General features: G+C 40.3%; 4 protein-coding genes across 4 annotated transcripts; 1 reads left to right on the forward strand and 3 right to left on the reverse strand.

The window, feature by feature from the left end:
- The first annotated feature begins 8,957 nt into the window (after positions 1–8,957).
- Positions 8,958–11,123, forward strand: LOC115680845 (uncharacterized). Its single transcript, XM_030604687.1, has one exon. It carries the CDS (start codon positions 8,958–8,960, stop codon positions 11,121–11,123), a length of 2,166 nt encoding a protein of 721 aa, XP_030460547.1.
- Positions 11,124–24,603: 13,480 nt separating this feature from the next.
- On the reverse strand, positions 24,604–29,490 carry LOC115680846 (cytochrome P450 CYP82D47-like). The gene is made up of 2 exons (XM_030604688.2): positions 28,498–29,490; positions 24,604–25,413 (listed from the first exon to the last, which is right to left on the reverse strand). Exons 1-2 carry the CDS (start codon positions 29,449–29,451, stop codon positions 24,790–24,792), a joined length of 1,578 nt encoding a protein of 525 aa, XP_030460548.1. The 5' UTR covers positions 29,452–29,490; the 3' UTR covers positions 24,604–24,789.
- A 13,640-nt stretch (positions 29,491–43,130) lies between these two features.
- On the reverse strand, positions 43,131–43,732 carry LOC130134490 (xanthotoxin 5-hydroxylase CYP82C4-like). Its single transcript, XM_056311926.1, has one exon. The coding sequence runs from the start codon at positions 43,572–43,574 to the stop codon at positions 43,140–43,142; it is 435 nt and encodes a 144-aa protein (XP_056167901.1). The 5' UTR covers positions 43,575–43,732; the 3' UTR covers positions 43,131–43,139.
- A 14,678-nt stretch (positions 43,733–58,410) lies between these two features.
- Positions 58,411–59,307, reverse strand: LOC115680902 (demethylepipodophyllotoxin synthase-like). Its single transcript, XM_056311324.1, has one exon. The coding sequence runs from the start codon at positions 59,305–59,307 to the stop codon at positions 58,411–58,413; it is 897 nt and encodes a 298-aa protein (XP_056167299.1).
- Positions 59,308–72,089: the final 12,782 nt, after the last annotated feature.

Genomic DNA, 72,089 nt, shown 5'->3' on the forward strand with positions numbered 1-72,089 from the left:
TCTTGTCAGGACTTCGACAAAATTGCAGTTCTGCGCTAGTTCGGGAAAATGGTTATAACTTCTTTGAGACAGATCGGATTGACCTGATTCTAAAGTCAAAAGAACGAAGACTTATGGATCCACAACTTTTATGTTTTGAGTTTTCTCATAAAATCACTGTAGAAGCCATCAAAGTTAAAGGAAGTCGACGGTCGTGACTTCATCTTGTCGAGGACTTCGACCAAATTTCAGTTCTGCGCTAGCTCCGGAAAATGGTCATAACTTCTTCGAGATAGATCAAATTGACCTGATTCCAATGCCAAAAGAACGAAGACTCATGGATCTACAACTTTTATGTTTTGAGTTTACTCAGAAAATCACTGTAGAGTTTTCGACATTAAGAGGAAGTCGACGGTTGTGACTGGTTGGAGATGCAGAAAGAAGAAGTAACCGTCAACATAGTGGAGTCAAAGCAACCGCCAACGTAGTGGAGTAAAAAGAAAACCGTCAAGGTAGTGGATTCAACGTAACTGTTGGAAACCACTAAGGAGCATACATGCGAGAACAGTTACTTGGAACCATGATTATGAGGAAGTTATCACTTGTGGACAAGATCGTGAGACAGTTATCTTGAAAGCAGAATCATGGCATCACATGGACATGAAGACAAGATTTTCGGAATGGAAGAACATGGGCACAACTGTTGAAAACTACTAAGGAGCAGTTACCACACGACCATTATAAATATCACCGGCCATCTACCGGAGAAAAGACCCCGACAAAATCAAACAACATGTTATCTTTCAATTATCTTTACTTTCATGTACCGCACTTTATCTTTCCTTAGCTGTAGCTTTTCGATTTGCGTCGTCGATTAAATTCCGGCGTTACATCTTTGTGTACGTGTGGCTGTATTTTCAAGCTTTGTCGTCGATTAAATTCCGGAACGGTTTGTACATATAGTCCGGTTCGAAGTTCGGAGTAAAAGTTTGCCGTTTTTCCTTGTCTCCCTGGATATTTCCTGTCCGGAGTCGCCACGGAACCCGGTCTCCTCACATTAAGAACCGAAGAACAACTTTCGGTGAATTATATTTTGCCGCGGGAGCATTTTGTGGCTAAAGAATATCTTATAGAGATATCTCAGATATTTCCACTAATTTTCCATATCTGTTTTGGGTATGCATAATAAGCCAAAGATGGCCACGTACAACCACCTTACCTAGCTAGCTAGTTAGCACTTCCGCCCGGTCTTGCCTAAAAGGCCAGAACCCGCCGGCATGAATCAACTCGACATGAAGCATTAATCAGGTGAGTTTCACCTGAGTTTCAATCAAATCGTTGGTGTCATATATCGTGCATTCATCATGATTAAATCAAATGTTTTTTTCCGTCATTTTTTTGCTTAAAAGTTGGGGATCCTCGTCCTGATTTGGTAGATTTTTTAACCCTGGCTTAGCTCATCTTTCACGTATGCTGAGACCGACTGGCCGATGGACTTGCAAATGGATTAAACAAATGAAAGAATAGAAAGGGATGATGGAGGGGCGGCTCGGTTGAAGGGAAACAAATGTCTCTCCTTAGAAACGTGTATGTAGTTTTGTAGGGTAATTATATAATATGATGACCATATAACAGGACGCAATGATTTCATATCTTAATGTTATAGATCTGTAAAATGTCAAATCCTTGTTCTATATTTAGTCTTGTTTGATGGGGTGGGGCAGGTGCTTTTGACGCATCACAGAACACAACCTTTTCCCCCCATTTACGTTGCACAATAAAAATTTGGAAAAATAAGGGAGAGAAAAAGAAAAGAAGAAATCAGTATCGAAGCAGCCGTGTGTAGGACCCTTGAAGAGGACGCTGCGTTAGACGTCTTTCATCCGAACCGTGCAGCTGTCCTGGTGTTAATACGTGCTGACCGTCCGATCCACATGACACTTCAGATTGGCATAGAGACAGGTGACGTGCGTGCTGCTTCTAAGCATTTCGATTAGGTATTCTAGTTGACCGCCAACAAAAGCTAGTGGCAACTCCAAAATAATAAAAAAAACAAAAACAATTTGTGTCACATGAGGTATGGAATGAGGGAGAGTCCATGTTTGGGATTGATAGACCTCATGGGTGAACTTAAGGTTGACGCTTTTTGAGTCGCCTTTTGGGATGAGCCATTTGGAACTCTATCAAACAATTACCTTTAAATCTACGCCGAGGCGGCCCTCGAGGGGTAGGTTGCGACAACAGTAAAACAGTTTAACATAATCATGAGTGCTGTTGATGAACAAATAATATAACTAGGAGTGGTGCTTATAAAAGATAGCACACAGAGTTTTATAGTAGTTCGGCTTTATTCCCAGACTTACGTTCACTCTCAAGACTAACAGCCACAACAAGGTTGAAATCCACTAGTAATCAACATTGCAAGTTATGACCAGCTAGTGTTGATCCCTTTACACAATAGATCACACTATTGGGACACAAACACTTGCACTCACACTTATACACTTGATTCTTTGCTAATACAACTTAGTAGCACATCAGAGAGACATTATTAGCATCATAGCTGCTAACAACAGAATAAAGCAAAATAGAAGACTCAGGAGCTCTAGACTTGGTTTGTTTGTTTTACTTCCTAACCTTGCAACTTCTCTTGGATTGCATATATATAGCCATCCAACCATTAGATAACCATTTGCAACTCATCTCCATGAAGCAGAACGGCTCCTTGTCACTCATCAGCATTAGTGAAGTTTCCCAAACTAGTAAGACTACTCCTATCATTGTTTGTCTCGTGTCAGTATTGCCATAACTGCTCTGATACATTTCCAGTTCTCCTTATGCGAACTCCAAGCCTTTGTAATGGCTAGTTTCATCTTGATCAACATACCCATCAAATGAGTAGATGACCAACACCTTCTAGGTTTTGATATAACATGATCCCTTACCCATAATCAAGAGTGCATATTTACTGTTGATGCCGTATCGTGTGGAATGACATATAATCAATCTTCCAAAGATCCTTTTGGCTTCATTAGCTTCCAAAGACTTTTAAGGACATCAAAATCCCCGCTGATTCCCTGTCTTCACTAATTCACTGAGTTAGCATTCAAAGACCTTCAAGGACTTTAGCATCACTATTGATTCCTCGTCTTCATTGATTTACTACTCTTCTATCTTCTGGTCCTTCCAAGCATTTTGATTATTATGACTCTACTAATATGTTCACCTTCACAAGTTTGGTCCTTCCAAGCTTCAACGAACATTACTATTCTAGGCTTGTTCACCATCACCAAAGTCCATCCAACTGTTCACCTTATATTGGTCCTTTCAAGCCATTACAAACATCCCCATTTTTCTAAGCTTGTTCTTTCTTGATCAAGGTCCTTCTATCTTGTTCACCTTTGTAGAGATCCTTTGAGCTTATAGACATCTCCATTCCCAATACCTTGTTCACCTCATATATCGGCAGTGATCCTCTCATATCGACAGAGCATTCCTAATTGTGGCTAAGCACTCAGCATATTAGGATCACACTTGATACTAATTATGACACCATTGCATTGTGGCTTGTATATATAATACCTAGTAATACTCAACCAATATACACATTAGTAGAATTTTATTGTCTTTGTCATTGCCAAAACAACATAATGGATTTTCCCAACAATTGTCAATTTATGCTTTGCTTTGCATTAAGGTTAATCATATTTCTAGCAATTTATTTATTGGTTTGGCTTCTTGAGAGTTAAATTATTAATTGCGTACCCATATTATCACTCTTACTTGTTAGTGGCTTAAGTTAAAATTGAGCAAGATTACTTGCAAAGTATTTTTGAAAATAAAGAGAAAAGGTATCGAAAGGGTGTTAAATTAATCTAGCGTAACCAATCCCGTATCCATAAATCTCTGGTTCATAGAAATAAAGTGTTCTCCCACACTTTACTTAGGTATCTAATCGTCCTACCAATAATTGATTAGTGGTGGCTCCAAAATGGTAAGAAAATTGCATATTAAATTGAGTACCAAGTTGTGATTGTAGGGCTTGGGGGAGTCTGTGCTAAGTTTTTGACTTAGTAATCCATTAGTTTTCCTTTTGATGATCACCTCTAGGAAGGTCGCGAAATTGTGTTGTGTATAAGGTGTGAGAACCACTATTAGAAGGCCCAATAAGTAATTAGTTGTGGACACCTAAATTTTGACTAACCTTTTTTTGACATTAATTGCATGAAAATTAGGGATTAATAATCCTAAACAAAAATAAACTACATAGCATATAATTTAGAATCATATAGTTTAATTTGCATTTGGCATTGGACCAGCATTGGCAAATGAGTTCAAATTAGTCGCGCATACCTAACTCGCACATTAAGCAACACTCGGCTAGGCAGTAGGAAAGGGGGGTCGAAAATCACAAGGCATAACAAGCCTAGGTTGTCTTAATTTTGAGCTTAAATCAGCCCATTAAACTTCAATTATAGAAAAGCCCAAGATAGTTCAATCCATTAAGAAGTTAAATAGAAAAGCCACGGTTAAGGCCCATCATCTTACAAAGCCTGGCCAATTAACCTAGGTTTACATCATAAATATATCGTTATACCACTTGATCAAGGGGAGACAATTACGATTTTCGAGAGCACAAGATTGAAACACTTAAGAGCAAGAGTGTGTGTGTGAGAGAGAGAGAGAGAGAGAGAGAGAGAGATCGGCGAAGCCACCCTCACGGCCAAGCCTTCTTCGGCCGCGTCTTCTCATCCTGTCGTGCCTCCGACGTCCAACTACCTTCACAGCCAAGCTGATTCCGCTCTAGTTGATGCCTCCCTCACGGCCAGACTAGTGGCCATGAGGATCCTAATGCCAAGCCGTACCCGCCGCTGTTGATCCTGACGCCCGCCGTTGCGCCTGGTCCAACCAGTGTACTACTGTTGCCCCATGCTAAGGCCACTTACTGTTGTCACCGCTATCCCGAGGTCGCCTCTGACCAGTCGAGCCCAACCGTCACCCTAACTGCTGCCCCAACATCACCCATTTGCCGCGTTGAGCCTGCTGCTGGTCATCGCAAGCCCCAACACCGAGCTGCCGCTGTCCTGGCCCTTGACGGTGCCCGCCGTGACACCTCCTGCCCCAGGCAAACCGACGCTGTGGCTGCTCCGCCACCCTACTCGATGTCCCGCTGCTACCCTGACAACCGTCGATGACGCTATCGCTACCCTATATCGATGTTGTTGCCGTCCCCATTGCTTCGACGACGACCGTCACCGCCCCCGTAGACGCTATTGGTTAGGAGCCGCCGCGAAGCTTGGTTGATGAATCCCGGGCTGCGGTATTTGACCGGACGCGAGCTCATAGCCCGATGCCGTCCTCGGTCCGTCCCGATCTTCCCTATCGCGGTCGTGGCAGTTGCATCCTTACATCATCGTGGTTCGTGTTCTTGTTTTGCAGATTGATCGGAACACCACCGTGAGCCTAGCTGCTCCTTACCGTCCACACTGGAGTAGCACTGTGAAGCGCTATCGTTGTGGCCGCCGCCGATTCGCCACCTTTGGCCATCCGGTGTCCACAAGCCCTATCCGGAACCGGGTCCAAATTTGGAACTTATCCGCAAATTAGGTAAGAACATTATCCGATATTGTTTTAGATATTTAATTACCTAATTTGATTGGTTTAGAAATCTTTGGTGGATTAGTTAATATTTTTGAATGATGCATGATATATCTGCAAGATTTTAAAATACCCTAAGTTAGCAAACTTTCCTAACTTAACAACGTGTTTGGACGACAATTCGATCTCAACCATAAGATACAATACTTGGTGGCATGGAAAATCGTCATTCTATCCATAACCATTTGGATACAATAATAGATTTTATTTTGTTCCCAAATTTAAACGAATAACCTTCCCTCAATATCCATAACCACATGGATATGATAATTGGTTTATATCGTTTTCCTAATTCAAAGATATTAAGACAAATATTGCAGATTGCGTGGATTAATTTCAGTGGTGGCAGTTATCCATTTGTTTGATTTCGTTCCTCCAAAAAGAAAATCCCAAAAAGATTAGTTAGGATTTGAATTGATTTCTTTTAGATAGATATGCATGCTAGGATAAAATAACTTTTTTCGAATAGAATAGGATAACCCGAATACGCTAGAAAGATAGGATAATTTTCCAATTAGGACTTAAAGTAATTTATTTCCTAGTTTAATTCAGCTATTATCCTGATCTTGATAGTTTATTTAGGGTAATTTTTAATTTCGAATTTTCATAGAAAAAAATACCAAAAAAGAAGTCACTCTAAAATAGGTTAAATTACCTTTTCTAAAATAGATTGCATGTTAATTTAGGCAATTTTTAATTCCGAATTTTGTTCGAAAAATACAAAAAAAGATTACTCGCCTATCATTAGAGTTAGGTCATTTAACCGCATGTCATATAGTTCAAATGTCAAGCTTATTTAACTGGATGTCATGTTCCGCACATCATTGCACATAGGATAGTTTTCATTGAAGTAAGCGAAAAGCCAAAAAATATTGAGTAAATTGCTTGTTAATTAGAAATCATGTTAGGGCTGTTGATGTGATTTTGTAGCTAACTATGCATATGCTTACATTGCTTCGAGGTAAGTAATTCTCCCAATCTTGCAATTTATTTAATACTTTGATTATTGGGTGTTACCTTGGTGGTTTGCGCACCCGCATGGTCACATCACATGTTAGTGACTAAGTTAAAATGAATCCAAGCTGCCTTCTCAAAAGTTTTCATGAAAAGAAAAGGTACCGAAAGGGCATTAGAGTAATTTAGCGTAACCAAGTCCCCGTACTCACAATTTATGATTTGTAGGAATAAGGTATATCTCCCTATACTTTATTTGGGTTTTAATCGACCCACTGTAAATAGATTAATGGCGACTCTGAAATAAAAATAATTTGTCTGTTAATAACTTGAACCTTAAGTCGCGAATTGGTAGGGCTTGAAAGGGCCCGAGTTGGGCTTAGACTTAATAATCCATTAGCCGAATCCCTAGGTGGTGCCACCTATGGGAGTTGAGGTCGTGACATTAGTCTATAAGCGGGGTGCTACAGTAAGAGTTAGGTTGTGCACAACAGTTGGTTCTACACTTGTAACAAGGTGGTGGTATCTTCACTCCTAGCAAACTAGTAGATTTCGACTTAATTGAGTTGCTAAAACTGGAAAAGAGGAGTAGGCACACCGAAATCCAAAGGTAAGATTATGTAGTAGAGCACACCATTGGGTGGTAGTTGGATCATTCCTTTGGCCTTATCGTTCCATCATCTTGGAGTTTTGGGTAGCAATCGGGAGGTGATGGAATATTTTCGTCGAGGGATGTGCTGGGGAAAGCTCAATGTGACTGCTTATTATTGTGCTCTAATTTCTGTTCTTTAGTAAAATTATTACTATTAATTGATGAATGCTTCTTTCTTAATTTAAGCCATTCTAATTTCGGTTCTTTAGTAAAATTATTTCTAATCAAGTAGAAATCCACCCAGATTGTCTTTATTCGCTTCTCTTACCTCAAAGCACTTGCCATTTAAAGAACTTATCTTCTCCGGTTTGTGTTTTTTTTTATAATTGATACAGTTTATGAATTTTTCTCCAATATATTTTAAAACTAAATGGGTGCATTTCACTATGTGATGACATTTTTCTTTAAAAGATTTCTCTATTTGCAAGAAAACTACGAAAATAATCATGCATGCGCTGTGCTGGGTTTATCATAATCAAAGTGCCATCTAGATCTGATGCAATCTGCATTGAAGACCAGCTCACTCAGCCAAGAAGATCAGCCCGCATTCAAGCTCGTTAAAAGTTGCCAATTCGATGAACTCGCATTCAAGAGCCTCTTGTCGAAAGTTGCCGATTCGATGAATTTGCATCAAAGAACACAAAACGCTTGAGGAGACACCTTAGGACAACCATGAAGACGTTGGAAAATGTTTCGCTCTTAATAGCTTCTAGTTTCTATGATCTTTAATGTTTTCTAGTTTCTATGTTCTTTAATGCTTTCTAGTTTCTAGGTTTTGACTTTAGTATTTTCTTATGCGTTTGCTTTTCTTTCTTTGGCTAAAAGGCCATCAAATTTCTGTAGATGGTAGACGAATTTGATTAATGAAAATTTTGCATCAAGCAATTATCTTGAACCTTGAAAAGTTCGTACTCTTGAAAACCTAGAAGAGTTTTCACTCCATCCTTGAAGAGTCGGAGGTTTTCAAATCTGCATCCTTGAAGAGTTGCAATCATCGATCTACAAGAATCGGTGCCCTATCCACTTCCTTGGAGGCCTGGAAGAGCAACCAATGAAATTCTATCCTTTCCTTTGTTCTGTCCATTTACATCCATCCACTTCCACCCCGATTTCGTCCGTCCTATAGTGATTATTTGAGAAAACTCAAAACAGAGAAATTGTCAATCCAGAAGTCTTTGTTCATATGGCTTTGGAATCAGGTCATTCCGATTTGTATTAACGAAGTTACATCCATTTTCCCAAGCTTGCCCAGGACTGTAATTACTGTTCATCCTGTTCCGTGTGTGCAAGTCACTCTCCCAATCCTAATGTTCGAGTAGCCTACAATAGGCTGCATCATTTCGTATCAGAGCATTGGAGGAGAGGACAATGCCTCCAAGACAAGCCATACATCGTGGCGGCAGAACCATTCTCCTAGATGAAGTGCACACACTCGCTGACAATATGCAACAACAAATCAACGAATTGACGTGAGAGGTTCAACGTCTGAGGGCTGAAGCAAACAATCCTCCACCCCATTCCAGGACCAAAGATTCCTATGGTGACTCTTCATCTTCGGAGAGTGTTCAATCTTTTCACGGTTGGAGGAATTCTCGACCTCGTTTACAAAATATTCGTGAGCCGGATTGGGAAAAGGAAGTTAAGAAAGATGTCCCAGAATTTTCAAGTACTGATTCTCCCGATGAAATTGTTGATTGGCTGACACTTGTGAATGATGTTTTTGAGCATTGGAATGTCTCGGAGAATCGCCGAGTTGGGATCATTGCTATGCGATTCCGAGGCAAAGCCATTGCTTGGTGGAGACGTGAGAAGCAAACCCGCCAATCCGTTGGCAAAGCACCAATCACTTCATGGAGAAAGATGGAGGAAGATTCGCAAATATTTTCTTCCCAAAGGATACAAGAGGGAGCTCTACCAACGGTACCAAAATTTGAGACAAGGTACGCGAACAGTGGACCAATACACCAACGAATTCAATGAGTTGGTGATTCGCAACAACATCCAGGATCCGGAGGAGGTGCTTGTGAACAAATACTTGAATGGTCTTCAACTTCACATCCAAGATGCCTTGAAAGTCCTCGACATTTGGGACTTAGGAGATGCATACCAACGGGCACTCAAAGTGGAGTGCTCTCGCTCTAGGAGGCAGCAATCCTCTACCTTGCCGAGCTGGACTGCTAGGCATACCACCGACACTGCCAATGTTGCCGAGGCTACGACGCAATCCGCTAGTAAGCCTTCTACTCAGCCCAACATTTCGAAGCAACAGGATATGTCCAATATACATTGTTATTCTTGTGAGGAGTTGGGCTATCGTGCTAGCAATTGTCGAGTCAACAAGAATCGACCAATCAAAAAAGCCTTCTTGGTGGATACTGATTCTGATGAGAATGTGGAGGACCCACTTGAAGAAGAGTTGAACAATGATGAAGAAGCTGCGGATGACGAACAAATAGTGCGTGCTGATACCGGCAAACTTCTCATGGTGAGAAAGATTTTCCTCACTCCTCAAGATGATACCAGAGATAGGTGGCCGCGTACCAATATTTTTCATTCCGCTTGCACAATTATGGGAAAGGTATGCCAATTAATTATTGACTCTAGTTGCTGTAAGAATATAATTTCTGAAGTAGCGGCAAACAAGCTCAACTTGGAATTGAAAGCGCACTCCACGCCTTACAGAATGTCATGGTTGAAGAAAGGCATCGAGGTAACCGTTTCCAAACGATGCCTTGTTAATATGTTCATTGGTTCTATTTATTATGACAAGATATGGTGCGATGTTCTACCAATGGATGCCAGTCACATTATTCTTGGCCGACCATGGCAATTTGATAGGAGAACTACTCATGATGGTTATCGTAATACATATTCTTTTGAGTTTGGAGGAAAAAAGATTATGTTGGCACCTAGTAAGGAGCCTCTAAAAACTCCTGTAGTTGAAAATTCCACATCCCCTACGTTGCTTACGATGAAGGATGTGAAGGGTGCTTTGAAAGGAGTTCGTATTTTGTGTGTTTTAATTAACAAAACCTGTGTGGAAAATGAAGTCACCTCTTCCATACCCCATCAAGTTCAGCCTCTTTTGGAAGAGTTCAAGCATGTCTTCCCGACGGACTTACCACATGGTCTCCCTCCTATGAGAGATATTCAGCATCAAATCGATTTGATGCCCGGTGCCTCCTTACCAAATTTGGCTCATTACCGAATTAGTCCGATTGAACATGAGGAATTGTATCGACTGGTTATCGAACTCTTGAACAAGGGTTTTATACGGGAGAGCCTCAGTTCGTGTGCCGTTCCAGCTCTTTTGGTGCCTAAGAAAAATGGTACTTGGAGAATGTGTGTCAATAGCAGAGCGATCAACAAGATCACCATCAAGTACCGATTTCCTATTCCTCGCCTTGATGATCTCCTAGATCAACTTTCTGGTGTGATTATCTTCTCAAAGCTGGATCTGAAAAGTGGATATCATCAAATTACAATCAAGCCCAGAGATGAATGGAAGACAGCGTTCAAAACGAAAGATGGGCTATATGAGTGGCTAGTCATGTCATTCGGATTGTCAAATGCACCATCGACATTCATGAGGTTTATGACCCAGGTTTTGAAACCTTTTATGGGAAAGTTTGTTGTGGTTTATTTTGATGATATTTTGATTTTTAGCAAGTCTACTGATGAGCATTTGCAGCACCTTCAAGAAGTATTACGCGTGTTGAGGCATGAACGCTTGCATGCAGCCCCCGACAAGTGCTATTTTATGGTACCACAAATCCTTTTCTTGGGATTTCATATTTCAAAGAACGACATCTCGGTGGATGATACTAAGATCAAAGTGATTCGAGAATGGCCGACTCCAACAAATGTGCATGAAGTGTAAAGCTTTTATGGTCTCACTTCTTTCTATCGGTGGTTTATTGCGCATTTTAGCACCACTGCGGCCCCACTCACTTCTTGCATGAAGAAGGGAGCTTTCGAATGGATGAATGCGGCTCATAAAAGTTTTGAACAACTCAAAGAAAAATTGAGCACGGCCTCAGTTTTTGCTTTGCCTAACTTTGATCTTGTGTTTTGAAGTGTATTGCGATACATCAGGTACTGGCATAGGAGGAGTTCTAAGTCAAGGAGGTCAACCCATTGCCTTCTTTAGCGAAAAACTAAATGGTGCAAAACTTCGTTATAGCACCTATGATCTGGAATTCTACGCATTGTGTCGCGCACTTGAGCATTGGAGGCAATATCTTATTCATCGAGAGTTTATTTTATATACTGATCATGAAGCTCTCAAGTATATTTTAGGGCAGCAAAAGCTTAACTCTAGGTGTGCAAAATGGGCTGAATACGTCCAGGAGTTCACCTTCATCATTAAGCATAAGGCTGGAGTTCAGAATCAGGTTGCCGATGGTCTTAGTAGGAAGAAGAACTTACTCCATACAATGCGTTCTACTGTTCTTGGATTTGACTCTTTTCGGGAGTTGTATCAAGAAAACTCATACTTTTCCAAGATCATTCCCGACGCACAAGAAAAGAAGCTTGCTGATTTTACCGTATGTAATGGTTTCCTTTTCAAAAGGAACCGTTTATGTGTGCCTGATTGTTCTCTTCGGCAAAGGGTGATCGATGAAGTTCACTGCGAAGGACATTTTGGGCGTGACAAGACTGTACAACTCGTTTCAGCCAAATACCTTTAGCCTCATTTGAAACACGATGTACACCAACATGTGATGAGGTGTCGACGTTGCCAAATTGAAAAGGGACAACCTACCAATGCTGGCCTTTATTTGCCCTTGCCAATCCCACAAGCGCCATGGGAAGATATCTCTATGGACTTTGTCCTCGGACTACCACGTACACTTAGAGGTATGGATTCGATCTTTGTTGTTGTCGATCGATTTTCGAAGATGGCACATTTTATTCCTTGTCGAAAAACCATGGATGCTTCGCATATTGCTAGCTTATTTTTCAAGGAAGTCTATAAATTGCATGGTATTCCGAAGACTATTACTACGGATCGGGATACTAAATTTCTTAGTCATTTTTGGCGGCAACTATGGAAGAATTTTGGTACTAAACTACAATATAGTACTGTGTTTCATCGTCAAACGGATGGGCAAACTGAAGTCGTCAATCGAACATTGGGAAATCTATTGAGGACTTTGATCGATGATAATCCCCGCTCTTGGGAGACACGGTTGTCACTTGGCGAATTTGCATATAATTGTGCTAAGAATCGTAGCACTGGATATAGTCCCTTTGTGATCGTATATGGACGACAACCGAATTCTGCTCTTGATCTTGCACCAATTCCTTTTGCTAAGAAATCGAGCAGTAAAGTCGACGATATTGTTTCTCAAATGAGAACAATTCATGAAGATGTACGCCAAAGGATGGAGAGCAAAACTGATTCCTATAAAGTGGACATCGATAAATAACGGCGTGAAGTTATCTTCGAACCTGGAGATTTTGTTTGGGCTTATTTGCCACCGGAACGCCATCCCGTCGGACGCTATAACAAGCTTAGTGATTGAAAGCTTGGTCCCCTCGAAGTCCTTGAGCGCATCAATCCTAATGCGTATCGATTAAAGCTTCCTTCTCATATGAAGATACACAACATATTCAATGTTCGGCATTTAACACCTTATGTGGGTGATTCTTCCGATGATGACATGAATTTGAGGACGAATTCTTTTAAAGAAGGGGAGGATGATGCAATCCGCATTGAAGACTAGATCACTCGGCCAAGACGATCAGCCCGCATTCAAGCTCGTCAAAAGTTGCCGATTCGAAGAACCCGCATTCAAGAGCCTCTTGTCGAAAGTTGCCGATTCGATGAATTTGCATCAAAGAACACAAAACGCTTGAGGAGACACCTTGGGACAACCATGAAGATGTTGAAAAATGTTTCGCTCTTAATAGCTTCTAGTTTCGATGATCTTTAATGTTTTCTAGTTTCTAGGTTTTGACTTTAGTATTTTCCTATGCGTTTGCTTTCTTTCTTTGGCTAAAAGGCCATCAAATTTCTGTAGATGGTAGACGAATTTGATTAATACAAATTTTGCATCAAGCAATTATCTTGAACCTTGAAGAGTTTAGACCCCTAAAAACCTAGAAGAGTTTTCACTCCGTCCTTGAAGAGTTCGAGGTTTTCAAATCTGCATCCTTGAAGAGTTGCGGTCATCAATCTAGAAGAATTGGTGCCCTGTCTACTTCCTTGGAAGCCTTGAAGAGCAACCAACGAAGTTCTATCTTTCCCTCTGTTCTGTCCATTTACATCCGTCCACTTCCACCCCGATTTCGTCCTTCCTACAGTGCTTATTTGAGAAAACTCAAAACAGAGAAATTGTCAATCCAGAAGTCTTTGTTCATTTGGCTTTGGAATCAGGTCATTCCGATTTGTATCGACGAAGTTACATCCATTTTCCCAAGCTTGCGCAGGACTGTAATTACTGTTCGTCATGTTCCGCGTGTGCAAGTCACTCTCCCGATCCTAACGTTCGAGTAGCCTACAATAGGCTGCATCAAGATCAAGCATAACGATGTCTCCCATGAGGGGCATAGAGAAATTCTGTATACATCACATTCATCATACGTAAATACGTGTTTTCGCAAGAAAACACATAAGCACCCCTCTTCGTAATTGTAAAGCTGATAATGGATAGAAAACTTTTGCCTGATAGTGTTTCTTATAAAGATTATCTCAGCCTCCCATCTTTAGACATAGAGATGAAAAGGCGTGGAGTGAGAATCACTTCGAGAGGAGTAACTTTAGGGCTAGTGATTCCCATACCTGCCCTCATATCTACCGGTCCATCCAATGCGGCCTCTATCTCAAAACTATGCAGCAAAGTCGCGAGCGCAATGCGCAGCACTTGAAGAGCGAAGGACACTCCCGGGCACATCCTTGTGCCACTTCCTTAGGGCAAATACTCGAAATTCTAACCCCGAACATCTAAATCCTTGTGCGTGGTCAGGAATCTCTTGGGCCGGAACTCGAGGGGAACGGACCACGCCTTTGGGTCCTGGTGGAGCTTCGGGATGTTGAACAGGAGCCTCGTTAGAGTAAGGATGATGTTTTTTTCTGTAATAGTCGTACCTTCTCCTCACGACTTGATTCAGATATAGTTTTCTTTTATTCTATTCGTGAACCACAAGTTCCCAGCAAATGTTTTTGCGACTGACGAATTGAATTTGCGGTCCACATTGGGTGCTTAACATGAATCTAGACATGATCTTTCACGGCAATTATCTTTTGGCTCTTTGTTAGAAGTCCAAGTGAAAATGACTTCCATAATAACTTATAAGAGTGATCTTTGACGTCAATGAATTGGATGATACCACACGGCAATCTGCTTAATCCAACGTTGGCATTGAAAACGTTGGACAGAAAGACTTGTCCTAAAGAAGAATTTTATAACATTATGCGGAAGAAATTCCCAGAAGTTCAGAAATATTTAATTCAAAAACTGCAGATTAGAGCACGGAAGTTGACGGGCGGTTGAGATATTTGTGACTTTTGATCAATTTTCTTTGGCTTTGTCGTCGATTTGAACATCAGGTGTAAAGGTGCCTTTCACTAGACAAACGATTCTTGAAATATGATTGTTAGTACATGAAAGAATACAGATGAATTATTAAGCAAACAAAAATAGTTAGAATTACGCAATGATCGGTTGGGAGAGCCGTTAACACCTGATTTTTAACTCATTTTTTTATATTTTCAAAAATCTCAAAATTATGAATAGGAATCTTGGCCAAGCCTAGAAACCTATTTCTAAACCATTTTTAGCATTTTCCTGCATTTTTCTTTAATTTCTTTTAGTCAAAATAAGTGAGAAAATCAAGAAAAATAGCAAATGAAATCAGAAAATTCCATAAAAATAGTTATTAGTCTTATTTTAAATCCAATTTCATTAATGGATCATTAATTTTGAAAAATCTCAATCAGGTATGTTTTTTTCCCAAAATTGGGCAAAATCAAACCCAAATTGAATAAAAAATGCAATTAAATCTTTTCTAATCATTTTTAAGTCATAGTGTCTTCACAACAAATGATTCTGGGACCATGAATTACATAATGGTCTATCCAATTGCACAATTTGTCAAAGAAATCAGAAAACCCCAAAATTCAATTGAAAATTAGGAATTTTGAGACCATATTGGGAATCGTGTCCAATTCGAAATTGTCGAACAGTAAGAGCGCAGTTGTGCGCAACAGTAGATTCTACACTTGTAACTATGTGGTATCATCACTCCCAGTAAACTAGTAGATTTGGACTTAATTGAGCTGCTAAAACTGAAAATCAGGAGTAGGCACACCCAAATCGAATGGTAAGATTACGTAGTAGAGCACACCATTGGGCGGTAGTTGGATCATTCCTTTGGCCTTAGGGAAGGTGAGGGATCTTGCTTAGCGTTCCATCATCTTGGAGTTTTGGGTAGCAATCGGGAGGCGATGCAATATTTTCGTCGAGGGATGTGCTGGGGAAAGCTTAATGTGACTGCTTATTGTTGTGCTCTAATTTTTGTTATTTAGTAAAATTATTACTATTAATTGATGAATTATGTAAGAATTTCCTAATGTGGGCTTCATTAATTGAAATTAACTAAATTATTTTGGTCTAATAAAGGTGAGATATGTGGGTTCTTAATAAGTCTAATATGGAGCTGATTAGTATGGACCGAGTATGGCCCGGCCCGTAATGAGAGGGCTCGTGGTCAAAAACTCTATAAATAGCGCTCAAGTCCCTCCCCTAACCTGATGATGCACAATCTGACTCACATACAGATTTAGAGAGGAATTTCTTCTCGTGAGTAGCAATCTCATTGGGCCAGTGTTCGACGAATGGTATGGGAGAGATGCACTTGAGTTCGTGTTCGAAAACCGTCACTAATTTCACGTCAAGTTCGATGGATTCCAAACCAGGTACGCGAATCGATAATTTCTCCATTTACATGTTTCAATTTCTGTTTATGGTGATCTTTGGGTGTGCCATTTTCGTGGCCAACATGTGGTATCAGAGCCTGACATAGATTAGAACTGAAACATGCAGATTAACACCGTTTTCATTTTGACCGAAAGGTTTTTGCCACTTTTCGGAATTTTGGTCGAATAAAAGTTGAATTTTATTGCATATTTGGAATCTACTCGTCTAGATGAGTAGATTGACGGGCGACACGTCACCGGGGGAGGCCGCACGTGCCTTCACGCATCGACACACGCCGTAGGCGCGGCGATGCGTGATGGCCACGCGCGACCGTGACGAACCAGCGTGTCTCCCCACCAGTAACCGCCGGTAACCACTGACATGACATTAGCGAGGGCATGGATCCAGGTTGACTAACTTGACCCGACTAGACCGTTGAACCCGACCGGTCAACCAGTCAGACCAGTCCATTAACTGTTGACCGGTTGGATCGGTCAACTGGTCGGACCGGCGGTTCAAACCGGTTTGACTGGCTGAATACACGCGCATGCGCCACGCTTTCCGACGGCACGTGAGGGTGCGTCCAACGTCCATCTGAGACGTTCTTGGTACCGACGCGCTCGTATCGAGATTCTCTACATTGGAGTGTATTTATTTTAGATGGCTGAAGTTTTTAAGGATGTGAAAATATGTATAGAACCCTATATATGCGTATTTTTAGGGTATTTTTGCGTATTTTATTGTATTTCTCTATGGTTTTGGAAATGCATATGGTAGCTCACATGTGTATCGCCACATAAGGAATGTGTAGAGTGTAATTCATTGTCTATCAATGAATGGAATAATATAATTAGCATGACATGTAATTTTAGAAATATACGCCCCTGTCTTTACGTCTAGCATTAAATGTATACAGTGAATGTGATGCACAAAGCTCATATCTCTAGTATGAGAGTTTTTCAAGGATTCAGTTGGGCAGTGACCGCCAAAGTGGCACACTTGACTGGGTTTGAGAAATATCAGTCTCATATTGTGGTGAGATGTTTTCTGTTCTAATATGTGGTCATACTCCCAAAAGGAGGTGATTTTGTATTTGTTCATGAAGGGATACATGTATGGCATGTGCTTAAGGAATGACTGATCTTAGTAGTTCATACACCCAAAGGTGGTGATTTCACGAAAGATTAGAATATGTTTTCATGGCCGCTGTCATGTAGAGAGTGTACAACTGCATATCATATTTTCTGCCCAAAGGTGATTATGTGATGATGTATGTAACTCTCTGCATAAGTACTCACATGATGCTGATTGTATTGTTTGTTTGTTTTTCCAGTCACCTTTTCTGTAAACGGCAATTCCATTTCCATTGAAGTCCTTATTGGGTTGAATTTTAAGAAATGGAAACAAGATTTTCTATTTAGAATGGAGTTGGCGGATGTTCACATTGCTCTTACAAAGGATAAGCAGGCAGATATCACGACCACTAGTACTGAAGCTGAGAAAGCGCACTATGCTGCCTGGGAAAAGAGCAATCGGATTTGCTTATTGACAATGAAGAAATCCATTCAAGAACACTTGAAAAGTGGTTTGCCAGCTGACTGTACTGCTAAGGAAATGATGGCAGCCTTAGAGGCTAGAAACCGCATTTCATCTAATGCTAAGGTTGGTACACTTCTTCAAAGGCTCTTCAATATGAAATATGATAGTACTACTGGGGTTAGAGATTATGTCCTTAGGATGGTAGACCTTAGATGAATCTTCAAGCTCTTAATGTTTCCATTCCTAATGCTTGCATTGTGCATCAAGCTCTAAACACCCTTCCACCTGATTTTGGGATTATAAAAACAAAATATAATTCCCAAGATGAGACTTGGTCGGTTAATGACTTGATAGTTAGGGTGGTGGCAGAGGAAGAGAAACTTAAGAAGGAAAGAGGGCATCTAGCCTTCTATGTTTCTGGTTCCCACAAGAGGAAGAATAAAAAGTTCAGAAATTGTACTCATAAAGGTACTCATGAAACTACCGGTCAATCTGACAATATGGATCCAAAGAAAACATCCTTCAAGAAAGATAATGACCGCTGCTTCTTTTGTAAGAAGAAAGGTCACATAAAGAAGGACTGTAAAAGTTCAAGGCTTGGTTCTCCAAACGTGAGCCTGCAGGTAATGATTCTTTGACACTTGTTTGTGAATCCAACCTATCAAAAGCACCATCCAGTTCTTGGTGGCTAGATAACAGTGCAACTAATCATGTTGCATTTACCATACAGGGTTTCATAAATCAGAGGACGCCAAATCAGGATGAATCAAGACTCACTGTGGAAAATAACAAGAAAGTCGACGTGGTGTTTGTGGGAGATGTTATCTTAATTCTAGACTCTGATTTTAGATTTAATGTTAAAAGACACTTTTTATGTACCTTCTTTTAGACAGAACTTAGTTTCCGTATCGTGTTTGGACATGTATGGCTACTCTTTTAAAAGCAATAACAATGTTATTTCTTTGTTTCATGATTCAAATAAGGTCGGTTACTGTAATATATCCAATGGATTATACATATTGTATTTGTCTGCCAATGGCATATATGTCACTTATACGACTGAAAAGGTTGTTTCCAAAAGACCTCTACCTAAGAAACAATCTTATGCATTGTTGTATAAATGGCTTAGCCACATCTCTAAGGATAGAGTAGAAAGGTTGATAAAGACTAACATCATGCCTGCTCTTAAAAATGACCTAGAGACATTCGTAGACTGTTGTAGAGGTAAAATGACCAAGATAAGAAAGAAAACTGTAGTTCTAAATTCTAACCTATTGGAGGTCATTCATACTGATATTTGTGGACCCTATACGGTAACCTTGTGTAGAAATTTTTATTTCATCACATTTATTGATGACTATTCCCGATATGGCTATCTGTACTTGATTAATAAAAAGTCCAAGTCTCTTGACAAGTTCAAGATTTTTCGGACTGAAGTCGAGAAACAGTTGGGAAAGGTCATAAAGGTTGTTAGATCTGACCGAGGAGGAGAGTATTATAGCAAGCACGGCGATGCTGGACAGCTTAAAGGGCCATTTGCCAAATATTTGGAGGATTCTGGGATAGTGGCTCAGTTTACTATGCCTAGAAGTCCTGAGTAGAATGGTGTCGCCGAAAGGCACAATCGTACGCTTATGGAAATGGTGAGGAGTATGATTAGTAGGACAAACTTACCTGATTTTCTGTGTGGTGAAGATTTAAAAACAGCTTTGTATATTCTGAATTGTGTACCAACTAAAGTTGTCTCATTGACTCCTTTTGAGTTATGGATTGAACATAAGCCTAGCTTAAACCATCTTAAGGTTTGAAGATGTCCTGCAGAAGTGAAGTTATATAATTCAACATTAAGTAAGTTGGACTCCAGAACCACTCGGTGTTACCTTGTATCTTACTCGAATCATTCAAAGGGATATCAATTCTATAATCCCAATGGAGGTACAAGAATTATGGAATCACAAATAGCGAAGTTTCTAGAGTCTGATGTGATCGAAGAAAGTAGCTGCTCACAGACTATTAAGGATAATAGTACGGTGGGTGATGTTATATCTTTTTCTCCTCCCATATAGATAATTGTGGAGACTCCCACACCATAGACTGAACCTGTTGAGGCTTAGGATCCTATTGTTGAGACAGCTCCTGATGAAGTTCCTCAAGCCTCTCAGGTGCAGGATAAGGCTGTTGCTGTTCCAGTTAGGAGATCCATTAGGGAGAGACGATCAGCTATATCACCGGACTATTTAGTCTATATAGGAGAGCAAGACTACGATATCGGTTTTATGACTAATCCAGTAACTTATGCAGAAGCTGTTTCTTGTCCTCAGTCGGAATTGTGGTTAGATGCAATGAGAGATGAAATGCAGTCTATGAAGCATAATGGTGTTTGGGAACTTGCCGAATTACCTGAAGGTCATAGATCGATTGGCTGCAAATGGGTATATAAGACTAAAAGGGATTCTAAAGGAAAGATTGAGAAGTTTAAAGCCAGACTAGTAGCCAAGGGTTTCACTCAGAGAGAAGGAGTAGACTATAAAACAACTTTTTCTCCAGTCTCTTCTAAAGATTCTTTCAGAGTGATCATAGCATTGGTAGCTCATTTTGATATGGAGTTACACCAGATGGATGTTAAAACTACCTTTCTCAATGGAGACCTTAATGAAGAAATTTATATGGTGCAACCCGAAGGTTTTGCGGCAGATAATTCAGGTACGATTATATGTAGACTGAAAAAGTTTATTTATTGTCTCAATCAAGCTTCTACACAATGGTACTTGAAGTTTCATAGTATTGTCACTTCATTTGATTTTGTTGTGAATAAAGTAGATCAGTGTATTTACTGTAAGGTTAGTGGGAGGAAATTCATTTTCCTTATACTTTATGTGGATGATATCCTGCTTACGAGCAATGACCTTGGTTTACTGCATGAGACAAAGCGGATGTTGTCAAAGAATTTTAATAAGAAGGACCTTGGTGAGGCGTGTTTTGTCCTTGGCATTGAGATTCATAGGAATCGTTCTCGCCAACTATTGGGCTTATCTCAGAGGGCGTATGTTGATCGTATCTTAGAAAGATTTAACATGCAGCAATGCAAGCAAGGAATTGCTCCTGTCATTAAAGGTGATAAGTTGAGTCTGTTACAGTGTTCTCATTCAAATTTTGAGAAAGCCCAAATGAAGAATCTACCTTATGCTAGTGCACTTGGGAGTATTATGTATGCTCAAGTATGTACTAGACTACATATTGCTTTTGCAATAAGACTTCTAGGCTGATATCAGTCAAATTCAGGACAAGATCACTTGGTTGCTGCCAAGAAGGTTTTAAGGTACTTAAGGAGGACGAGAAATTATATGCTGATTTACAGATATGGACCTGCAACTAGTAGGGCATTCGGATGCAGACTTTGCTGGCTGTCACGATGACAAGAAATCGACAACAGGGTACATCTTTCTATTAGCAGGAGGTGCAGTATCATAGAAAAGCAAGAAACATAAATCCATTTCATCTTCGACCATGCAGGCGGAGTTCATAGCATGCTTTTCGGCCGCTACTCAAGCTATTTGGCTTCGGAACCTCATTAGAGAATTGATCGTATTTGATTTTGTGGATAGGCCCATATAGTTATATTATGACAACGAAGCTACAGTATTACTTGTCAACAATAACAGAGATCTCAAGGGGTCTAAGTATATTGAGGTCAAGTTCCTGACCATAAAGGAAACAGTACAGAATGGTGACATTGCAGTAGAGCACATTTGGACAGATGATATGATTGCAGATCCACTAACTAAAGGCCTTCGTCCTTGTGTATTAGAATGACCTTATTGAGGCGTCTTTTCTCCTTGGCATTGAGATTCATAAGAATCGTTCTCGCCGAATTTTGGGTTTATCTCAGAGGGCATATATTGATCATATCTTAGAAAGATTTAACATGCAGCAATGCAAGCAAGGAATTGCTCCTATCATTAAAGGTGATAAGTTGAGTCTGTCACAGTGTCCTAATTCAGATTTTGAGAAAGCCCAAGTGAAGAATGTACCTTATGCTAGTGCACTTGAGAGTATTATGTATGCTCAAGTATGTACTAGACCAGATATTGCTTTTGCAATAGGACTTCTAAGCTGATATCAGTCAAATCCAGGACACGATCACTGAGTTGCTGCCAAGAAGGTTTTGAGGTACTTAAGGAGGACAAGAAATTATATGCTGATTTACAAATATGTTCAAGACCTATAACTAGTAAAGTATTCGGATGCAGACTTTGTTGGCTGTCAGGATGACAAGAAGTCGACAACAGGGTACATCTTTCTGTTAGCAGGAGGTGCAGTATCATAGAAAAGTGAGAAACAGAAATCCATTTCATCTTCTACCATGCAGGCGGAGTTCGTAGCATGCTTTTCAGCCGCTACTCAGGCTATTTGGCTCCGGAACCTCATTAGAGAATTGACCGTATTTGATTTTGTGGATACACCCATATAATTGTATTATGACAATGAAGCTACAGTATTCCTTGTCAACAATAACAGAGGTCTCAAGGGGTCTAAGCATATGTAGGTCAAGTTCCTGACCATAAAGGAAACAGTACAGAATGGTGACATTGCAGTAGAGTACATTTGGACAAATGATATGATTGCAGATCCACTAACTAAAGGCCTTCGCCTTTGTGTATTAGAAGGACCTTGGTGAGGCGTATTTTGTCCTTGGTATTGAGATTCATAGGAATCGTTCTCGCTGACTCTTGGGTTTATCTCAGAGGGCATATGTTGATCGTATTTTAGAAAGATTTAACATGCAGCAATGCAAGCTAGGAATTGCTCCTGTCATTAAACGTGATAAGTTGAGTCTGTCACAGTGTCCTCATTCAGATTTTGAGAAAGCCCAAATGAAGAATATACCTTATGCTAGTGCACTTGGGAGTATTATGTATGCTTAAGTAAGTACTAGATCAGATATTGCTTTTGCAACAGGACTTCTAGGCTGATATCAGTTAAATCCAAGACACAATCACTAGGTTGCTGCCAAAAAGATTTTGAGGTACTTAAGGAGGACAAGAAATTATATGCTGATTTACATATATGTTCAGGACCTGCAACTAGTAGGGTATTCGAATGCAGACTTTGCTGGCTGTCAGGATGACAAGAAGTCGACAACAGGGTACATCTTTCTGTTAGTGGGAGGTGCAGTATCATGGAAAAGCGAGAAACATAAATCCATTTCATCTTCTATCATGCAGGCGGAGTTCGTAGCATTCTTTTCGGCCGCTACTTAGGCTATTTGGCTCCGGAACCTCATTGGAGAATTGACCGTATTTGATTTTGTGGATAGGCCTGTACAGTTGTATTGTAACAACAAAGCTGCAGTATTGTTTGTCAACAATAACAGAGGTCTCAAGGGGTCTAAGCATATGAAGATCAAGTTCCTGACCATAAAGGAAATAGTTCAGAATGGTAACATTGCAGTAGAGCACATTTTGGACAAATGATATGATTGCAGATCCACTAACTAAAGGCCTTCGCCCTTGTGTATTAGATCGACATGTCATTAACATGGGCTTAAAAGTATCTTGGAATATTGTTAATTAGTGGGAGCTGTTTAGTCTTGTGTTGCTCTTATGAAATTTGTATATGATTTTGTTACATTTTGTAACATTTGGATTTATATCAACATTTTGCATTCAATGAGGTATTTGCGAATGTAATTTTATCAAGTTGAGTACATATATATATTTGATGAAAATCTCGAGGCATTGTGTAAACCTTGAGTACAGGCTAGGGGCATTTTTGGTATTAGCCTTATCGATATGTCTTGTTACACATAAGGAATAGTTAACTAGAAGGATAAGACATATGTAGGTTCATTGGAACCATGAAGGATATTTTCTGATGACACACTGGGTATTGTGACACTTGAGGAGAGAGAATTTGGACTAACAAAATGGACAACACATTAAGTATCACTCATTATGAGGTATTGTCTATTTACCACACTACCATATTGCATCCATATCAGTAAAGTTGAAAGCACTTGTGACCATAGAAGGCTCTGCGTGAGTACATGCAGTTACCACCATAATTCGATGTTCAAGACTTTATAGGATTGGATTGACTATTAAGAATAATTTCTAGATCAACATAAGGGTACGCACACAGTTATGTTTCAATTAATATCGCCCAAGTAGGAGAATGTAAGAATTTCCTAATGTGGGCTTCATTAATTGAAATTAATTGAATTAGTTTGGTCTAATAAATGTGAGATATGTGGGTTCTTAATAAGTCTATTATGGAGCTGGCTAGTATGGGCCAAGTATGGCCCAGGCCATAATGAGAGGGCCCATGGTCGAAAACTCTATAAATAGCGCTCAAGTCATTCCTCTAACTTGATGATGCATAATCTGACTCATATACGGATCTAGAGAGGAATTTCTTCTCGTGAGTGGCAATCTCATTAGACTAGTGTTCGACGAAGGGTATAGGAGAGATGCACTTGAGTTCGTGTTTCAGAACCGTCGCCAATTCCGCGTCAAGTTCGATGGATTCTAAATCAGGTACGCGAATCGTTAATTTCTCCATTTTCGTGTTTCAGTTTCTGTTTATGGTGATCCTGGGTGTGCCATTTTCGTGACCAACAAATTATTCTTTCTTAATTTAAGCCATTCTAATTTCGGTTCTTTAGTAAAATTATTTCTAATCAAGTAGAAATCCACCCAGATTGTCTTTATTCGCTTCCCTTACCTCAATCCACCCAGCTTATGAATTTTTTCTCCAATATATTTTAAAGCTAAATGGGTGCATTTCATTATGTGCTGACATTTTTCTTCAAAAGATTTCTCTATTTGCAAGAAAAATGCGAAAATAATCATGCATGCGCTGTGCTGGGTTTATAATAATCAAAGTGCCATCTAGATCAAGCATAATGATGTCTCCCGTGAAGGGGCATAGATAAATTCTGTATACATCACATTCATCATACATAAATACATGTTTTTGCAAGAAAACACATAAGCACCCCTCGTCGTAATTGTAAAGCTGATGATGGATAGAAAACTTTTGGCTGATAGTGTTTCTTATGAAGATTATCTCACCCTCTCATCTTTAGACATAGAGATGAAGAGGAAGGCGTGCAGTGAGAATCACTTCTAGAGGAGTAAGTTTAGGGCTAGTGATTCCTATACCTGCCCTCATATCCACCGGTCCATCCCATGCAGTCTCTATCTCGAAACTATGCAGCAAAGTCGCGAGCGCAATGTGCAGCACTTGAAGAGCGAAGGACACTCCCGGGCACATCCTTCTGCCACTTCCGAAGGGCAAATACTCGAAATCCTGACCCCGAACGTCTAAATCCTTGTGCGTGGTCAGGAATCTCTCAGGCCGGAACTCGAGAGGATCTGGCCACGCCTTTGGGTCCTGGTGGAGCTTTGAGATGTTGAACAGGAGCCGTGTGCCCGCAGCAACATGGTAGCCGCCGATCGTGCAGTCCTCGACAGACTCATGGGGCCCGGAGAGGGGCGCGGCAGGATAGAGACGCATCGTCTCTTTGACAATCGCTTGGAGGTAGACTAAGTTCTTGATGTCGGGCTCGGTCACTTGTCTCTCTCGTCCGATGTGAGAGTCTAGTTCTTGTTGAGCCTGCTTTAGGACATGGCGATTGTTGAGCAGAAGGGATAGAGCCCATGTCAATGTGACCGATGTCGTGTCTGTGCCTCCCAATATAAGTGCCTAGGAAAATACATACATAGTTGTTCTTTATACATGTCATTATTGAAGTAAATATATAACTGCTGCAACCAAACTGACAATTTCTAACATACTTAAACTAATTGCATTGATGTCAATTTAATCATAAACATTTTCTTGATGCCAATTAGTCCTTTGGGCTAATATTGGCCAGATTTTACTGACATGGATGCCAGCTGGCTTACGTGGCATCGCCGTCGCTAATGTGAAATTTTTTTAATAATATTTTAATACTTTTTTATTTTTAATTATTTTTCTAATTTTATTCTGTTTTTCTTTCTTTTCATTTTTTTTCTTTCTTCCTCCCTTCCTCCCTTTGCTGGTGATTAGCCACTGGCCATGGCCGGACGGGCTGCCCTCGCCTAGGCGAGGGTCGCCGTCGCCTGGCCAAGCCATGCGAGGCCCAGCGTGGCTTGGGCGAGGACTCCCCTCGCTAGATCTAGTGAAGCCGCACTAGCCTGCACGAGGGTCCTCGCCAGATCTGGCTTGGGCGAGGCCGACCCTCGCATGTGCAAGGGCGAGGCCCAGCGAGGGCTCGAGCCTCGCACTGGCCTGGGCAAGGCTTGCCCTCACCGGATTTGGCGAGGGTTGAGCCTCGCCGACCATGGGGAAGGCCCGACCTCGGCAGTGGCTGGCGGGACTTGCCAGAGGAAGAAGAAAGGGAAAAAAAAAAGAATGAAAAGAAAAAAAATTCGATAAATATTAAAATATTATTAAAAGTTGTCCACATCATTGATAGCGATGTCACATAGGCTGACCGGCATGTACGTCAAAAAAATCCAGCCAAAATTAGCCGGAATGACTGAATTGGCACAAAAAAAAAGCATATGACTAAATTGGCACAAAAAAAAGGTTTTAGGACTAAATTAACACAAATGCAATATATTTAGGACTTTTCTGACACTTTTCCCGACCTTCTCCTCACGACTTGATTCAGATATAGTTTTCTTTTATTCTATTTGTGTACCACAAGTTCCCAGCAAATGCATTTACGACTGACGACTTGAATTTGCGGTCCAAATTGGGTACTTAACATGAATCTAGACATGATCTTTGACGTCAATAATAAAAATTATCATCTTTTGGCTCTTTGTTAGAAGTCCAAGTGAAAATGACTTCCATAGTAACTTATACGAGTGATCTTTGACGTGGATGAATTGGATGATACCGCACGGCAATCTGCATAGTCCAACGTTGGACCGAAGGACCGGTCCTAAAGAAGAATTTGATAACATTATGCGGAAGAAATTCTTGAAAATTCAGAAATATTTAATTCAAAAAGTTCACATTAGAGCACGGAAGTTGACGGGTGGTTGAGATATTTGTGACTTTTGATCAATTTTCTTTGGCTTTGTCGTCGATTTGAACTTCAGGTTTAAAGGTGCCTTTTACTAGACAAACGATTCTTGAAATATGATTGTTTACATGAAAGAATACAGATGAATTACCATGCAAACAAAATATTGACCACGTTAAAACCATTCGAGATGGAAGTCTTTGATTTGCTGGACACTTTAATATTTGATGAATTTATTGGAACCTAGCAACCTTGATATGTTAGATAAAGAGAAAAGGGTTTATATTCTTGATATATACAAAACAATTAGCTCTTGATTTATCACATTGATTTTTTGAATCAATAACTCTTCTTAATACCAATTCGCAAGCATAAATTTATGAAAGAGTTATGATTGTGCTTAGAATAATGCTGTGGATACCGAATCTAATTGTGAAACTGGCTACTGATCTATTGATGCGCCACTTGTTCAAACTTCAAATACTCAATCATAATCAATATCATCATTTAGTAAATCAATAACATAATTGTAGTGCTAACATCTCAAACATTCATTCGTAATTTTATGCTGCATGTGCCACCTATAAGGCAATTTTCATTACTGAATGACCAAAAGCCGCATGCAAAACCAAGGAAAAAGCTAGGGTGGCTCCTGATTTCTTGAATTGGAAACCCGGCTTCTCCTTCCAATAAAGAAAAACCTCCAATCCTAAGCTGATGATAGCCCAAGTCCAATCGAATTAACTTAGATACAAGTCAAATCGAATTAGCTTAGATACAGACAATATTTGCCCAAAAATAGTTAGTATTAAGCAATGATCGGTTGGCAAAAGAAATTAACTGGGGAAAATTACCAAAAAGTCTTAAACCTATTGTACTTGTGCCAATTCAATCTTAAATCTTTCAATTTGGCCAATTTAGTCCCAAACTTTTTACCATTTGCCAATTCAGTCCCAAATCATTTATTGTGTCAATTTAGACCTAAAACTTTTGACAATTTGTCAATTTAGTTCTTACTACCAATTTTTGTAGGAAATCGCTAATGTTGCTGTCTAGCCATCACCGGCCATCCTACGTCGCCCGACCAGTGCTAACATGGACAATTTTTTAAATTTGTTTTAAGTCTATTGAATTTTTATTCATTTTTTCTTCTTTTTCTTTTTCTTTGCTTTTGTTTTCTAACCCTGGGCCACCAAGGTCTTTGATGGACCCTCGCACCTTGGCCAGCAAGGGTGTTGCAGCCCTCACCTGGATCTAAGGACGCAGAGGTTCTCGCCCGTGGCTGAGAATGGCTGCAGCACCCTCACCTCGACCAGGTGGACCCTTGGCTATGGCTGGCGAGGATTGGCCATCGATCTCGCCAGCCTAAGGTTAGGAAAAGAATTAAAAAAATAAAAAATTCATAAAAGTTAAAAAAAATTGTCAACGTCAATGCCGACCATACCATGTAAGATGGCTAGTGCTGACTAGACTACCACATCAGCGATTTTCGGCCAAAATTGATCGAAATGACTAATATGGCAAATCGTCAAAAGGTTTAGGACTACATTGGCAAACTTTAATTAATTGGCAAAATTGAAAGGTTTAGGACTGGATTCGTATAAATGTAATTAATTTATTATTTGTTTGGTAATATTCCTAGTACATATGATAAATTGAATTCTAGACCATCCCCTGTGCTGAAATCGACGTTTTTAGTTAATGGTTCCGATTCACTTATAATATGTGTACGGGTCATATAATAATTTCTTCAAATTAGGAAAACTCACCAAACAAGTGGCTTTATTGATAGTATCAGCATCATAACTGGGCAGCTCGTCCGCAGTACCAAGAATGGAAAGCATCACGTCCATGAAATCTCGGTCACCTTCGACCTCTCCACAAGCCCTATTGCGCTTGTGCTCATCCAACCACCCTCCGACCACATCGTCCAATTCCTTGGCCGTCCTCTTCATCGCCTTAACGTAACCTCCGATGTCGAACCACCTCAAAAAGGGCAACACATCAGACGCGACAAATTGACCAGCCAACTCGAAGAAGCTCCTCAGCGCAATCCGACACCTGCCATTCTGGTCCTCCTCTGATGCCGTCGTCGTCCCAACGTATCGCTTCCCCACCACCATCTTGAAGATAAGATTGAAGTTTAGGGCATTGAACCAACTCTTCATCTCGATCGGCATGTTTTCTTGCACGCTCGACCGTTCGTAAGCCTCCTTTATGGATGCTCTTACCTCAGCTTCCCGCACGTGCCGGAGTTTCTCGAGGGTGTGGTTTGAGAGGAGCTCTAGGGTGGCGATCTTGCGCACTTGCCGCCAGTACGGGCCGTACGGGCTGAACCCGAACATGGCATAGTTGTAACCAAGAAGCTCACCGGCGAGGTGCTTGGGGCGGTTGGAGAACGCCTTGTCATTGGTGGTGAAGCACTCTTTGGCGATCTCCGAGCCGCTCACCACTATGGCCCGATGCAAGCCGAGCTTGATGGAGAAGATCGGGCCATACTTGTCGGCCATCGAACCCAAGGTTATGTGGGTCGGATCCGGGCCAACGAGAAGATGGAGGTGGCCTGTCAGGGGCCATGCGCCAGCGGCCGATGGTGGTGGTGGATTTTGGTTGGTCCGTTTCTTCTGAAGAATTCTTGTTATCAAAAAAGAGAGGAAGGTGACCAGGGCAAAGAGGCCAGCTATGGCCGCTTTTAGTGAAGTGTGATTTTGAAAGAGTTCCATGGTTCTAGTTGAGGATAACTGTTGGTTTGAGAAGGACTACTATTTACAGAGGAATCGTGTGGAGAAAATGGCTTGACCGTTTCTTCATTACTCATATCTTTTCTTGCTATAGAACTCAATTTTCCCGTAAAATGGTGAAGAGGGATAAATCACGCAATACATTGTTTTATCATTATTATAATAATCATGCATCCATGACTGAGTCTTTAATTGGAGCTATTATTGCTCTGGCCCCTCTAACCCCAAAGGTTCGAGATTGATGAGTCAACCTATCTTCATCCAATCAGCGTGTCAGATCTTAAAACGTCTCTTCACATGAGGTAAAATAAGCGTAATAAACAAGTTAATATTCGATCACAAAAAAAAAACAAGTTAGTCGAAGGTTCATAACTCTCAACGTGACTCAATTTTGTGATCTCATGAAAGATAATGTGGTTCTTTTGCCACTAGGTTACCATGCTCCGTGGTTTAAATCGGTGCACGTATTCCCACAAACAATTGCAATTCATCGACGAGCTCACAGAATAATACATCATTATCTATATAAAAAGTATTTCCACCTTAAATGTTCAATGAATTAAACGGATGTTATATATGTGCATGAGCTCAAGAAAATACCGTATGGAAATTGGTTTAAGGATAAATTATGAAATTTGAAAAAGACGAGGTAAGATAAATGAAAATTTACAAGCAAAACAAAATATTTCACGTGACATGAACAAATGCACAAACGTGTATACGTTCCAATCCTTTTTTTGGGGGGGATAATTCATCCTTTGTACCCGTTCCAATCAGTTATCAACCGCTTGCGGAAAACATGGCCTATTCTTTGTTTTTGTTATTATAGGAGTCTTTTTCTTTTATGAACCGATGATCATCTCAGAATTTTCTCTTGTTGCAAGAAATACGTATAAATTGGCAAACTGACTCTTAATAAGTTAATAAATATTGGGCCTTCGACATCTGGTAAGTTTAGAAAAATTAAGCATACTTTTTGATAGATTAAATGAATAAACCGTGGTTCCCGACTATCGGCATAGGTCCACCAAATCATTAAACAATGGAAATAATAATTCATATTGCACTAGAAATTACTATTCACGATAAAGAGATAAAATTATGTTCTATTCCGCAAAAAGGAAAACTTCCTTCCACCTACTAACTTAAAGTTATACATTCTTACAAGATATCAAAACTAGTTTCCGGTCCAGTTTATTAAGTTTTGTTTATCTACACATGATTTCCCATCAATCATTAACTTAAGTTTTCAGATTGGATATTCTAATACTCCCGTCTAGCATTGGAACGATAGGGAACAATAGGGAACAATAATACTTTTTTTTATATTATCTCAGAACTTCGAATGGCATGTACACTCAATTCATCGCAACAATAGGAACATGTCATCTGTGAACACCCATGAGAAGTCATAACTAAACTTAGTTCTTATTTCAGAATCATCTTTGAGAGTTGTACTACACCTCGTTAGGCTTGTGGTTTGTTCTTTCTTTGATCTCGTGAAAAAGAAAGAACCCATCTATAACATGCTTTAAAATTCCATCCATAGCAACGATCACGACCTATTTGGTTATAGCACTTTCAAAAGAGCTAGCGATTGAAATCTGTGCGAGTACCCTTCTCTGCCTTATTTAAATACAGCTCTTTTGGCCTTATTTAATAACCTAATTGTTGTGGAGCACCGAGATATATTCAATTCATTGTAAATCAACCTGTTGTCTTGTCCTATTTGGGAAGAGCTTTTGTCGTTTTGGTAAAGCTATAACTCTTTTTTCTATATGTTCTGTTGCTTTTCAATTAGTCTCATCAGTTGGGTAGTGGTCTATTATTTTTCTTGTTTAAGTATGTTGGTCGGATAATTGAAACATGGTCATGAATTTACGTGAATAACTGGGGTTTAATTAATGAGAGTCCTCGTTAGCTATACTTGATTAAGAAAACTTCTTTATTTTGAGCACGCCGATGACATATAGCACGAGATGAATAGTGTGTTAAAAATAAAAAATAAAAATTTAGGTTTTTAACGAGTGGCCTGTTGACACCTGATTTTTGGTGCATTTTTCAAATTTACCTAAAAATCACAAAATTAAAATTAGGATCCTTGGCCATGCTTAGGAACCTATTTCTAAACAAAAAATAATTTTTGTAGATTTTCTTTGATTTTTCCTAAATTTCAATTAATATAAATAGGAAGAAAATCAAGAAAAAATAGTAAATGGAATTCAAAAATTCCAAAAAAATAGTCATTAGTCTTATTTTAAATCCAATTTTATCCTTGCAAAGTCAATTTTACAAAATTTTAATTGCGAATATGTTTTCCCCAAATTTGGGCAAATTCATATCCTAATTTAACCAAAAATCCAATTAAACCATTTTTAATCATTTTTGAGATATAGTGTCTTCACAACAATTGATTCTGTGACCTTGAATTTCACATTGGTCAGTCCAACGTTACAATTTGGTGAAAATATGGACAAACCCCAAAAACTGATTGAAAATTAGGAATTTTAAGACCCAAATTGGGGATTGCATTCAATTCGAAATTTTCAAACAAGACACATACCTTCCCTAGGGTTAATTGAGCATAGGTAATTCAATTTTGGTTTACTAAATTAGGCCATTTGGACACTTAATTGAACAAAAACCCAATTGAACCGAACTCAAATTTGGGGATTTTTGGCCTAATTGAAATGAAAATTCAAAATTGAATCCATATTCTAGGGTAAAATGTATCAAGGAGTCAAAATTTGGGGTTAAAATCATGAAATTAGGACAATACGGGTCAAATTTATAAAATTAGACCAATCTGGGTCTGCCGGGTCGGTCGGATTTGACCCGACCCGACCCAGATTGGCCTTCTTCTTCACCCTGTCTAGGCACGGTTGGGAAAAGAAAAGAAAAACTTGGCTAGGCCTATGTGACATTCTGAAATTCGACCCATTTTCGGGATTTATGAAATGATTATATCTTTGATGCACTTTAGTTAAATCTCACCCAGAATTGATCACTCTTGAGAAGATTAACCATTAGGGAATGGCTAGCTAGGAATCAAGTAAGTGGACCTAAGAACTTGGTCGTGGCTCGACACTTCGACCATAAGAATTGACGAGAAGATTTTTTGAGCCATTATAGACCGATCCAAGGATGGCCATGGAACAATTCGCAAATGTTATACAATTGGATCGCAGGTGATTTTGCTTGACCATCATATGAATTTCGAACGATCCAAAACCTAATCCGAACGATCGCATCAATTGGAACTAGTGATTAACCCTTGCAATTACATGACAACCAAAGTTGCCATGGCTCGAGTAAACTTAGATATTGCCTGATATCGAATCGGCCACGAGTCGATACGCGTAACTCCTAAAAGCCGCCCGTTAATTTGAGATATACTAAAGTCGCGATTGATTGGTTTTAGCCATGAATTAGAATCTGAAATGGGATGTCGACCTTTCAAGATTCCACGAAAATTTATTGGACGTCGTCTAATTAAGCATGGCCAACTATCAGATTGCTCGAAATTATCGGAACAGTGTAATTTGGACCGGGTATAGGAAAAGACCATTTTACTCCCGAGGATATTTGAATTCATTTGAAAGGTTGAAAGGCAAATTGGACTTTGGCACTTTCCCTCCTTTGCTGAATTCTTTGGACCATTGTGCCCCTCCTCATCTTGCTTATTTATTTTGTTTGCCATTTGTAATTTTTGGGAAATTAGTGAGAGGAATTTTGTGATCCATTGGATCTTGGCTTGGGGAAGGGGATAGATTCTTGGCCCTTGGATGTGAGTGGAGTTTGGTAGTGGGGTTTTGTGTGAGTGGGGTTAGTAAGATCAAGACCATATCTCTCTCTCTCTCCTTCATTCTCTCACTCTCTCCTCCCTTCTTCTCTCTCATTTTCGGTCAAGCTTCCCTCACCCCCTTGCCGAACCAGTCAGCCAATTCCAGCCACCGTCCAGCCGCCATGATGCCGCCGGAACAGCCACCAGCTACCGCTCCTGCTCCTCATGCCGCCACCCCTTTCTTTCTTCCTCTTTCCTCACCATTTTCGAACACCACAAGCCCCAACCGAGACCAACACCACCCCTTACCGTGACCACCGGCCCGTGTTCGCCCTAGCCGTGGACCGCCGTGACCAGCACCACTGCCGATCTTCCCGTCCGACCGCTGGAGCTGCTGTTGCTTGGCTTGGCTTGACTTGGCTTGCTTGTCTTGACTTAGGACTCCTAGTAGGTACTCCCTAAGCTTTGATTAGGACAATGGGTACCAATGGCATGTCTAAGGGCTGATTTAGGGGCTGATTAGTGTTGATTTAATGGCTGGTTGAGCTTGGTTGATGATTGGTGGTAGTTTGGTTGGTTCTCGGATTGATTGCTAATGAACCCTATTGTTTTGTTATTTTTGTGGAGACTGGTGTGGACTGAATCTAAGATAGTGTTCCTCATGAAAGTTGACCCTAATGTCTTGAAGTATGATATATATTAAATTTGGAATTTTTGGACACCATTTTGAGGCATTCGTAGGTCCATTTTCGGACCATCTCAATTCTTCCGGATTTACTGTTCACCCGACCGGCTTGTCTTTTTGAATTTTTATAAAATTTTCTGGATCTCTTTTCAACAAAATTCCTTCACGAAAGTTGTTAAGAACGTTTGTGTATATGACTTATAAAAATTTCAAAGCTTTATAAGGAGATTTGGGTACTGATTGAAATGTATTTTGAAAGCTGGACAGTCTGTCCTGGCGGGTTGATTTCGATCTGATTTTGAGTGACAAAACGAGATGTTTATAGTCTGAACTGGGTTTCGTGTTCTTCATAAAAAATGTTTATCAAGATGTTTTCAATGACATATCCAAAATTATGAATTTTTGGAGTTGAATTACTATTTATTTTAAAAGAATTTAGATTATTGTGCAATTACCAATTTTAAGCCCAATTCTGTGCAAATTTGATTTCTCTCTCCTGAAAACTTTTCGATGTTGTTGTTGCACGTGAGAGTGTGGCTGGTTGTGAGCTGAGCATGAATTGACAATTGGCTAATCGAAAGATGAGAAATTGATTTGAGTGTTGAATGCCCGTATGCTCACATAATACCTTGAGGCGTTTTACGTGGGATTGTAACCCGTCTTGATGCGTTTCACGCGAGACGATGCCCGATTTATCGGATGTCCGGGAGGCCCGGATGCCAATCGCAGTGGAGGTCGGATTGATGCTTCTTGACCAAACATAATGAATTACTATAGAAGTTTCACGCTAAACGGCAAAAGCCAAAACTTTTTTGTTTATAGATATAGGATGGAAAGGAAGGACCAGTAGTAATAACTCTCGTTAGCAATTGCCGCATAAATATCATACTTCTCATTGAATATATTCTGATTGAATCATAACTTATTGCATATTGGGAGTTATAAGGAGAGGAGTGTTCGTTAACCGGCGAGGTTCAAGCTCATCGACCTTGGGCAAGCTCATCCCTCGCCTGTGGCTGGTTGTCGACCGTCGCCATGGCCAGCAAAAGAAGAAAGAAAAGAAAAAAAAATAGAAGAGAAAAAAGAAAAGAAAAGAAAAGAATATAAAAAATTCAAAATAAAAAAAATATTTAAAAAATCAATTTTCTTTTAAATTACAAAAAAATAGCCACGTTATTGCCGGCCGTATCACGTAGGATGGCCGAGTCCACATCAACAGTGTTCGACCAAATGACGATGCTGCAAATCAAATGAGATTTTCTTTAACAAACGACGGAAAATATTTTCCAGATTATTTTCAGGTCTTAGCCGAATACCAGAAAATATTGTCATTTTTTTCGAAAATGACTTTTCGGAAATTTTTTTGTCAAAAACGTTACATTTTTTGCGAAACTACTCTCTCTCTCACAGTAATTGAATGATATTCTCTCCAATCATGCCTTAGATCAGACATCACCAGCATGTAAGTGTAACTAAAAATGAATATGGCCATTTCCCAAAATTTTAATTTCTCAATCAAAAATTTGATTGAGAAAAATATTACCCCATCTAATACATATAATCTTTTCATATAGCGCTAGTTATGAATAGTGTCTACATGAGAACTTATGGTCATCACTCAAACATACATATGTAAATAGTAAAGCTTATTAAAGTATTTTACATCGTTTGCCTAGGGGTTCATAAGTTTTTTTACATAAATTTGATTTCCATTCACTTATAAGTTTAAATTTTAAGTTTGGACTCTCTAACATAATATCATAATAGATTCTACTCTAACTTATTTCACGTGTGTGGCACTGTTTGTCAAATTCCACGTTTCACTTCTAATTTAGTTTACACGTAAGAGGAGATGTTAAAGTATTGCACATAATTTATTTAGGAGTATATATGTTCTTTATGGAGACTCTCTAAAGATTGTTTGTGGAAGACGAAAAAGAGGCTTTTCCTCTAACCTGTGTTTGATGTAATAAGTCTTTGCATCAACGACTGTGGACAAGCCCTCTGATGGACAACGATATGGTGTAGCATGATAGTTCATGTGGCACCCAGCACCCAACCATAATGTTAGAGATATTTAGATATCTTATAGAGATATCTCTGATATTTCCACTAATTTTCTATATCTGTTTTGATAATGCATAATAAGCCAAAGATGGCCACGTACAACCACCTTACCTAGCTAGCTGGTTAGCACTTCCGCCCGGTCTTGCCTAAAGGCCAGAGCCAGCCGGCATGAATCAACTCGACATGAAGCGTTAATCAGGTGAGTTTCACCTGAGTTCCAATCAAATCGCTGGAGTCATTTATCGCTCATCCATCATGATTTAATCAAGTGTTTTTTCCGTCATTTTTTTGCGTAAAAATTGGGGATCCTTGTCCTGATTTGGTAATTTTTTTTAGCCTGGCTTAGCTCATCTTAGACATATGCTGTCACGCCCCGAACCCCATCGAGCACGCAACACACTTCTCTGGTCGAATAGTGCGACGTCCCAGAGTATCGCCGACCCAAATAACTTGATCAGAGATTTATATCAATCAGCGAAAGCCACAAATACCCGGACAATAAGAACTGGGGTAAATAGGGGAGATTAAACGCATCCATTGCTCATCCAAACTTATATAATATTCACAATTTACAAAACCACAATATATACAAGCACACCGAACTTCTACACTATAAACCACCGATGTCAAAAGGATCGATAGCCTGGGTACCCTATCATAAAAAATGGTACACTTCAAAAAGCCTATTCCCAACCCCTACACTAGCTTCTACGCCCTCTGCTTGGCGTCCACTCAGAATTTGATTCCTCATCTTCCGAATCGGAATTTCCCTGGACTGTCTGCTCCTCTGAGGACTCCGGCTCGGCCTCAATCTCAATCGGGTTGTTTATATCACCCGACTCCGCTGGACCTTCAACCCGCTCCTCCTCAACTGGCTCCTCATCTGACTCGTCCTCCGACACAAACTCGGGATCGTACCAGGGCTCATACTCGAGTACTTCCTCCGGTTCTTCTTCAGGCTCATCTTCTGGGGCTTCTTCAGGTTCTGCCTCGGGTTCTTCCTTTTCTAGTTCTTCCTCTGGGATCACCTCGAGATCCACGTCCATTGGATCATACCCCGCCTGGGACTCTTCCGGCTCCGGTTCATGCTCGGCCCCCGAGGGCTCAGGTGCTGCAGGCGCTTGCTGAAGTCCGGACTACGCCAAGCTAGCCTCTAGGCTCGTCATCTCGCCGTCGGGAGGGGGTATGGCTGATGGGTCCCAATCCCCAACTCCATCAAAGGGGACGTTGAAACCACGGACGGGACCAAACTCATCCACCTGGTCTCTGAACATCCAGGCGGTGTACGTGTGGGCTTGCCAGAGGGGTAGTCCTATGTCTACCCAAACTACCATCGTATGCTTAACCCAGGTCATATTATCGTCTATCGGGTACTCTACAACACTGCGGTCGGTGTGCATCGGTACTCCAAAACGCTCAGGTGGCGGCGGTGGGGGATTCATTGCTCAGGCCGAGGTTCTGAAATTGTTGGTTGAAACAATCATGAGATTACATCTCAATAAGCACACACCCTAAACCCCACCTAGGCTATCACGTACCTCCAGACAACCACAAACACAACCACACTCAGCCATCACATAGCAGGCACACAATTTATACTTACCTGGGTCTTTCTAGCGTGCAACCTGCACGTTAGCCACAGTAGTATAATTTCCAATCACATGCACATTCTAATTACATTTCATGCATTCGTTCCGGCCTCATCACATTCTTTCCACCCAACTCGCCAGTGACCCGCGTAATGGTACCGCCTCAGGTTCACTGCGACTAACTCATACTCGACTCGCTGGTGACCCGCGTAGTAGTACCGCCTCAGGTTCACTGCGACTAAGTCATAACAACACTTCATGGCCCGCGTGATGGTACCGCCTCAGGCCGTGTATCTTGCCCGTGTAATGGTACCGCCTCAGGCTCAATACCCACCACCTACGACACAACCCGCGTAATGGTACCGCCTCAGGTTGGTCGTCCTCCGGTAATACCGGGCATCGTCCCGCGTAGTCGTACCGCCTCAGGACGGATCAATTCCCCGCGTAATGGTATCACCTCAGGGATTTTCGTAGCCTCATGCACAACATTTCACGCACTTTCCCATTCAATTACTCGCTCGATCTTCACACTAACAAGCCCAAATACTAGCTGATTAAATCCGGCGCATGCATGCATCCAATTCCATGCATTTCACACACTCAGATAAAGCCCAAACATGGCCAAACTGGCGATCCACGCAACTCAGCCCATGCGTGCACACAACAACTCATATTTCAATCAAATATTTCACAAACCAACGAGCAATCACAGCCGCCATCGGGCCCACAATCACAGCCACAAATTCAACATTTCCACGCATATTTCAAGCCATAACAGGCACCACAACACAGCCACATCACAGCACATCAAACCGACACAAATCGTCTCCAAATCGGACCATATGCCCGTCATTTCATTTCCCAATTTTCCAGCATCTAACTCAGCACCACATCAGCCTCGAAATCATCATAATTTCATGCATAAACCAACCATAATTAGCCCCTAAATCGGTCCACTAATATAACCACTAAACAGCCTCTAATTAACCCCTAAACCGTCACCTATCAACCCGATTCAGCCCTAATTCGTCCGTCGATACCCGAAGTCCTAAATAGAGTTTAGGGCGCGACTTACACAAACTCTAGACTAGCTCGGCTAGAGTGGGAAGGGGGCGGCTGATCGGTGGCCTCACGCCGGCACGCGGCGGCGGCGAGTGGCTGAATGGTGGGCGGCGACAAACGGCTTCCTTGGCCGCGGTCACTCACGGCCACGAGGGGAGAGAGAGAGATCGCCGAGAGGGAGAGAGAGAGAGGGACGGCGTGAGGGTGGTGGTGCTGCTCGGTGGCGGGATGGCGGTGGCACGGCGGACGGACGGCCGAACGGCAGTGGCGCGGCCAAGGGGGAGAGGGCGACGATCGGTGAGGGAGGAGAGGGAGAGTGAGTGAGCCGAGAGAGGGAGAAAGTGATGAGAGAGAGGATTTTGGACTTTAATAGTCCAAGGTCAATAATTGAAGGGCCAAAAGATCATCTTGCCCTTCTCTCACAAATCCAATCAACGGCTTAGATTCGATCTTATCTTGAGATCGACGGTTCGGATCGAATCTTTTCCAAAATATCTAAGGGTAATTTGGGAATTTCTCAAAAAGTCCAAGGGCAAAATTGTCCAAAAATCTCTAATTCTAAGGCTAGGGCGAAATTACCAAAATGCCCTTCCCAAATTACATTGGCCTTAACAAATTTCCAGGGGTAAAATGGTCATTTTTCCATTTCTCGCCGAAATTCAATTTTTCTGAAGGATTCGGACAAATCCGAGGCTACCCGAGCAAATGTCAACATCGTCCAAACGATCCGTCATGACTTTCTAAATTTTCAATGCCCAACTTGGTCTCTAATTAATGACTAAGTTCTAAATAACGTAACTTGCGCGTATCTCATACTAACGGGTGGTTTTTGGGAAATTTCGCATTATTGACCCATGGCCGATACTAAATCAAGCCACGTTTAAGTTTACTCGGGTCGTGACGACCTCGGTTGTCACTTAATCGCAAGGATCGATCGCTAGTTCCGACAGGCGCGATCGTTTGGTATAGGTTCGGGATCATTCGTCAACTCATATCGTGGTCAAGCGGAATCACCCGCGATCCACTAATATGACAGCGGCGAACTGATCCTTGACTATCCTTGGATCGGCCCTCATTGGCTCAAAATGTCACCTCGACAATTTTCGTGATCGAAAGTCGATTCACGATCGAGTTCTTTGGTCGCGCGAATTTAAATCCCTAATTAGCCTCTCTCTAACGGTTAGTATCCCAGGAATGATCAGTTCCGGACGAGATCTAACTACAAGTACGTTCATAAAACCATCCATTTCATAAATCCCAAGTGGGTCGGATTTCAGAATGTCACATATGCTGAGACCGACCGGCCGATGGACTTGCAAATGGATTAAACAAATGAAAGAATAGAAAGGGATGATGGAGGGGCGGCTCGATTGAAGGGAAACAAGTGTATCTCCTTAGGACCTAATACCGCTGATCTTTTTCTTCTTCTTTTTTATTTTTTGGCTAGAAACCTAATACCCGCGGTCGACTTGGAAACGTGCATGTAGTTCTGTAGTGTAATTATATAATATGATGACCATATAACAAGACGCAATGATTTCATATCTTAATGTTATAGATCTGTAAAATGTCAAATCCTTGTTCTATATTTAGTATTGTTTGATGGGGTGGGGCATGTGCTTGTGACGCATCCCAAAGCACAACCATTTCCTCCCATTTGCGTTGCACAATAAAAGTTGGGAAAAATAAGGGAGAGAAAAAAAAAAGAAATCGGTATCGAAGCAGCCGTGTGAAGGATCCTTGAAGAAGAGGCTGCGTTAGACATCTTTCATCCGAACCGTGCAGCTGTCCTGGTGTTAATACATGCTGACCGTCCGATCCACATGACACTTCATATCGAGGCATAGAGACAGGTGACATGTGTGCTTCTAAGCATTTCGATTGGGTATTCTAGCTAACACCAACAAAGGCTAATGGTGACTCCAAAATAATAAAAAACATACAGACAATCATGTGTCACACGAGGTATGGACTGAGGGAGAGTCCACGCTTGGGATTGATAAACCTTATGCATGAACTTAAGGTTGACGCTTTTTAAGCCGCCTTTTGGGATGAGCCATTTGGAACGTCTCTTAAACAATTACCTCTAAATCTACGCTGAGGCAGTCCTCAAGGGGTAGGTCGCGCAACAACGAAAACAGTTTAACATAATCAGTAGTGCTGCCGATGAACAAATAATGTAATCAGGAGTGGTACTAATACAAAATAGCACATTGAGTTTTATAGTAGTTCGGCTTTATCCCAAAGCTTAAGTCCACTCTCAAGACTAATAGCCACAACAAGGTTGGAATCCACTAGTAATGAACATTGCAAGTTACAACTGGCTAGTCTTGATCCCTTTACACGATAGATCACACGATTGGGACACAAGCACTTGCACTCACACTTGTACACTTGATTCTTTACTAATACAACTTAGTAGCACCTCACATAGACATTATTAGCATCACAGTTGCTAACAATAGAATAAAGCAAAGAAGAAGACTCGAGCTCTAGACTTGGTTTGTTTGTTTTACTTCCCAACCTTGCAACTTCTCTTGGATTTCATATATATAGCCATCCAACCGTTAGATAATTGTTTGCAACTCATCCAACCATTAGATAACTGTTTGCAACTCATCTCCATGAACTAGCCGTTGGTATTGTCATTGCTATCAACAAAACGGCTCCTTGTCGTTCATCAGCATTAGTGAAGTTTCCCAAACAAGTCAAACTACTCCTATCAGTGTCTGTCTCATGTCAGTATTGCCATAACTACTCTAATACATTTCCAGTGCTCCTTATGCGAACTCCAAGCCTTTGTAACAGCTAGTTTTATCTTGATCAATATACCCATCAGATGAGCATATAACCAGCACCTTCTAGGTTTTGATATCAACATGATCCCTTACCCATAATCAAGAGTGCATATTTCCAATAGTATGTTGATGCAGAGATCCTTTCGGCTTGTGGATACCTCCATTCCCAATACTTTATTCACCTCAGATGTGGGCAATGATCCTTCCATATCGGCAGAGCATTCCTAGTAGTGGCTGAACATTCAGTATATCAGGATCACACCTGATACTGATTATGACACCATCTGCATTGTGGCTTGTATATATATTACCTCGTAATACTCAACCAATATACACATTAGTAGCATATGATTGTTTTTGTCATCGTCAAAATAATATAGGGCATTTTCCCAGCAACTAGAATGTAATAATTGTCAATTTATTCTTTGCTTTGCATTAAGGTTAGTCCTATTTCTAGCGAATTATTTATTGCTTTGGCTTCTTGAGAGTTAAATTATTAATTTCGTACCAGTATGATCACTCTTACATGTTTGTGGCTTAAGTTAAAATCAAGCAAGATTGCTTGCAAAGTATTTTTGAAAATAAAGAGAAAAAGATACCGAAAGGGCATCAGACCGTGTCCATAGATCTCTGGTTCATAGAAGTAAAGTGTTCTCCCACGCTTTACTTAGGTGTCTAATCGACCTACCGATAATTGATTAGTGGCAGCTCCAAAAAGGTAAGTAAATTGCATATTAAATTGAGTACCAAGTTGCAATTGTAGAGCTTGGGAGAGTCCGTGCCAAGTTTTTGACTTAGTAATCCATTAGTTTTCCTTTTGGTGATCACCTATGGGAAGGTCGCGAAATTGTGTTGTGTGTAAGGTGTGAGAACCACTATTAGAAGAACCAATAAGTAATTAGTCTATAAGGGGGGTGCTACGGCAAGAGTCAGGTTGTGTGCAAAAGTAGGTTCTACGCTTGTAACAATGTGGTATCTTCACTCCCGGCAAACTAGTAGATTTCGACTTAATTGAGCTGCTAAAACTGGAAAAGAGGAGTAGGCACACCCAAACCGAAAGGTAAGATTATGTAGTAGAGCACACCATTAGGCGGTAGTTGGATTAATCCTTTCGCCTTAGGGAAGTTGAGGGATCTTGCCTAGCGTTCCATCATCTTGGAGTTTTCGGTAGCAATGGGGCGGCGATGCAATAATTTCGTCGAGGGATGTGCTGGGGAAAGCTCAATGTGACTGCTTATTATTGTGCTCTAATTTCTGTTCTTTAGTAAAATTATTACTATTAATTGATTAATTCTTCTTTCTTAATTTAAGCCATTCTAATTTCGGTTCTTTAGTAAAATTATTTCTAATCAAGTAGAAATCCACCCAGATTGTCTTTATTCGCTTCCCTTACCTCAAAGCACTTGCCATTTCAAGAACTTATCATCTACAGTTTGTGAATTTTTTTTGTAAATGATACAGCTTATGAATATATTCTCCAATCATGCGTGCGCTGTGCTGGGTTTATAATAATCGAAGTGCCGTCTAGACCAAGCATAATGATATCTCCCATGAAGGGGCATAAAGAAATCTTGTACACATAAGAGAAACACAAATGCATCGTCTTCGTAATTGTAAAGCTGATGATGGATAGGAAAATTTTGCCTGATAGTGTTTCTTATAGAGATTATCTCACCCTCCCATCTTTAGACATACAGATGAGGAGGAAGGCGTGGAGCGAGAATCTCTTCTAGAGGAGTAACTTTAGGGCAACTGATTCCCATGCCTACCCTGATATTCACTGGTCCATCCAATGCAGTCTTTATCTCGAAACTATGCAGCAAAGTCGCGAGCGCAATGTGCAGCACTTGAAGAGCGAGGGACATTCCCGGGCACATCCTTCTGCCACTTCCGAAGGGCAAATACTCGAAATTCTGACCCCGAACATCTAAATCCTTGTGCATGGTCAGGAATCTCTCGGGCCGAAACTCGAGAGGAGTGAGCCACACCCGCGGGTCCCGGTGGAGCTTCGAGATGTTCAATAGGAGCCGTGTGCCCACAGGGACATGGTAGCCACCGATCGTGCCATCCTCGACGGACTTATGGGGCAGAGAGAGGGGCCCGGCGGGATAGAGACGCATCGTCTCTTTGAAGATCGCTTGGAGTTAGACTAAGTTCTTTATGTCGGACTCGGTCACTTGTCTCCCTCGTCCAATGTGAGAGTCTAGTTCTTGTTGAGCCTGTTTTAGGATATGGCGATTGTTGAGCAGAAGGGATAGAGCCCATGTTAATGTGACCGACGTGGTGTCTATGTTGGTTTTCTATGGAACATGCATAGTTAAATTAAATATAAACGCAACGGAAAGATATAACCATACATGTATCTCCAAAGGCGTTGTTCATGCATTTTAATCAAAAATCGGAAAACCATAGGGGGTTGAACGGATTACCTTTCGTAGCGTGCCCAAAACGATTTCGATTCGGATGTTTTTCAGTTCGAGCCCCACAAGCGTCGGACCTCTAGTTCAGACACACTACCAATTGCACGACGAAGGGAAGGAAGAACTTGCGGGTAATCACCAATATAATTGTGCTAGCAATCTTGTGGCGACAATTCTCCGCACTCTCAATATTTCAGTCACGGCGTTGGAAGAGAGAAAATGTATTTTCTTAACTGTCACGAACACATGATAATTGCATATTTACTTTTTTTCTTTTTCATCTCCCTGCAACTGTTGCTGATCGTGCTTTTAATATGGTGATCAGCAACAGTTGCTGATCGCATGCACGATCAGCAACGGTTGCTGATCAAGTGTGACATGCACACGGTCAGCAACCGTTTGTTGACCGTGTGCCCTTTTTTTTTAATTAAATTAAAATGCACACGAACAGTAACTATTGCTATCCGTGTGCACTTATAAATATATATATATATATATATATATATATATATATATATATATATATATATATACATAGAAGTGCACGATCATTATATGTGTATTTCATGAGCATCGTATGCACACACGCCCATGACAAAAATTTAATTAAATTAAATCCCATTTAATTTAATTTCAGTTTGACTCAAGTCGATTGCAAACATATTTGCAATATCATCTCTTCCGTACAACATCATCCTAAATTGGTTATGGTGTGTAACATCCCTAGGTTCATCACTGAGCCGGTAGTAAGACTTGTACCAACACATTAGTACTCCCAAGAGAATTGATTGTCCCGATCAACCTCTAGGTCTTACAAGCCATGATTGATATCTAGCATTATGTCATGGCTATCCAGACAGTGTGAATACTTTAAGAACATAACGAACCTATCAACTTTGACTACAGTGTAATTCAATCCTTCTGTCTTACTATGTCCCGATCGAACAAAGACCATGGAATATTTGTCAAGCCACCAATTCGATCGTATGCACAAACCTAATTGACATGCATTTTATATGAGACACGAACAGTTCATTCTCGGTTACAACCCCGGCCGAGGATTTTCATGCAGTGTCAAGATTAGATTGCATAGGATATCATTATTGTACCTTGCGTATAACAAGGAGACAGGTTCCATTTTGCGCACACGTGTAACTTCGTATGTGAACGAACTATGGCCATCAAGTACAGAGACGGATCAACGAACCTGCAATATGCGCACCTGTGAACCATAGCCATCCAACACACAAGTCAGCACTGTGCCTCAGGTCTAAGGATTATTTACACAAGACCAGAGCATGAACGATTAGGCATTGACCACGTTAAAAGCTTCCATGTTGCTAATCGTTATATACGTGTCACGTTCAGTGAACTTATTTGGTACAAGCACCTGTGTTCTAACTCGGGCATCACAATTCCCAATGACTCGTGACTCGTCATTCCCTTAAATATCCAATACTTAACGGTGAAGCTAAGAACACATCGGTCTCAACAGGATTATTAATATCCACTCAATGATCCATCGACCGGGAACAATTTAAAGATTCAGTCTAATTGTGAATCAGTCACACATATTCTTAACGTCTCAAGAATAGGTCCAGTCACAACTGATCTTATGGAATCATTCATTATTTAAATAATTGGACAAATGAATGAATACGTCATTTCTATTAAATAAATAATGAAATTGAAAATACAACTTAAATCCTTAACATGTAACTATTACATGATGACTTTAGGGCATACATCTAACAATCTCCCACTTGCACTAAAGCCAATTTGTTTGGTACCCCATCTTGTCAATGTGTCATTCAAAAGAAGACTGAGGTAAGGCCTTAGTAAAGGGATCTGCCACGTTTTCCACTGAGGCAATTTTCTGCAAGGCGATATCACCTCTCCCAACAATTTCTCTAATGAGATGGAAGCGTCTCTCAATGTGCTTGGACTTCTGGTGAGACCTTAGTTCCTTCGCTTGAGCTATTGCACCATTATTATCACAAAACAATGTTATTGGTTGTTCAATGGAAGGAACGACTCCAAGTTCAGAAATGAACTTCTTCATCCAAGCGGCTTCCTTTGCTACTTCTAAAGCGGCTACATACTCTGCCTCAGTGGTGGAATCAGCAGTTATGCTCTGTTTGGAACTCTTCCAACTAACTGTGCCACCATTAAGTGTAAAGACAAACCCAGATGTAGACTTATAATCATTAGGAATCGATTGAAAATCGGAATTAGTATAAGCTTCAACTTTAAACTCTCATTCTCCATAAACCAAGAATAAATCCTTAGTCCTTTGCGAGTACTTAAGGATATTCTTGACTGCCATCCAGTGCTCTTCCCCTGGATCAGACTGATATCTGGTAGTAATGCTTACAACATGTGCAATATCAGGTCTCGTACATAGCATAGCATACATTATGCTTCCAATAGCAGATGCGTAAGGTATCTTTGCCATCCGCTCTCTTTCTTCAGGAGTGTTAGGACACATCTCCTTGGAAAGATGGATTCCATGCCTAAAAGGCAATAATCCTCTTTTGGAACATTGCATGTTAAAACGTGTTAACACTTTGTCTATGTACGTAGACTGTGAGAGGCCAATCAATCGTCTCTATCTATCTCTATAGTCTTGATACCTAAAATATAGGTTGCCTCTCCTAAATCTTTCATGGAGAATTTCTGTGACAAGAATAGTTTGATTGATGATATCGTCAGTACATCGTTCCCGATCAAAAGTATATCATCGACGTACAAAACTAGAAATGCAATTGCACTCCCACTGACCTTCTTGTATATACAAGGTTCATCCGGGTTTTTTATGAAACCAAACGATTTGACAACTTCATCAAAACGGATGTTCCAACTTCCGGAGGCTTGTTTGAGTCCATAAATGGATCTCTTAAGCCTACACACCTTCCGACTTTCACCATTGGATTCAAAACCCCATGGTTGTTCCATATAGATGTCCTCCTCAAGAAAACCATTTTGAAAAAGCTGTTTTGACATCCATTTGGAATATCTCATAATCTAGGTGTGCAGTTATAGCCAACATAATCCGAATGGATTTTAACATGGCTATAGGTGAGAAAATTTTGTCATAATCGATTCCTTCTTTTTAACGATATCCTTTCGCCACCAGCCGTGTTTTGTAAGTTCCAACTTGACCCTCAGCATTCATCTTCCTCTTGAAGATCCATTTACAGCCAATTGGTACAATACCATTAGGCAGGTCAACTAAGGTCCAAACTTCGTTGGAATACATTGAATCCATTTCGGATTTCATGGCTTCTAGCCATTTACCAGAATCGATGTCCGACATCACCTCCTCATAGGTGTTTGGATCGCCAGGTTTATCACCATCATTCATAATGAATAATGGTTCAATATGTTCAACCAAGTGTCTATAACGAGCAGGTGGACGAGACGTTCTCGCACTCCTCCTAAGAGGTTGTGTATCAGAAGCTCCCACTAAATAAGAGATCGGTGTTTGAACTTGGTTATTTGGTACTTCATTGTTCTCTTCTTTTAAGACTATTTTCTGCCCAGCACCACCTTCCTGGACGAACTGATTCTCCAGAAAAGAAGCATGCTTGCTGACCGAAATTCTTAGGTCAGAGTGAAAATAGAAATAGTATCCAAGAGACTCCTTTGGATATCCAATGAAGCAACCTTGTTCAGACCTAGCCTCCAATTTTTCCATTTTCAGCTTCTTGACGAAAGCTGGACAACCCCAAATCTTAATATGATTAAGACTTGGTTTCCTACTATGCCATATCTCATAAGGTGTAGTTAGAACAAATTTGGATGGCACTCTGTTCACTACATATGCAGCTGTCTCGAGGGCATATCCTCAAAGGGATATAGGCAAATCAGTGTAACTCATTATAGATCGCACCATATCTAATAAAGTGTGATTTCTTCTTTCAGATACACCATTATGTTCTGGAGTTCCAAGAGGTGTCCACTGTGATACAATGCCATTATCCTTAAGATAGTCCAGGAATTCAGTATTAAGGTATTCACCTCCTCGATCATATCGAAGAGCCTTAATACATTTTCCTGTTTGTTTCTCAACTTTAGCCCTGAATTTCTTGAACTTTTCAAAAGATTCAGATTTATACTTCATTAAGTACAAATAACCATACCGTGACTGATCATCGATGAAGGTAATGAAGTAAGAATAACCACCTCTAGCATTTTCATTTATTGGTCCACATACATCTGTATGTATCAATCCCAGTATGTCAGCAGCTCACGCACTATGTCCCACAAAGGGCGCTTCGGTCATTTTTCCTAGAAGACATGCCTCACAAGCCGAGTATGGCTCAAACATTGATGGATCAATATACCCATCATTACTCAACTTGTTCTTATGGCATTTATATCATTATTGTATTGCTTATTAGCATTGGTAATCACATTACCGGACATTGTAATGGTATAAAGATTATTGGTTAATAAGCCAGAACCAACACATCTCCTATTATGATAAATAGAACATACATCATCAGCAAAAAAAAATTCATAATTCTCTTTACTCAAACGAGGTATAGAGATGATGTTCCTAACATCATTCTCATAATGCAAGCAATTTTTCAATACCAATATATGTCCAGAAGGCAAACATAAATGAAAAGTCCCTACAGCTAATGCAGCAACTCTTACTCCATTTGCAAATGTTAGGACAATTTCATTTCACCCTAGCATCCTGCTTATTTCCAGATTCTGCAAAGACATACAAATATGTGAGGTTGCAGCAGAATCTAGAACCCATAAGTTGGATTCAGCACTAACCATAAGATTAGTTTCAATAAGCATAGACACCATACCTTCGCAAGGTTGGTCCTTAGGCTTGACCTTCAAGCTCGCAAGGTACTTCCTGCAGTTCCTCCGCCAGTGCCCTTTGACACCACAGTAGTGGCAATTCCCTTTTTCAACCTTGGGCTTTGATTGCACAGCATGTTTCATAGGCCTCTTCCATTTCTTTTTCTTTAAAACAATCTTACTCTTTGAAGAAGAAGCCGTAGCCATAGCCACCACATTGGGCCTCGTGTTGTGCATTTCCTTCTCATAAACTACCAGCATGCTATGTAACTCAGCAAGAGTTTTCTCCATCTTATGCATGTAGAAGTTTTGGACAAAGCCAGAGAAGGAATCGGGCAAAGATTGGAGAATCAAATCCACAACTAACTCATTATCCATAACAAGATTAAGCCTAGCCAACTCTTCTATGTGCCAGATCATCTTCAAAGCATGATCATTAACCGATGATCCTTCAGCCATTCTCATACAATACAATGCCTTAGATATCTCATATCTAGAGGTTCGACCATTCTCAGCAAAATATTCTTTTGAGTGCAAGATGATCGACCTAGCATCTTCCATAGTTTTATACTTCTTCTACAATTCATTGTTCATTGAAGCAAGCATGTATGACCTAACTTTTAAGTCATCATCACGCCACTTATCATAAGTGACGCGCTCCTCTTGGGTCCCACCCTCAGGAAAGGAGTCTGGCATCTTTTGATCAAGCACATACCCGATTTTCTCCGAATTGAGAACAATTCTCAAATTCCTCACCCAGTCAGTGAAATTGGGTCCAGTCAAACAATTCTTGTCAAGTATAGAAGCAAGTGGGTTTGTGGTCACCATTTTCAGAGTAATAATATATCTGTGCAGAAAATAATTTGTTAGCCGTTGTCTTTCAAAATAACCATTTCATTTTGGCCTTTAAATGAAATAGTGCCTCCCACTAAATTTTTCGAATCCCATACTCCTTAAAATGGGAAAACGGTAATCTTTATTGGGTAAAGATTACTAGTGGGGATTAGAGTCCCACTAGCCCACAGCCCGCCTCACCTGACAGTTATTGGTGTTCTATGAATTTAGTGAGTGAACCAACTTGTTCAACGCATCATATGCGAGTCCCAATCTTAACTTCGGCCTCTAGACCATGAAAGTCTCACCTGACAGTTATTGACATCATGATTATAGTTAAGTCTAGCCCATCATCTCATGCAAGTATTGAAAACACAAACGATCCCCTCACCTGATAGTTATTGGAAATCGTTCGTCTCCAACCCCACAACATCATATGCATAATGGAGTGATCTAATATTATAAATGGCAATTGACCCCTATGTATCCATAGTCGGTCAATCAACCACTATAATGTTGGACCAAACCACGACGGTGGAAGGCCATGAGTCCGAAACCCGTTTCGACTTAATATAATTAATAAAGAGGTTTGGGTCATTATTAATGGTCTCACTTTGCATATTAACCGGTTTAACATGCATAACAACTGAATAAATAAATAGATATCAAATGCATAAAAATCTATCCTAAGTGGTGATCATGGAATTATGGCTCAATGGTGTTGCGCCGCGCTTTTTTTCTTTTTTGGGACTTTCGGGATTTGCGCGCTAAGGAGGTATTTCCGTGTAAGGGTCTCTCCCAGACCATACCTCACGTGACAGCGGATGGTAATTTCCTATTTGGTCTAAGTTTTTTTATTTTGGAGTCACCACTAGTCATTATTGATAGATATACTAGAAACCTAATCGGGGTATGGGAGAAATACCACGATTCTACGAACCAGAGATTCTGAGTACGGGGACTTGGTTACGCTAATGATCCCAAATTGAGATCCCTAACGCCCTTTCGGTACCTAAGAATGATACGATGTCTAACGTATCATGCAAGTTTCCGAGGCTTATCCACTAATTCTATCCATTCTAATCGCGGAAAAATCAATCAAGAATTAAATGCGCAATCAATGTCAATCAAATCAATCAATCCTAAATGGTCTCTAAAAATAAAAATCAATCAAGACATCTAAACCTTGATGAAGCCCTAGAAGCTTATTCATTTCGTGCTTTATGTCTTTTAGGGTTTTAGGGTTTTATTAGGGGTTATAACCCTTGAATTTGAGATTTTCTAAAAATACCACTTGAGCACTTCCAAAAATTCAAATTTCACTTTCTAAGGTTGGCCACTGTATTTTTGAACCATTCTGTGAATTTTTAAAATTTTTTATTTTTTATTTTTTTTCGAAAATTGATTTTCTGAGAATTTCATTAACCGAGAATTGATTTTTATTATTTTCTGAAAATTTTTATGAATTTTCCAATTTTCCAATTTTTTTAGATTTTCTGAATTTTTCACATTTTTATTTGTATTTTTAGAATTTTCTGAATTTTTATGAATTTTTTGAAAATTTTTGAATTTTTATGAAAATTTTTATTTTTCTGTGAATTTCCTATTTTTCTGAAATTTCCGATTTTCCAAAATTTTTTTGAATTTTTTTTGAATTTTTTTTATTTTTATGAATTTTTTTAGATTTTTATTAATTTTTCAATTTTTTAGATTTTTTTTATTATCTTTTTATTTATTTTTTATTTAAATTTTCCCGCTGGTATGGTGAACCGAACCGGCCTGGTTCAACCCGGTTGGGCTTGACCGAACTGGGCCTCGCTGGCGGCGGCGCCGTTTGTCTTCTTCAGCGGGCACGATACCAAACGGCGCCGTTTTGCCCCTCTCTTCATTGTGGCATTTCGCCAAATAGGTGATGGTCATATTCCCAACTCAAACATTATCAAGACCGCCGGTTTGAGCTTGTAGCCGGCGACCATTCCGGTGACCTTTTTGATTGATTTTTGGTTCTGTGTCAAGTTCATATCATCCTCTATCAAACTAAACCAACTAATTGGCCGTTGGACCAACCATCACCAATCGGCGAAAATCTCATCGGAAAATGCCAATTTGTTGCTAACCTAAACCATACTCATCAGAAGCTCTAAATCCCTATTTTATTCGCCCTAGTCATCTAAATCGCTCAAAATGAATATCAATCTATCAAACGAAGTTAGGAGAAGCTAACTTGGACGGCCTTGTGGTCACGGTGACTCTCCGGTGAGGTTTCGAATGACTCCGGCAAAGGCTTCCATGAACAACTGACTCGGTTTATACATATTCAACCATTCCAAGTACAAACAAGCAATACAAATGTGATCAGAACACGTTTTAGGCATCTAGTATGACAAAATCGTGAAGAAAAATGCACAAGCAAGCCAAATATGTATTCTGGAAATCTGCAAAAACCGTGGCGACAAATGATTTTTACCTGTTTCGTTCGACAATCCAACGACTTGTCCAAACCAATTTGCTGCTACAGAGTCCTTCTCCGACACCCAGGCTTCAAGTAGGTGGTCTTGGAATCTCCGGAGGTGATTTAGACACGCCGGTCGAGGTTCGTTTCCAGGCAACGGCGACCAGCTTTGAGCCGGTTGTCATAGGTGAGGATACTCACCTCTAGAGACCGATTCACCGGCGTTTTTCCGACCGGAAAGACGCCGATCACTTGATCTCAGGGAGTATCAACTCTACCCTTTCTCGTTTCCTCTCTTTCGTCTCTGTTTCTCTCTCTTCTCTCTCTCGGTAATTTCGTCGAACACCTTCTCCTCTCAATGTTCAGTTTTTCTTTGTTTTTGTTGATCAAAATTCCCGTCCAAAGTTTGTTATTAACCAACCCTGAATCGGTTGGGATGATTATTTGATGCCAGCTGGATATTTTCCAGTTAGCCAACTCGATTTTCACGTGTGAAATTGATCACACGAAGTCGGCAAAGTCTCGGGCATGAACTGTTTTTTTTTTCTGGGTTTATTGTACATTTTGGGTGAGTCGACCGAAGAAGACTAGTCGTCGGGTCGGGTCGGGTTGACCCGATCGACCCAGCAGGCCCAGATTGGTCTAAATTCGCAAATTAAGCTCAATTTTGAACCAATTTTCAAAATTAACCCCAAAATTGAATTCCTTACCACATTTTGAACCCAAATATGTAATTTTCTCCAATTTTTTATAAAATCATGTCCTAGATTTTTAACTTTTTGTAATCGGGTTATTGGGGTTTTGTTCAATTTGATGTCCCAATGACCTGATTAGGCAAAATTGGTGCCAATATTGAATTATCCAAAATGATGGTCTCATGGTTTGATAATTTCATATTGGGCATGATTCCCAATTTAGGCTCAAAATTCTTAATTTTCAATTGAATTTTAGGGTTTTCTGATTTCTTTGGCAACTTATGCAATTGGACAGACCATTATGTAATTCAACGCCCCAGAATCACTTGTTGTAAAGACACTATGACTTAAAAATTACTAGAAAAGATTTAATTGCATTTTTGGTTCAATTCTGGTTTGATTTTGCCCAATTTTGGGAAAAACACATACCCGATTGAAATTTTTCAAAATTGATGATGCATTAATGAAATTGAATTTAAAAGAAGACTAATGACTATTTTTATGGAATTTTCTGATTTCATTTGCTATTTTTCTTGATTTTCTCACTTATTTTGACTAAAAGAAATTAAGGAAAAATGCAGGAAAATGCTAAAAAATTATTTTTGGTTTAGAAGTAGGTTTCTAGGCTTGGCCAAGATTCCTAGTCCTATTTTTTGAAAATATGAAAAAAAAAAGTTAAAAATCAGGTGTCAACAAATGGGTTTCGAGCCAATGAGCCCCATTTAGTCATTTTAATGTTTTAATAATAGAGACCCGCTCTTCACTTCTTCTTGGATCCTTGAACTCTTCACGGACCGGGCCCATAGAGCTCTCCTGCTTAATGGCTCCTCCTCGTGTAATGTTTACATCAACAATTGATAATACTAAACTATACTAAAAAAATACATTACATGAAAATAAAAAGAAGGACGCAGCCTCCATTTAATAATTACAACCCCAAAAAATACCTGTGAATATCATACATCCATCCATATATCAATCATATTGATTAAGGGTTTTTCCATGATCACCACCCTTCCTCGCGAGCCATAAATTCTAAATTTAAAGCTTTGGAAGGCACAAAGAAAATTATGCACTGAATCAAATTCATGGCCGAGCAACGTAAGCTGCGTCAAGAAATCAAAGCCGATGAAACAAATTTCACGTGCGTGATTCCAAGTTACGGTAGCGTTGTCGCCTCTATATTCATAGTTGTGAATCATTTTGCAGAAGACAAATGCAAAAAGAAAACAAGTTATGGATTTTTTATTCAAAATTGATTTAGTTCCTATTTTTGCTTAGTTCATCAAATTTATCCTATAGATTAATCAACTTCTATAGGCCACTTAACAACAAGCAATTCTCTCAACAAACGTAAATTGGCCATTGGATCGCAAAAATATATATGAACCAAAATCAATTAAACGCATGAGAACGCCTAAGGATTGGCTCTGATACCACTGTTGGTTTTCTACAGAACATGCATAGTTAAATTAAATATAAACGCAGCGGAAAGTTATAGCCATACATGTATCTCCAAAGGCGTTGTTCGTGAGTTTCAATAAAAAATCGGAAAACCATAGGGGGTTAAACGGATTACCTTTCGTAGCGTGCCCAAAACAATTTCGACTCTAATGTTTTTCAGTTCGAACCCCACAAGCTTCGAACCTCTAGTTCAGATACACCACCAATTGCACGACGAACGGAAGGAAAAACTTGCGGGTAATCACCAACATAATTGTTCTAGCAATCTTGTGACGACAATTCTCCGCACTCTCAATATTTCAATCACGGCGTTGGAAGAGAGAAAACGTATTTTCTTAACTGTCACAAACACATGATAATTGCATATTTACTTCTTCTTTTTTCATCTCCCTACAACTGTTGCTGATAGCGCTTTTAATATGGCGATCAGCAACGGTTGCTGATCACATGCACGATCAGCAACGGTTTCTGATCATGTGTGCCATGCACACAGTCAGCAACCGTTTGTTGACCGTGTGCCCTTTTTTTTTAATTAAATTAAAACGCTCACGGACAGCAACTATTACTGTCCGTGTGCACTTATAAATTTATATATATATAAATATATATATATACAAACATAGAAGTGCACGATCATTATATGTGTATTTCGTGAGCATCGTATGCACACACTCCCATGACAAAAATTTAATTAAATTAAATCCCATTTAATTTAATTTCAGTCCGACTCAAGTCAATTGCAAACATATTTGCAATATCATCTCTTCCGTACAACGTCATCCTAAATTGGTTATGGTGTGTGACATCTCTAGGTTCATTACTGAGCTAGTAGTAAGACTTGTACCAACACATTAGTACTCCCAAGAGAATTGATTGTCCCGATCAACCTCTAGGTCTTACAAGCCATGATTGATATCTAACAATATGTCATGGCTACCCAGACAGTGTGAATGCTTTAAGAACATAACGAACCTATCAACTTTGGCTACAGTGTAATTCAATCCTTCTGTCTTACTATGTCCCGATCGAACAAAGACCATGAAATATTTGTCAAGTCACCAATTCGATCCTATGCATAAACCTAATTGACATGCATTTTATATGAGACACGAACAGTTCATTCTCAGTTACAACCCCGGCCGAGGATTTTCATGTAGTGTCAAGATTAGATTGCATAGGACATCATTATTGTACCTTGCGTATAACATGGAGACAAATTCCATTTTGCGCACACGTGTAACTTCGTATGTGAACGAACTATAGCCAGCAAGTACAGAGACGGATCAACGAACCTGCAATATGCGCACCTATGAACCATAGCCATCCAACACACAAGTCAACACTATGCCTCAAGTCTACGGATTATTTACACAAGACCAGAGCATGAATGATTAGGCATTAACCACGCTAAAAGCTTCCATGTTGCTAATCGTTATATATGTGTCACGTTCAGTGAACTTGTCTGGTACAAGCACCTGTGTTCTAACTCAGGCATCACAATACCCAATGAATCGCGACTCGTCATTTTCTTAAATATCCAATACTTAACGGTGAAGCTAAGAACATACCGGTCTCAACAGGATTATTGATATCCACTCAATGATCCATCGACCGGGAACAATTTAAAGATTCAGTCTAACTGTGAACTTATCACACATATTCTTAACATCTCAAGAATAGGTCCAGTCACAACTGATGTTATGGAATCATTCATATATTTAAATAATTGGACAAATGAATGAATACGTCATTGCTATTAAATAAATAATGAAATTGAAAATACAACTTAAATCCCTAACATGTAACTATTACATGATGACTTTAGGGCATACATCTAACAGTCTGTGCCTCCCGATATAAGTCCCTAGGAAAATACATTCATAGTTGTTCTTCATACATGCCATTATTGAAGTAAATATATAACTGATGCAACCAAACTGACAATTTCTAATACATCTAAACTTAATTTAGTTATAGTTAGAGTAAGGATGATGTTTTTTGCTGTAACAGTCGTACCTTCTTCTCAAGACTTGATTCAGATATAGTTTTCTTTTATTCTATTCGTGTACCACATGTTCCCAGCAAATGTTTTTCCGACTGACGAATTGAATTTGTGGTCCACATTGGGTACTTGACATGAATCTAGACATGATCTTTGACGGCAATAATAAATATTATCATCTTTTGGCTCTTTGTTAGAAGTCCAAGTGAAAATGACTTCCATAATAACTTATAAGAGTGATCTTTGTCGTCAATGAATTGGATGATACCACACGGCAATCTGCTTAGTCCAACTTTGGCATTGAAGACGTACGTTGGACCGAAAGACTGGTCCTAAAGAAGAATTTTATAACATTATGCGGAAGAAATTCCTGAAAGTTCAGAAATATTTAATTCAAAAACTTCACATTAGAGCACGGAAGTGGACGGGTGGTTGAGATATTTGTGACTTTTGATCAATTTTCTGGGACTTTGTCGTCGATTTGAACTTCAGGTTTAAAGGTGCCTTTTACTAGATAACTATTCTTGAAATATGATTATTTAGTACATGAAATAATACAGATGAATTACTAAGCAAACAAAATATTGACCACGTTCAAACCATTCGAGAAAGAAGTCATTGATTTGCTGAACAGTTTAATTTTTCATGAATTTATTAGAAGTCTAGCAACCTTGATATGTTAGATAAAGAGAAAAAGGTTTATATCCTTGATATATGCAAAACAATTCGCTCTTGATTTATCACATTGATTTTTTGAATCAATAACTCTTCTTAATACCAATTCGCAAGTATAAATTAATGAAAGAGTTTTGATTGTGCGTAGAACAATGCTATGGATACCGAATCTAATTGTGAAATTGGCTACTGATCTATTGATGCTCCACTTCTTCAAACTTCAAATACCCAATCATAATCAATTTCATCATTTAGTAAATCAATTTCATAATTTTAGTACTAACATCTAAAACAAGGCAATTTTAAATTACTGAATGACCAAAAGACACATGCAAAATCAAGGAAAAAGCTAGGGTGGCTCCTGATTTTTTGAATTGGAAACCCGGCTTCTCTTTCCAATGAAGAAAAACCTCCAATTCTAAGCTGACGAGAGCCCAAGTCCAGTCAAATTAGCTTATATACGGACAATATTTGCCCAAAAATAGTTAGTATTAAGCAATGATCGGTTGGCAGAAGAAATTACCTGGGGAAAATTACCAAAAAGTCATCAATCTATTACACTTGTGCCAATTGAGTCCTAAATCTTTCAATTTGACAATTTAGTCCAAAATCTTTTTATAATTTACGAATTCTATTCCATACATTTTAATTGTGCCGATTTAGTCCTAAAACTTTTGACCATTTGCCAGCTTAGTTCTTCTAGCCAATTTTGGCAAGAAAACACTAACGTGGTGGTCTAGTCTTCACCGGGCATCTTACGTGGCACAACCAGCGTTAACGTGGACAATTTTTTTAATTTTTTTTAAAATTTTCTGAATTTTTTATTCTTTTCTTCTTTTGGTTTCTTCTTCTTTTCTTTTTTTCTTTCCTTTTTTTTCTAACCCTATGCCACCAAGGTCGTTGACCAATCCTCACTCGTGCCTGGATTTGAGGGCGCTAAGGTCCTCGCCTGTGCTGGTGAGGGCCGCCGACCCTCCCCTATGGCCGGCAACCTCACCGGCCCTCACCTATGGCCGGTGAGGATTGCCGGTGACCTCGTCGGCCTTGGGTTGGAAAAAAAAGAAAAAATTCATAAGAGTTTAAATTTTTATAAAAATTATCCACATGACTGCTGACCGTGCCACGTAGGATGGCCAACGCTGACTAGATCACCATGTCAGTGATTTTTTATCGAAATTGACCGGAATTACTAATTTGACAAATTGTCAAAAGGATTATGACTAAATTGGCGGATCATTAAAAGTTTCGAAAACTAAAATGGCACAACTGAAAGTTTAGGACTAAATTGGTAAATCTTCAAAAGGTTTAGGATTAAATTGATCAAATTAAAAAGTTTAGGACTAAATTGACACAAATACAATTAATTTATAATTTTTTTGATGATATTCCTAGTACATATGATAGGTTGAATTCTAGACCATCCCCTCCGGTATAATCGACGAGGGATGCATATATGGCCATTCGTACTTAATGGTTCAGATTCACTTATAATATATGTACGGGTCATATAATAATTTCTTCAAATTAGGAAAACTCACCAAACAAGTGGCTTTATTGATAGTATCAGCATCGCAACTGGGCAGTTCGTCCGCACTACCAAGAATGGAAAGCGTCCATGAAATCTCGGTCACCTTCGACCTCTCCACAAGCCCTCTTGCGCTTGTGCTCATCCAGCCACCCTCCGACCACATCGTCCAATTCCTTGGCCGTCCTCTTCATTGCCTTAACGTAACCTCCGATGTCGAACCATCTCAAAAATAGCAACACATTGGACGCGACAAATTGACCAGCCAACTCGAAGAAGCTCCTCAGCGCAATCCGACACCTGTCATTGTGGTCCTCCTCTGATGCCGTCGTCGTCCCAACGTATCGCTTCCCCACCACCATCTTGAAGATAAGATTGAAGTTCAGGGCGTTGAACCAACTCTTCATCTCGATCGGCATGTTTTCTTGCGCGCTCGACCCTTCGTAAGCCTCCTTTATGGAGGCTCTTACCTCAGCTTCCCGCATGTGCCGGAGTTTCTCGATGGTGTGGTTCGAGAGGAGCTCGAGGGTGGCAGTCTTGCACACTTGCCGCCAGTACGGGCCATACAGGCTGAACCGGAGCATGGCATAGTTGTAGCCAAGGAGCTCGGCGGCAAGGTACTTGGGGCGGTTTGAGAATGCCTTGTCGTTGGTGGTGAAGCACTCTTTGGCGATCTCCGAGCCGCTCACCACTATGGCCCGATGCAAGCCAAGCTTGATGGAGAAAATTGGGCCATACTTATCGGCCATTGAGCCCAAGGTTATGTGGGTCGGATCTGGGCCTCTGGGAAGATGGAGGTGGCCTGTTATGGGCCATACACCAGCGGCCGATGGTGGTGGTGGTGGATTTCGGCTGGCCCGTTTCTTCTGAAGAATTCTTGTTATCAAGAAGGAGAGGAAGGTGACTAGGGCAAAGAGGCCAGCTATGGCCGCTTTTGATGAAGTGTGATTTTGAAGGAGTTGCATGGTTGTAGTTGAGGATAACTGTGGGTTGAGAAGGACACCTATTTATAGAGGAATTGTGTGGAGAACATGGCTGAATTGTTTCTTCGTTATCATATCTTTTCTTACTACCGAACTACATTTTCGCGGTAAAATAGTGAAGGGAGATAAACGACGCTATACTCTCTTTTAACTTTATTATAATAATCATGCACCCACAACGGAGTCTTTAATTTGAGCTGTTACTGCTTTGGTTCCTCTAAACCCAAAGGTTCGAGATTGATGAGTTTGCTTATCTCTATATGATCGGTATGTTAGAACTTAAAATGTCTCTCCACATAAGATAAAACAAGCCTAATAAACTAATTAGTACTCAACCGAAAGAAAAACAAGTTAGTCAAAGGTTCACCACTCTCAAAGTGACTCAAAACTTGTTATCTCATGGAAGACAAAGTGATTCTTTTACCACAAATGATTGCAATTCAACGACAAGCTCGCACCGACCAAAGAAAAACGACAAGTTCGCAGAATAGTACGTGATTATCTATACAAAAAGTATTTCCACCTTAAGTGTTCAATGTATTAGACGGATGATATATATGTGTATGAGGTCAGGCAAATACCATATGAAAATTGGTTTAAGGAAAAATTATGAAATTTGAAAAATAGGAGGTAAGATAAATGAAAATTCACAAGCAAAACAAATATTCCACGTGACATGAACAAATGCACAAATATATATATTTTCCAATCCTTTTTTTTTAGAGATAAATCATCCTTTGTTCACGTTTCAATCTATTAACAATCGCCTGCGGAAAACATGGCCTATTCTTTGTTTTTGTTATTATAGAAGTCTTTTCTTTTATGAACTGATGATTATCTAAGAATTTCCTCTCTTTGCAACTAATACGTATGAATTGGCAAACTGACTCTTTATAAGTTAAGAAATATTGGGTCTTCGACATCTGGTAAGTTTAGATAAATTAACCATACTTTTTGATAAATTTAATGGATAAACCATGGTTCCCAACTATCGGCATAGGTCCACCAAATCATTATACAAAGGAAATAATCATTCATATTGCACTAGAAATAAGGGTGATCATCGGTCTAGGGTTGATCCAAGACCGGCCTAACCTGACCAGTCTTAGTCCAGTTTCTAGGGGGACTGGACCAGTCCCTAATTCTGGGACCCCCGAATCTATTCTATGCGAGTTGGTCCTAAGTCCTAGAACTTTAGGGTTGGTCCAACTCAGACCAACCCTATATATAAATATATATATATATATATATATATATATATTGTGATATTCCAAATTTTGGCCCACTTGGTATTTATGAAATGCATAATTTTAATAACGCATTTATAGTAAATCTCGCCCAGACTTGATCACTCTTGGGACACTAACCAATAGGGAAATGCTAACTAAAGATCTAGATTCGCGCGACCATAGAACCTAACCATGGACTGACTTTCGACCATAAGGATTGTCAAGGTGATATTTTGGGCTAATATAGACCGATCTAAGGATGGTCATGGATCGATTTGCGAATGCCGTATAATTGGATCGCGGGTGATTCCGCCTCGCCAGAATACGAAATTTGCGAACGATCTCAAACCTATTCTAAACGATCGCGTTCTTTAGAACTAGTGATTGATCCTCGCAATTATATAACAATCGAGGTCGCCATGGCTCAAGTGAACTTAAACGTGGCTCGATTTAGTATCGACCACGGATCGAATATACGAATTTTCCTGAAAGCCGCCCGTTAGTTTGAGATACACTCAAGTTGCGTTATTTGGAGTTAGTCATTAATTAGAGACCGAGTTTGGGTATCGAAAATTTTGAAAGTCATGACAGAGTAATTGGACGACGTCGTTATTAACGTGGTCAGCCTCGGATTTGTCCGAATTCGTTAGAAAACTGAAATTTTGACAGAAAGTGAAAAATGACCATTTTGCCCCTGGGATTTTGTGAAGACCAAGTGTAATATGAGAAGGGCATTTTGGTCATTTCATACCAACTTTAGAGATAAAAAATTTTGGACGATTTTGCCCCTGTGCTTTTGTGAAATTTCAATTTTGCCCTTGGATATTTTGATGGAAATCTATCTAGGCCGTCGATTAGAAATTAGAGAGAGGGGTAGGATGGTAATTTTCCAAGGGTAGGCTAGACTAGGCTTTTCTTTTCTTTTTCTTTCTTTTCCTCTCTCTCTCTCCCCTCATTTCTTACGCTCAACTCTCCCTCTCCCTCTTCTGGCCGAGAACTCCCTCTCCTCCTCTCCCTCACGTGAATTGGCCAACCGGCCAGCCAATTGCCGTCCGTTCGTCGCCGTTCCTTCGAACCGTCGCTCGCCCTTTCGCCGTGTCACACCACCACCGCCACCGCCGTATCTCTCCCACGTTTTCCACCGTGAAACACCCTCACCAGCCCCCATCTCAGCCCAGCACAGCCGAGAAAGCCAGCAGCCTATCGCCGCCGCTCGTGGCTGCTGGTGAACCGCCGGTACCCCTCATCGTGTGACGCCGCTGCCGCTGCTGTTTCTCCTCTGTACAGCCGCATGGTAGTGCTCAAATCTTGCTTGGAATCACAAGTAAGTGATATCCTAACCCTCGCCTAGGATAACGGGTAATTTCGGGTTAGTTCGGGCCCGTTTTAGCGAGTTTTAGGGGTTATTCGTAGAGAAATGGTTGGACTGATTTGGCTGAGTGGTTTGGATGGAATTGTGATAGTTTTTGAGGTGGAATTGAGGTTAGAATTGATTAATTAGGTAATCAGAATGATTACGGATGATTATCGTGATTTATTGCGTAAAAAACGGGCCTAAATGTGCCGTTATAGTGATTTTTCTGTGGTGGTTGAGTTGCTGTACATATTGTGGCTGAATTGGTGCATGTTTATGTTCCAAATGTGGTGCATGCTGGACTGGGGTTGTCGGTAGGAGTACAACGCCCTTGAGTGGTGTAATTTGGCTTAAAATGCAAAAATTCGCATTAAATTGTGCACGTGCGAATTGAATTGGTAAAATTGTGGGTTAGCATGGCTTATGGGTAACCTGTATATGTTGGATGACGTGTGCAAATTGGTCATATGAAATTGGCATGAGATTGGATGCCGATGTGTTGCATGGCCATTAAATACCCTGAGGCGTTTTTACGCGGGGTCCAGATAACAAATGGAAAATGTGTGCACGTGCGATAACATAATCCCTTAAGCGTGTTTACGCAGGGAATTGAACCCGTCCTGAGGCGTGTTACGCGGGACGATGCCCGGTTTTATCGGAAAACCGCCAACTTGATGCTTTTTACACGGGTTGTGCCGCAAAAAGGAGATGGTGTTGCGCCTGAGGCGTGTTATGCAGGCTAGAGACACTGAGCCTGAGGCGTTTTGATGCGGGCTATAGAAGTGTTGTTCAACCTGATGCGTATTACGCTGGTTGTGTTGTAAAAAAGGAGATGGTGTTGCACCTGAGGCGTGTTCGTTTACGCGGACTAGAGACATTGAGCCTGAGGCGTTTTGACGCGGACTATAGAAGTGTTGTTCAACCTTATGCGTGTTACGCGGGTTGTGTTATAAAAAGGGAGATGGTGTTGCCCATGAGGCGTGTTCGTTTACGCGGGCTAGAGACACTGAGCCTGAGGCGTTTGACGCGGGCTTTAGAAGTGTTGTTGGACCTGAGGCGTGTTTACGTGGGTCAGAGATCGATGGCTAGTTTTTGGACCTGAGGCGTGTTTACACGGGTCAGAAATGAAATGGGAATTGTATGATGCTGTGTTTGTTATGCGAATGTGGACATGAATATGGTTGATTGGTATTATTGAGTGCGACATGGTGTCGGTTTCTGGTAATAATGCTTGAATTCGCATGTAAGATTTCGTGCGTATCAAGGTGAGACATTTGTGCCTGCTATTGTTCTGGCTTGATAGTTGTGTGATTTGTGTGATCGAACATGCCCAGAGATACGTGTTAACCTAGGTTGGGTTTAGGGTGTTGCTTACTGAGAAGTGTTCTCACGGTTTTATTTAAAACCATTTAGCCGATCGAAGTTCCAGCGGAGTCGGGAAACAAGGACAATCCGATTGAGATCAATGGTGAGTCCAAGTCTTCAGAGGAACAGACTGGCATCGACAAGATTGATTCTGAGTGCGCCCCCTCTAGGGCGAATAGGGGTTAGTTAGAAGTTAGGGGTTGGATAGTTTCGAGAGGCGCCCCTTTTTGGTGGTAGTATTAGTCTACCCGATGCCGCTAGTCCCTTTTTGATATCGGCGGTTGTTGGTGCAAAGGTTGCTGGTTATGATGGATTGTAATGGATATTGTATATATCGCGGTATAATATAGTGCTTGGTGGTTTTGTGATTTGTCTCTCCCTGTTACCCCATTTTTGTTTTGTCAGGGAGTATGTTTTTGTTTCCACAGTGTTTGACTTTGATATGTTGGTTTGGGTCGGTAACGTTTCCTAGGACGTCGCACTAATTCGACCGAGCTTGGGGTGTCGCGCGCTCGTCGGGGTTCGGGGCGTGACATATATATATATATATATATATATTCTTTGTTCAAACCCTAGGTCCCTCCTCTTCTTTCTTCTACCGCTTAAACTAAAAAGTTAAAAACCCCGTTGCCTCTCTTTTCTTGTTTTACGTCTAATGAACGACTTCTCTTTTTTTTTTAGATATGGATTGTTTCACCGATGAAATTACCATTGATAAATAGAGTTTACACGTTAAAGTTCAATGAATTTAAGTGGTGAGTGAGATGTTCTATTAATTGCATTAATATTAATTTCAATTTAAAACTACTGTTAAGTATTAATTATGTTTGTAGTTTTTTTTTTTCAGCTATTCAGAACTTGAAGAGATCTTTTAAGAATGAACAAGATATAAAATTGTATAATTCAAGGTTTATGCTACGTATTTTGAGCTGTTATTATTTAATTTTATTACCCGTGTTCATCTTCTATGATTTGTTGCTTTTGGCAAGTGGAGATTTCTTGTTTTGCCTTATGGTACATTTCTATTTGTTTTGTACCGGTATTTACAATTTGGTTGATCAATATCGCATTGTCACTCGATATGTAATTTTTTTCTTTTTGATCGAATGGATATGTTTTTTTTGGTCAAATGGATATGTAATTTGAAAGAGTAAGTTTGTCCTTTCGAGGAATACAAAAAATGAAAAAAAAAAACAATCGATTGGTCCCGGTTGACCCCGAAACCGGACTAGACCTATAGGATCAGTCCCGTTCTTGGTCCCAGGCTCAAGAGGGTCGTTCCTCGATCCCAAATATTAGGGACCAACACTATGCGGGTTGGTCCCTAAGTTAGGTGTTGGATCGGCTCAATCCGGACCATGCTCACCCTTAATTAGAAATTACTATTCATGGTAAAGAAATAGAAATATGTTCTATTCCGCCGGAATGAAAACCTCTCAATTAAAGTATTTTACATAACTTATCTACATTGTTTATATACGTTTTATATATATGTGATCTCTCTCCACATTCTAACTTAAGCTTCTAAGTTATACATTCTGACAATATATCAAAATTAGGTTCCACTCGTGTTTATTAAGTTTTGTTTATGTACACGTGATCTACAACCAATCATTGACTTAAGTTTTTGAATTAGATATACTAACACTTGCATCCAGCACTACAATGCTAGGGAAAAATAAAAAAAAATTATATTATCTTAGAACATCAAGTGCATGTACACTCAATTCATAGCAACCATTGGAACATGTCATTCGGGGAAAATTGTTCAAAGAGCCCTAAATCTATCATCTGTGAACACCCATGAGAAGTCATAACTAAACTTTGTTCTTATTTCATAATCATCTTTGAAGGTTGTGCAACACCTTGTTAGGCTTGTGGTTTGTTTGTTCTTTGGTTTCGTAAAAAGGAAAGAACCCATCTATAACATGCTTTGAAACTCTATCCATAACAACGATCACGACCCGATGGAAGCGTGGCAAAGTCCTTTAGAGGCCACCCCTCTTGACTTTGAGGGGCTTAGTCATAAATTGGGATCTCACAGGGTAGTGTGAGGAATGGAGCACCACTTGCTTATCCTATACGTCTATTATATATGGATTTTTTTTTTCTTTTGGGATGATGTAAATCACTGTTGTAGATCGATGTGACTGACGAATTTGTTCTTGTTGAGAAAAGGAAAAGAAAATCGTATTAGGTTATAGCACTGTCAAAAGAGCTAGCGATTGAAATATGTGCGATTACCCTTCTCTGCCTTATTTAAATGCAGCTCTTTGGGCCTTATTTAATAACCTAAATTGTTTTGGAGCACAGAGATATCTTCAATTCATTGTAAATCAACTTGTCTTGTCCTATTTAGGAAGAGTTTTTGCCGTTTTTTTTTCGGTAGATAAAGGTACAAAACTAAATAATTTAACGGCTAAAGTCTACTATTCCAACTTTATCACTAAACAAAACATGAGATAATTCACTAGGAGGCTGCAAGTAGAATGTAGTGTCCAATCGCTTCTCAATTCCAATATTAGCAAGAAGATTAGCAGGTCGATTGCCTTTCCGAAATTTATGTTGTATTTGGAACTCGAAATAAGAGCCCAAGAGTCTTCTTATATCTTTAAGTAGAGCTGGTCCAATGTTATCCGCTATACACTATGGTTGACAAGTTCAATGATAACTTTGGAGTCCATTTCAATGATAATTTTATCGAAACCATGTTGCTTTGCGATAGTGAGTCCTAACCATAATGCCCATAATTATGCTTGTGAAGATGAACATATTCCAAGAAATGAGGTAAAACCTCCAAGCCAATCACCCTCTTCATTTCAAAATAAGCCTCCTGCTCCTGAAAGTCCAGGATTACCTTTAGATGCTCCATCCGTATTCAGTTTAATCCATCCCGAAGGTGGAGGGTTCCAAGTAACTATAATAGGAGAAGTAATTGTTCCGCGTGGTGACAATTTGACCATAGAAGAAGCTATGATTTCCTTTGTGTGTGATTGTATTACCTTAACGGGGTTGGAAGGGAAAACAAAGTTATCTTGAAAAAGTGACTTGTTTCGCCATTGCCAGAGAAGCCATATACTCATGCCAAAAACAATGCTCCAATCAGGGTTGGGGTTGACTCTCGATTTATCAGCCAGATTTGAATTTAACCATTGAGATAGACTCATTGAGAAAAACTCTTCAAGATGAAGTTGTGGAACGAGTTCAACTCATATGTTTTGAATAACTGGACAGTCTCTCAAAACATGCAAAGTTGTCTCCACTGAAGACTCGCATCTCATGTAGTAAGGGCTATGGCCCAGATTTCGAGACATCCTCAATTAATTAATTGGTTAACAAGCACTTATGTGTCGCTAGCAAGAGGAAAGTTCTAATACGTTGAGGTCCCCTCTACTTCCATAAATGGGGCCATATCCTATCAGTTTGTTGACCATCTATCCCTCCGATAATTTCACATGCCGACTTAATAGAGAAAGACCCACTCCCAATGCCTTCCCACATTAGCCCGTCTACCCTATTAGAGGCTATCGGGGGTTTGACAGCCCGAATTCTAAGGATTACATCTTCTGGCAAAAATTCCTATAAAAGCAAAAAGTTCCAATTCCTATTCCGCACATAATCACGTGCTTTTTTGTCTATCTCGGATGGAGGTAATCGGGAAGTCGCTATATTATAGAGTGGCTACAAATTTGGAATCCATATGTCTTTCCAAAAACTTACATGTTCACCATTTCCCAAGCTCCACATGGCTCCTTCCTCTACCGTCGGCCATACATTAACAATTACTTTCCATAACATCAAGTCACCAGGTTTGGCACAAATGGTACTCCTATGTTGTGAACAATATTTAGTATGCAAAACCTATGTCCATAAAGAGCGGGGTTGCATCTTGACCCATGCTAGTTTCATCAAGAATCCACGGTTAGTAAGTTCAAGGGATCTAAGACCAAGACCACCACAATTTTAGGCTGCCAAAGAAACTTCCAATTCAAAATATGCATGCGACACTTGTCTATGGTATCTCCCCATATGAAAGCACGACAACCTTTCTCAATCTGATGACAAACATTAGTTGGGACTTTAGCACATTGCATATGATAGTTAGGGATAGACATGATTGCAGATTGAGCTAACGTGATGCGGCCTGCCATCGACAGGCTATTAGACTTCCATCCACTAAGTTTATTTATTATCTGTTGGTCGGCCCGTATGGCTCGGCCAAGCGCCCTAAGATCACCATAGCGAGATATTAACGGTACGGTAAAAAGATGGATAGAATTTGTGCACCTGTTTTGGATTCCATCAGCCTGGATGCGGAAATGACGATGAACCGGTGCCGTAGGTCTTCTCCCCTGTCACCCCCGAAGTCCCGGCGCTATGAGACCGCCTCAGCCAACTCACGGAAGCTTTAGGTGAGTTTGAGAGCGTTTGAGAGAGATTGGAGAGAATTAGGTGCAGAGGAGGTACCTGCAGCTTTATTTATAGAGTTTCCAGCCAGGCCCTTTCATAACAGACCAGACCGAACTCGGCCCACACAAGCCGGGCCCATATCTGACCCATTAAGAAAACTTATATCCAAACTTATTAGATCAAATCCGTAAGCGGGTAATAACAATCTCAATTAATGTAACCCACATTAGGAAAACGTTACATTCTCCCACTTGGGCTATATTAATTGAAATCGTACCTTATGTGCACCTTTAATTGGTCTATGGATAATTCTTAATAGTCAATCCGATCCCATAAAGTTTCAAACACCGAATCATGGCGGTAACTGCATGTAATCACGTAGAGCCTTCCATGGTCACAAGTGCCTTAGACTTTACTGATATGGATTCGATATGGTTGTGTGGCAAACGGATGACACCTCATAAAGAGTGATACCTCATGTGTCATCCCCTTTGTCAGTCATCATTCTCTTTCCTTAAGTGTCACAAAAACCTGATGTGTCACTAGAGAATATCTTTATGGTTCCAATGAACCTACATATGTCTTATCCTTATTGTTAATATTACTTTATGTGTAATAAGACATATCCTTAAGGCTAATAACTGAATGCCCATAGCTTTTACTCAAGGTTTACACAGTACCTTAAGATTTTCACCTTATATGTGTATTTAACAGGACAACAATGCATTCAGAAACACCTTATTGAATGCAAATGAGTTGATACACATCCAAAATGTTACAAAGAGTAACAAAACACAGATGTAAACTTTATTAGAGCATAAATAAAAGCAGCTCCCACTAAACAACAGTATCCCATGATACTCCTAAGCCCATGCTAACGACATGTCGTTCAAAAATACAGGGGCGAACGCCTTTAGTTAGTGGATCTGCTACCATATTATCTGTGGAAATGTGCTCTACTGTAATGTCACCATCCCTGACTTTTTCCTTTATGGTCAAATACTTGACCTCCATATGCTTAGACCCCTTGAGACCTTTGTTGTTGTTAACAAACAACACCGCAGAGTTATTGTCACAATACAACTGTATCGGCCGATCCACAAAATCAAATACGGTCAACTCCCTAATGAGGTTACGGAGCCAAATTGCTTGAGTAGCGGCCGAAAAGCATGCTACAAACTCCGCTTGCATGGTAGAGGATGTCATTGATTTCTGTTTCTCACTTTTCCATGATACTGCACCTCCTGCTAACTTAAAGATGTAACCCGTTGTCGACTTCCTTTCATCCTGACAGCCAGCAAAGTCTGAATCCGAATACCCTACCAGCTGAAGGTCTTGAACATGTTTGTAGATCAGCATATAGTCTTTTGTCCTCTTTAAGTACCTCAAAACCTTCTTGGCAGCAGCCCAGTGATAGTGTCCTGGATTTGACTGATATCTGCCTAGAAGTCTTATTGCAAAAGCAATGTCTGGCCTAGTGCAAACTTGAGCATACATGATACTTCCAAGTGCACTAGCATAAGGTACATCCTTCATTTGGGTTTTCTCAACATCTGTATGAGAACACTGTGACAGACTCAGTTTATCACCCTTTATGACAGGAGCAATTCCTGGCTTGCAGTTCTGCATACTGAATCTTTCCAGAATACGATTAACATATGTTCTCTGAGACAAACCCAATACTCGGCGAGAACGATCCCTATGGATCTCAATGCCTAGGACAAAAGATGCTTTATCAAGGTCATTCATGTCAAAATCCTTCGACAACATTCGCTTCGTCTCATGTAGTAATCCACTATCACTACTCACAAGCAAGATGTCATCTACATAGAGTATGAGAAAAATAAATTTCCTCCCACTGACCTTGCTGTATATACACTGATCCAACTTGTTCTCAACAAAACCTAATGAAGTGACAACACTATGAAACTTCAAATACCATTGTCTAGAAGCTTGCTTAAGGCCATAAATAGATTTCTTCAATCTACACACAAGCTCACTTGAATCATCAGCTGCAAAACCTTCGGGTTGCACCATATAGACTTCCTCATTAAGGTCTCCATTTAAAAAGGTAGTCTTAATGTAACATCCTGAATATTGACCCGTTACCGGGACCAATAAAGTGTGCATTAATTCTCGTTTGATTTTAGTAAATCTCGCCTGGACTTGATCAATCACGGGATACTAACCGAATGGGAAAGGCTAAATAGGAACAGGTACGTGGACCGAGGACCCGATCGCGATTGAGCGCCGAGTTCGAGAAACGTCGAGGGAATATTTTGAGCCAATATAGGCCGATCTTAGGAGAATGACGGGTTGATATAGTCAGCGACGCACGATCGGTTCGCGGGTGATTCCGCACGACCGAAAGCACGCCTGACTAACGAACCCCGATTTTAATCCAAACGATCGCGACCCCCGGTGCGAGTGATAGTTCCTCTCGTTCTCTCAAAATTCGAGGCCATCATGACTCGGACAATCTTAGGTCGATACGCGTAACACCTAAACAGCCGCCCGTTAGTGAGAGGCCCTAAGACTTCGAAACGAGTTATTTTGATCGCAATATTGAGCCGGAACTTCGATATCAAAATTTCAAGGGTAATTACGACTATTTTGCAAGACGGACGTCATTTTATAGTGGCCACACATGTTTGGGAGTAATACGGATGAAAACGGAAATTTCGACAGAAATTGGCGAAAATTACAATTTTGCCCCTGGGACCTCGATGTCCATTTCCGAGGCCAAGCGAGGTTATTTTTCGAGGCCGACGGCATTTTTGGGTGGCCACGCATACCGGGAGTCGTTATGGATAAAAATTGGAATTTCGACAAAAATTGAAAAAAATAATATTATTTTATTCTCGAAACTTCGCAGTCAATTTTCGAGGGCTTAAATAATGAATTTCGCATATCAGACGCCATATTATGTTGGCTACGCACATATGGAACACGTATGTGCGAAAATTGGAATTTCGGTTCGGGATCGAAAAATTACGAAAATGCCCCTAGGGCTAATTTGGCCAATTCCGAATTTTGGATTTAATTTTGGGATTAACCAAGGTTGGTTAGAGTTAATCCAGGTCTGGTCAGCCTTGGGTTAGTGGCCAATGACCATTCTACCCTTGCTTATTTGGATTAGATCAAATATGGGCCCTTAGATCAAGGGCAAAATTGTCCAAATGGCCAAGATTTTGACACTTGGAATCCACCCACACCTTATTGACTCACTTTGACCGGACCCTCTCTCTCTCCTCTCGGTTTATTCGGCCAAATCCCCCGAGAATTCCTTTCTTCTTTCCCGTTTTCGTTCTGCAGTTCACGTTTCTGCAGTTCCTCAGTGCATCGTTCACGCCGAACACATGCCCGGAGAGCTGGCCACCATCCAAGACCACGGCGTCACTACTCGCCTGTTCGCCACCCATAGCCCCCTGTTCCCACGAACGAACAGAATCAGCCCGCGGATCGTCGTTTCCGTCGTCACCGTGACCGCCGGCTTGCACCCGGAACGCCGCCGTCGATCCTTACCGCGCGTCGGTGATCGACCGCCCGTTCCCGTCGTCCCGAGTCACTAATAGGCGAGTATAAACCCCTAAACCCTTAATTAGTCTAATTGTGTTCTTAGGGGGTAATTAGGGGTTAATTAAGCTCATTTAGGACCTAATGATGTTTATTTGGGTGTAGGATGATTATGATAGGTCATTAGGGCTTAATGAGGTTATTTAAGTGTGGATTAGTGTTCAAAACAGCCCCTGGTCTGGTACTGTTCACAAAGTACCGAAAATGTGCAATTTTGTCTAAGTTTTGTACTAATTGAATTCAATGATTCAAGGCTTGGAATTAGACAATTCAAGTGTTAATTAGGCTCATTTGAGGCTTAATTATGTATATTTGATGGTTGGATGATTAGGGTAAGTGATTAGGCCCTAATGAGTTGGTTTAAAGGTGGATTAGTGCCTAAATGTTAATTTTTCCTGGTACTGTTCATGGGGCACCGAATTTGTGTAATTTTGTCTAAGTTTTTCACTAATTAAGTTCAAGTGCTAATGACTTGGAAGTGGATATTTTGGGGACTAATTAGGCTTGTTTGAAGCTTAATTAGGTGTATTTGGTTGTTGGGTGTTTAGGATATATGATTAGGGCTTAATGAGGTTGTTTAAGAATGATTTAGTGGGCAAAATGGGTTCTGCCCTGGTACTGTTCATACAGTACCGAAATTGTGAAATTTATCCAAGTTGAGCATTGAATGGTCTATTGATTGAGGGCTGGAAATTAGTCATGTTATGGGTTGATCGGGACTTGTTTAATCCTATTAAGTGGCCCCGTGTCGATAAAAACAATTATCGAGATCGAATTTACTCGTGGCAGGCCTAGGCGTGTGGAATTGCTTTGGATTAAATGTGCGGAGT

This window comes from Syzygium oleosum, unplaced genomic scaffold (genome assembly GCF_021117445.2).
Source record: "Syzygium oleosum isolate NSW1041296 unplaced genomic scaffold, Sole_v2.1 Sole_v2.05, whole genome shotgun sequence".
NCBI lineage: Eukaryota > Viridiplantae > Streptophyta > Magnoliopsida > Myrtales > Myrtaceae > Syzygium > Syzygium oleosum.

Excerpts from the sequence above, each read along its gene's own strand:
- LOC115680846 (XM_030604688.2), bottom strand. The coding sequence starts at position 29,451 with ATGGAACTCTTTCAAAATCACACTTCACTAAAAGCGGCCATAGCTGGC. Across the intron at positions 25,414-28,497 it reads TCAATAAAGCCACTTGTTTG|GCACTTATATTGGGAGGCAC; the intron begins GTGAGTTTTCCT and ends GTATTTTCCTAG.
- LOC115680902 (XM_056311324.1), bottom strand. The coding sequence starts at position 59,307 with ATGCAACTCCTTCAAAATCACACTTCATCAAAAGCGGCCATAGCTGGC.
- LOC115680845 (XM_030604687.1), top strand. The coding sequence starts at position 8,958 with ATGTTTTTGAGCATTGGAATGTCTCGGAGAATCGCCGAGTTGGGATCA.
- LOC130134490 (XM_056311926.1), bottom strand. The coding sequence starts at position 43,574 with ATGCGTCTCTATCCCGCCGGGCCCCTCTCTCTGCCCCATAAGTCCGTC.